General features: G+C 35.0%; 5 protein-coding genes across 6 annotated transcripts in view; 2 read left to right on the forward strand and 3 right to left on the reverse strand.

The window, feature by feature from the left end:
• Positions 1 to 13,280: 13,280 nt before the first annotated feature.
• Positions 13,281 to 20,778, reverse strand: LOC110795777 (polygalacturonate 4-alpha-galacturonosyltransferase). The gene is made up of 10 exons (XM_022000796.2): positions 20,341 to 20,778; positions 17,281 to 17,312; positions 17,123 to 17,182; positions 16,908 to 17,036; positions 16,717 to 16,780; positions 16,526 to 16,572; positions 16,094 to 16,428; positions 15,641 to 15,998; positions 14,481 to 15,068; positions 13,281 to 13,963 (listed from the first exon to the last, which is right to left on the reverse strand). The coding sequence occupies exons 1-10, from the start codon at positions 20,510 to 20,512 to the stop codon at positions 13,688 to 13,690; spliced, it is 2,061 nt and encodes a 686-aa protein (XP_021856488.1). The 5' UTR covers positions 20,513 to 20,778; the 3' UTR covers positions 13,281 to 13,687.
• A 1,901-nt stretch (positions 20,779 to 22,679) lies between these two features.
• On the reverse strand, positions 22,680 to 27,342 carry LOC110795813 (histone deacetylase complex subunit SAP18). Its single transcript, XM_022000837.2, has 6 exons — positions 27,083 to 27,342; positions 26,295 to 26,327; positions 25,599 to 25,709; positions 23,783 to 23,878; positions 23,094 to 23,165; positions 22,680 to 22,980 (listed from the first exon to the last, which is right to left on the reverse strand). Exons 1-6 carry the CDS (start codon positions 27,233 to 27,235, stop codon positions 22,948 to 22,950), a joined length of 498 nt encoding a protein of 165 aa, XP_021856529.1. The 5' UTR covers positions 27,236 to 27,342; the 3' UTR covers positions 22,680 to 22,947.
• Positions 27,343 to 41,120: 13,778 nt separating this feature from the next.
• LOC110795809 (uncharacterized) lies at positions 41,121 to 42,241 on the forward strand. The gene is made up of 2 exons (XM_022000835.2): positions 41,121 to 41,595; positions 41,646 to 42,241. Exons 1-2 carry the CDS (start codon positions 41,121 to 41,123, stop codon positions 42,239 to 42,241), a joined length of 1,071 nt encoding a protein of 356 aa, XP_021856527.2.
• Positions 42,242 to 67,102: 24,861 nt separating this feature from the next.
• Positions 67,103 to 70,705, forward strand: LOC110795816 (truncated transcription factor CAULIFLOWER A). 2 transcript variants are annotated; one of them, XM_022000843.2, is made up of 8 exons: positions 67,104 to 67,401; positions 68,296 to 68,404; positions 68,843 to 68,904; positions 69,128 to 69,227; positions 69,661 to 69,702; positions 69,851 to 69,892; positions 70,023 to 70,177; positions 70,267 to 70,705. In XM_022000843.2, exons 1-8 carry the CDS (start codon positions 67,220 to 67,222, stop codon positions 70,376 to 70,378), a joined length of 804 nt encoding a protein of 267 aa, XP_021856535.1. In that variant the 5' UTR covers positions 67,104 to 67,219; the 3' UTR covers positions 70,379 to 70,705. The 2 variants fall into 2 exon arrangements, with proteins under 2 accessions (XP_056691563.1, XP_021856535.1); XM_056835585.1 differs by lacking the exon at positions 69,661 to 69,702 and having other exon boundaries at positions 67,103 to 67,401.
• Positions 70,706 to 71,075: 370 nt separating this feature from the next.
• LOC110795776 (uracil phosphoribosyltransferase) overlaps positions 71,076 to 72,089 on the reverse strand; it is a 5,209-nt gene continuing 4,195 nt past the window's right edge. Inside the window, exons 8-11 of the mRNA XM_022000795.2 lie at positions 71,746 to 71,813; positions 71,594 to 71,649; positions 71,473 to 71,520; positions 71,076 to 71,394 (exon numbers count right to left, since the gene is read on the reverse strand). Of these exons, the coding sequence (XP_021856487.1) occupies positions 71,343 to 71,394; positions 71,473 to 71,520; positions 71,594 to 71,649; positions 71,746 to 71,813 (224 nt within the window). The 3' untranslated portion in view covers positions 71,076 to 71,342. The remainder of the gene's footprint in view (positions 71,395 to 71,472; positions 71,521 to 71,593; positions 71,650 to 71,745; positions 71,814 to 72,089) is intronic.

Here is a 72,089-nt window from a genome sequence, read left to right on the forward strand (position 1 = left end):
TTCATGTTAGAGGTTCCTTGTATAAACTGGCGTCAATGTTACTTGACTTTCTATGTTGGTGTTACTTATATATTATTTATTCGTTGTTACTTTTGTTGTTTTATTGCAGTTTCATGTTAGAGGTTCCTTGTATAGACTGATGTTACTTGACTTTCTATGCTGGTGTACTTAGACATTGTATTCGATGTTACTTTTCTTGTTTTACTGCAGTTTCTTCAATTTAATGTTAGATGTTCCTTGTATAGGTTAGTGTTACTTTACTTTCTATGTCAGTGTCACTTAGACAATGTATTCGCTGTTACTTTTCTTGTTTTATTGCAGTTTCTTCAATTTCATGTTAGAGGTTGCTTGTATAGACTGACATTACTTGACTTTCTATGGCGGTGTTACTTATATATTGTACTCGTTGTTATTTTTCTTGTTTGATTGCATTTTCTTAAATTTTATGTTGGAGGTTCCTTATATAGACTAGTGTTACTTTATTTTCTATGTTGGTGTTACTTTATTTTCTATATTGGTGTTACTTTTAAGTCATGTTAACCAACACGTTGGGCTTATTTATAAGTGTGAACTCGCCACAACATCAAGTTGATGGTGTGGCTGGTCACATATAAGACAAGATTTGAGGAAACAATTTACATCCTTGAGAATTTTTGTAATGAAAGTTTTTAGAATTATTTTTAAATAATGAAAATTAAAAATTAGGTAAGTTAGCTAATATATCATCCTTGGCGATGGAATAATGATAGGATGTGGGAAGTGGGAATACAAACGATAATCATAAACGAAACAATAACAACATCGATCATTTGCAGGTCATCATTCGGCTACTATATTTCCTTTTCAATATATATATATGTTGAGGGAATAATTTAATTACAAACAAAATTTGTACTGTAGAGAAGAAGACGAATTTCTTGAACAAGCATATCAATCTTCCTTCCATAGTTCCATAAAGTAGAAAATTTATGACATTGAATTGATTGAGATGATAATAATGAAATTTTCACCTTCACTTTTGATATTTTGATGAGTTAGGGCAAAAAGAATACCATTCCATAATAAATGTTTCGAGAATTATATACTAAGGATTACATACATGACTACCTGAGGAGATAGATTTCGAGCAATTCATGCATGCATGTTAAGGTTTTGGAATCTTATTTTCAATGCAAGATGCAACTTTGCTTGTTTTTTTCAATCAATTCATGAGTTTATAATCCTTAGAGCACTTATTCTTGTACTGTTTTTTTTTTTAATCTTTATAAATTACGGAGTATAATGCAAGTGGTATCTAATAATGTCAAGGATCAATCTTATTTGATTCGCCTTGTTGTACAAATTTAAAATATCAATTCTTTTAAAAAAATCTAGATTTTGAGCCCGTTCAATGAACGGACAATTATATAATGGTTGTTAAGCCGTCTTTTAAAGTGCTAATTTTATCGAAAACTTGCGTTTTTAGTGGGAATAGATGATTCATATAGAGGTGAAAGTTGAAAAAAAAAATTAGATGGTGAATTAATTTGAGTGTTACAGATGGAGATGGAGTGACCGAGTGGAAGCGATTGAATAATATATGAATTAAATTGTGAATTGATGTTTAATGAGGAAGATGGAGTGAAATAAGAGTTGAAACTGTAAAATATTTCGTATTACAAACAACAAAATGAAAAATTGAAAAAAAAAACAAATTTATGGATGAAAGATATGAGGGTGACATGTGTCAACTAATTATATATGGTAGGGTGATACATGTCAACTAATCATATATGGTAGGGTGACACGTGTCAATTAATCATATATGGTTATCCTTTTTAAATACTAGGTATTGAGGTATTGATGTTACTCATGCATGTGTGCATTGGAAGATGAAATACTGTAAGAACCAACTGTCTGATTTCTAAAACAAGTACTCCGTATTAGAAAGGCAAGTATAGTATAAATACTGAGTTTTGACGCGCCACCTGCTAATTTTGACACATCTGTGTATGAGTATCACAAATTCTTATTTACAAGTGGTGTACAATAATATTGTATATCGGAATAAAAGTTAACTCAAAATGCTTAAAAGCTACTTTTATATATAAAAACATTATCTGTTTTTAATGATAAAAATTTCATTTTAACAAAAAGCATTTCTTCAAAATCATTAATAATATACGGAGTATAAAATTAATCATTTAACTCTTTAAAATGTTTACATATCAACTTTTTTTTATAATATAAAAGTTAATCAAAACGTATTAAAGATAAAATTTATTTTAAAAAAAAAAATTGTTAAAAGTTATCCTGGAGTAGAATAAATTTATTATACATTTTATAGGTACAAGACCTTTTTATATGAGTATATACTCCCCCTGTATTTAAAAAGAGATACGTTTTGACCGGCTCGAAGTTTTAGAAGAGTGGGTTGAATTTATTGAAATAAAATGAAAGTGAGATAGTTGATGAATTATTTATTATAGTTAAAAGATGATGTGAGTAAATGTGGGAAACAAGAGAAAGAGAAAAATATTAATATAATGTGGAGTGAGGACCAAAACATGTCATTAAAATAAAGTGTATTTTTTTTTAATAAAACCGTTTAAGGAAAGTGTATCTCTTTTTAAAATACGGAGGAAGTATATATATATGAAGTACGGAGTATATATTTATATCATAGAAACTGGTTGGGATATATGACAAATTAATAAGCCCCAAGACTTATGCTATGCATTATGTGCAAATAAACCCCTTTACTTTTAATTAAAGTAAATCAGCCCCACATCTTTCTAAATTGTGCAATTTAATTATTAAGTAGTATATTCCGGTTATTCTTAGTATGAATACTTTAATCTATCGGAACACCAGCTTTATGTGAAATATGAAATACATGTATTACAATTTCAATATGTAAATTATTTATTTCGTATAGTTAAGAGCCCGTTGTTGCTGTTTCCCGCGGTTTGCTGCTTCCTGCGGTTTGCTGCTTCCTGCAGTTCTTTTTTCTCTCTTTTCTTTTGTGAATTTAGGATTTTGTAATTATTAAAATTTTATATACAACGTATATTGTACTTGGAATGTACAAAAAAATTTATAGCGTTAAATTTGGAGTTGTTTTCTGGCGAAATTAAAGATGTATAGTAGATTTCAGGTTTAGATTGACTGGAAATTTTATTTTGATGTAGATTGCACTAATTACAAAACGCAAGGGGCTGATTTACTTCAATTAAAAGTAGGAGGGTTGGTTTGCACATAAGACATAAGTATAGGGGCTTATTTGCCACAAAGGCCGAAATTGGTTCTCACGTGTGTCAAACTCAATTTTTTTTAAATACAAAAATCATTCCCGACAAGTACCATATGAATTACCAATCAAAATAATATATAAACATAATTAATTGGAGAGAGAAAGTGTTGTATGTAAAGTTTCAATGCATTTGTAACCAATCAAAAATCAACATTGAAAGGTTACCAACCCTTAGGGTTACTCTATCATTCTAATGTTTGGTTGACCTTAAGGGTTGGCAACCCCTAAGATACATATAACATAAAATAATATATAAACATAATTAATTGGAGAGAGAAAGTGTTGTATGTAAAGTTTCAATGCATTTGTAACCAATCAAAAATCAACATTGAAAGGTTACCAACCCTTAAGGTTACTCTATCATTCTCCCATCACTTAGCATGCCATTGACAAGTATTTGCCACTTGTTCACACGAGTGGTTCCCACCTTTGGGGTTCAAATACTTTGATTTGATTAGTAAATAAAAGAGACAGTACGTGAGGCTGCTACTTATTTGAAGACTTGAAGTAAGCATCTTTGAAAATATATCCTTAGCTTTGACATGTAATCTTAATTTTAAGTCACTTTCCTCGGGAGGTGTCAATTTGGACAAACTGATTGGCTTCCGATCGGGTTTATCCGTTCGGATTGTAACTGGGTTATTTTTGCTAACGGGTTGAATCGGGTTAGGTTCGAAAATTAGCGGGCGGATCAGGTTGATTAAGCGCGGGTATCATATCGGATTGGAGTATAGTTGAGTCGAGTTGGAATACGTCGGATTGTAAAAGGGTTAACCGGATTATAACAGATTCATATCATATCGGGTGGAACTCATATAGGACTGAGGTCATATTGGGTCAGGTTCATTTGATAATTAACGATATGAATTGAGTCGGGTTAATAGGTTTAGTCGGGTTACATCGGGTTCAGGTCATATCGGTTCGGGTTCTCGGTTCTTATCGATTTAGGTTCATACAGTGTGAATAAAGCAGTAGCATGTTGTTCTTCCATTCGGGTTACGTCAATTCGATTCCAAATTATAAAATAAAAATATCAGGCTGGTTATTACTGACATCACAATTTTCAATACGTTTATAAATTATAAGATTAAAGCGTTAATTAGGGGACAAAGCAATCCCTAACTTTTAAAAAATTTAAAAATTTAAGATAAGCAGCGATATTACCGTGTTGTAAACAGTTCAGATTAAACGGGTTACCGTGTTGTAAACCGTTAGGATTAAACGGTTTTGCTCGGGTTGAAACGGATTGGGTCATTAATGGATTTTATATCCATTTGGCTCAGGTTGAAACAAATCGGGTGATAATAAATGGTTTGTTATCGAATTTCGAATCTTAATCAGGTTAATATTATAGGCCGGTTCGAGTTCTGGTTGAATATAATCAGAACAAATTTCAAGTCCCAAAACATAAATTATTAACAGTTATGATTCTAAACAATTTAATCAACCCAACAAATTTAACAATTTAGGTTGAAAATTGACAGCTCTACTTCCCACTAATGAGATCCGTGATTATTCCGTACAAAAAAAAAGACACAAGAGTGACAACAACCTAATAAATACTATACGCATGCACTATAAAATTAAATGATGATGTCATAATGGGGGATTAGCTCTTGTAAAATGTAAGTTATGAAAATCAGGCAGTATGGTTGAAGCAAACCTATCCTGAACTTACGCGTATATAAAGAGATTACAAAGATCAACGTATAAGTGGAGTTGTTGAGTTTGAGTGTTCCAAAATGGCCAATGTACAAAATCACATCAATGCCTTTATCTTGTCCCGTTCTTATTTATGGAATTGTTTGACAAATGGTTTTTTTTTAGGTTTTATTTACTACTAGACCTGGTTATCGGGCGGGGCGGGTCAGGGTCGGTGCGGGTCAAAAGAGGGTCGGGTATTGAAAGGGTCATTTTTAGCGGGTCGATAATGGGCGGGTCAAAAGCGGGTCGCGGGTCAATAGCGGGTCATTAGTAGGCGGGTCAATAAACGAGCAATGAAAAATGAAAAACAAAAGAGCCATGTGCAAGTACAAGTAAATACGAAGCTATACACGTAATTTTTTGTATCATTACTATTTATTTTTCAAAATAATTGTAGTATAAGTTTGACCCTATAATGACCCTGTCCAATAAAGGCTCTGTCCAATAAGAGCCCTGCCCAATAAAAGCCCTATTAACGTCAGGGCCGGTGAAAGGGCTGTGCAACCTGGCCCTCGGCACAGGGCCCCCAGTTTCACAGGGCCACAATATAAAAAACCTATCTATATATTACTCCCTCCGTCCCGGAATACTCGACCCGGTTTGACCGGCACGGAGTTTAAGGGACTTGAATTGACTTATTTAATTTAATAGGTAGTAGTTGATAGTGGGGTATTATTTTAATGTAGTTAGTGGGAGGTGGGTTAAGAGGTGGGGTTGGGGGATAGTAGGGGTTGAATTTTTAATTATTTTTTGTATGGAGTAGGGGGTAGGTGGGTTAATAGGGGTGGAGTGAGAAATAATATAATATTGTTAGAATATTTCCATTTTTAGAAACAGGTCAAGTATTAAGGGACGGCCCGATAAGGAAAACAGGTCAAGTATTCCGGGACGGAGGGAGTATTTGTAATAGAAAGACATATATTTACTGTTGGCTTGCTGGCACGGATTGTTAGATTTCACACAATAGAGCTGAGTTCGACCCCGACGTAGGGTTTTTTTTTTGTCTTTCAATACTATAACTTTTATGTTAAAAAACAATACGGAGTAGATACTTTGTGTACTTTCTCGTTAACACTTGATTCAATTTAGATATTTCTTGGTTGATGGTATGAATGTTTTCATTATATAATCATACTAAATGAAAATAATTTATACAAAGTTTAATACTATAAAAAAAATCATTTTTTTTATCGATATAAATTTTTTCTTGATTCTCAGATTGTCTATTTACAAGAAAAAGAGTATTAAATATAAATTAAGTTGGATGATTATGTCAAAAGCATAAAAGTGAATCTCGAAAACACTCACCGTTACTTTTAATAGGTACGTGAAAAATTTAATTTTAGGGGTCTGGTTTTATAATAGCACAGGGCCCCCAATTTGTTTAAGACGGCCCTGATTAACGTGACCCTAACCCTATATCCAATGGACTACCATGTCCAATAACCAGGTCTATTTACTACTCTGTACTTCCTTCGTTTCTTTTTGTTCCTTTACGTTTGATATTTTGCATGTTTATAAATGATTGATTAATGTGCATTGAGTTACCTCTATTTTTTTTATTCAAACAAGAAAAATTACGTTTACTTATAATGTTTTCACTCTTATCAAAATTCTGATATTGGATAAATGAGAAAATTTTAATATCTCAATAGAAAAGTGTGAGATATGAAATAATTGGTTAAAACAATCATTTGACTCAAATTTTGATAGAATATTAAAGCATTTATATGATAATATAAAAGGAAATATAAAAAACATTTTGAGACACCAAAAAGAAAAACGTAAAGAACAAAAAGAAACGGAGAGAGTCCTTCGTACTTTTTAGTTGTTGGCTTTTTATGTTGGTCAAACAACAACAAAAAAGTGTTTTGTTAAGTGGCTTTTTGGTTAGCTAAAAAGCCAGCTTATTCACCAAAAATAAAAGGCTAGTCTTACTAGATTTTTTTGTATAGCTTTTGGCTTTTCAATCATCAAATTACTTTTCTATCCTTGTTTTTTTACTAATTAATTAACCATTAATAATGATATTAATGAGTAACCTATACCTAGTATTTAAAAAAGATAACCATTAATTATTATATGACAAGTGTCACCTCTATCTTATTGATTATTATATGACAAGTGTCACCTCCATCTTTCATCCATTTTTTTTCAATTTTTCCTTTTGTGATTTGTCATACGAAGTACTTATTTTACAGCTTCAACACCTCTTTCACTCTATCTTGCTCATTCAACATCAATTCACCATTTAATTTATACATTCGATCATTCAACCTCTTCCACTCTATTTCCCGTTTTAACACTCATAATTCACCATCTAATTTATACGGAGTACATTTTTTCAACTTTCAAATTTACCTCTATATAAATCATATATTCACACTAAAATCGCAAACCTTAAATAAAATTAACACTTTAAAAAACGGCTTAATAACCACGATATAAGTGCGCGTTCATTGAACGGGCTCAAAAGCTATTAGTTAAAAATTAAAAAATGAAAATTTGTAAAAAAAAAACATAAGCATCATCATTTCAATGACACATAAGCAACACCATCTTGAAGACACGTGTCCAAACCCAATTAATCTTTCTATTTATTTTTTTGTTATAAAAAAATAATGGTCATTCATCGTTCCACTTTATTGCCATTAGTTTTCACGTAGTATACTACTAATCTCCGTCTCTTTAATTTATTATAATTGTACTCCCTCCGTCCCATGTTTATAGCCCCTTGACTAAAAACACGAGTTTTAAGAAAAATGGAATAGTACACTGGAAATTGGAATATAGTACATTGATAATTGATTTGTATGAGAAGGTGGAATATAGTACTCCGTACATCGAAAAGGGAATATAGTACATGAAAAAATGAAATATAGTACATGGGGAAGTTTTGTTGGGGTTTCAATGCATTTTAAATTAATATAGTACATGAGAAAGTAGAAAACCTAATGGCCAAAAATAGAAACATGACTATAATTTTGGGACGCTCAAAATATAAACAGAACTATAAAAATGGGATTGAGGGAGTATAAAAAATTAGGATCCATACTAAAATTGATTATGCCTAAACAACCGTCCCCTACTTCATCTTCCGCATTCTTCAACTTCCCATTAACTCTCCAACCTTAATTATTTTCAATGTCAATTTAATTCAATCCCTAAATCTTCTACCCTTCTCCTGTAGCATTCATTCAAAATCTAACCTCCCACTAATAGAGTTTTTTACCGTTCCGTTTTAAAACGTTAGGAAGATTTTAGGGTGTTTTAATTCAACATAACGATTGTTTATTTTCATGCATGCAATTCAAGTTGTAGTAAACCCCCCCCCCCCCTCTCTCTAAGCATGTTGTTCTTGGTTTTTCTTAAGCATATTGGAAATATGTGGTTTATTTTTCTTACTTAATTAGTTGCAATTCATTTTGTAGAGAAGGAGAATCTTATAATGTATGGTTTCCATGCAAATGATTAAAGGTAGGCAAATCGTCATCAACATTTTGAGACTTTTAGGTGAGTTTTATTTGTATATTTTTGTTGTTAGGGAACTTACAATTAGTTTTAGTTCTCCTGTAAGAAAAGTTTTGTCAATATAGTTCAATGGTTAGAATTTGTTAAGCTTTTCCCTTAATTGGATATCATGAGTATAGTTGTACACTGTAACAGTTTTGTTTGATTTTTGTACAAATGATATGTTATTGGTGGTAATAGGTGAAAAGTTGATCTATTTTTTCAGGGGAGATGATCAACATAAGTAGAAAAATGTAATGATTAAAAAGATAAAACTTCATAGGTCGTAAATTTTAGTATTATCATTTGGTTTAAACACCTTCTAACACCTGCTTAACATAACTTCTAAACTCCATTACACTACTAACATATAATCAACCTGTTCGTCGAACGGGGCCAAAAACTAGTTATACTAAAATAGACACCAAGAATGACATGACACGTGTCATTCATGGTGCAAAAAAAAAAATCCGCCAAAAAAATTTCCCTTAAAAGTACTTCCTCCGATTTTTAATTACAAACTTTTACATAAGGCTGTCTTACAAGAAAGACCACCTCGTTGTCATATAAGTTAAGCAATGAAAGCAATTAGTTAAGCATTGAAACTAATTAGTTAAAACTGGAAATATTTAGTTAAACACTAGAACTAGTTAGTTAAGCACTAAAACTAATTAGTTAAACAATGAAATCAATTAGTTAAGCAATCAAAGTGGTCTTTCCGGTAAGGCGGTCTTACACAAAAGTTGTCGATTTTTAATACTTGCAACGTTGGTAACTTTCACGCATGCTTATGCAAAACTTTGATCATTAATATCTTTAATTCTCTTTAACCAAAAATTATAAAAAGTTAATATTTTGAAAATACAAATTGAGACGAATATAACAAGATCCTACATGATTATGTTTTATTTTACGTATAAATCACCAACTAATCAAAATAGAATATGTGAATAGTGTAAAATACACAAATGTTGCGAGTATTAAAAATTGGAGGAAGTATCTATTTAATTTATAATTTTATTGTGGATGTCAACTAGTTTAGTTGGTAAATTCTTGAGAGGATGGTACCCAAAACCTGAGTTCAAATCTCGTCCACATCATTTGTTGCGTTGCCCTTTGTTGCTTCTCTCTACACCAAAAAATAAAAATTATAATTTTATTTTCTATCCTTTTTTATTTTTATGTATGAAAAAATATTTGTTTATAGATTATGGAAGTAATATATGCCACATAATAATAATTTGCTAAAACTGATTTTTGGTAATACTTTAGTTAAATGGTTCGTATCTATTACATTGTACTAAAACAAAAACCAGGAGTGACACAAATCACTTCCTGGTGAAAAATTTTCGCTAACAAAAATTCCTAAAAATCTCTACTTTATATTTAAAATTTATTTTCTATCCTTGTTTGTTTACGATTTATGTATGGAAAAAAAAATATTTATTTATAGATTACGGAAATATTATATGCCACATAATTAAAGTTTGCTAAAAAAGAATCTTGCTAATATTTTAGCGAAATCGTTATATTAATAATGGAAAATGTAATTACTCAATATTTTAGTCAAATCCACATATCATGTATGTCAAATAATTTGATCAAATTAACATATCAAGCATATAATTTATGTAATACGTAGTATGACGGAAACTTGCGTCCCTAAATTAGATGATTAAATAGATGTACGGAGTATTAATTACTCACAAAACACACATGAATTGACTTTCGCCCTTTGGTATGCCAAAGCTTGGACTGCACTCCAACATGCAAGTATGAATTTTTTTTATTTTTTTCTCCTAAAATAAACCACAAATGCAATATAAATTATAAATGGGGATGGAGGGATTAGAATTTGACACTTATCATACACAAATCTAGAGTTTTAACCACTAAACTAAAATCTCATCGGCCGAAAGTATGAAGATGTAGCTTACGTAAGTATAGCATTATAAAAAAGAATGTCTCCTTTTATGAATAGTTGACAAGTTATTTGACTCATCACCTACAATATCACATTTCCAGAACTTCCTTACTTTAACAACGTCAAATAATTGTGTTTCGGGTAAATAAATAGTATGGCTCCTTCGGATTAGATTTCCTATCATAAACCACACAATGACACAATATAGTAATTTCTTTGGCACACAGAATTCATTTATGAGTAGAATTTAGAAAACTTTTGGAAATGATGAACAAGAAACTAATTAAATAGTGGTTAATTGGCATAGTGGTTATGGGTGATGAATGGCGGTTTGTGCACGAAAGATTACTGGTTTAAATCCTTATTTATAATTCATATTGTTCACGTGACTCATTCGCTTAAAAGGAATTAAAAATAATAATGTTTATAATAGTTATTTATATATATGCGTGTAGACCAGTCAAAAATCGACTCGAAAATACTGAGTCTTAAACAAGATTTTGTGACCTGTAACCAAATTTTATTCGAACCTGAACAACCTGAAAAGTAATGGATCAAAATCCGACCGAATCAGTTTTTTTTCCGGCCAATAAATCATTGTATTTATAGTAATAAATGAGATTATAAGAAAACTTAAGCACAATAAACACGTTGTTGTTATTATTGTTGGGTGTAATATGATTTTGATTTGTATTCTACGTCATTATATGGTGGAATTTGCCTAAATATAAAGTTGTGTATGAATATTTGTTAATTTGTACACATATTCTGCATATTTGTTACACAAATTAATGAAATTAAAATACGCGTTTTAAAACCTCTCAACCGTTATGTCGACCAGAAACCGGAAGTTTCTAGGTCTTGAACAATCATTTGTAAACCCATCTTTATTTCATATTCCAACAACTTCTTGTTTAAATATCATAAAAATTTCTATCAAGTCAATGCATAGGCTCTAAAGTACTTCCTCCGAATCTTTTTACTTTTTAGTTGCAACAATTTGCTTTTCACGTTTGCCAATGCATATCTTGAACAATTAATGTATTTAATTACTGATGAGTAAAATTATAAAAAAATGATTTTCGTAAAACATACATTAAGACGAATCTAACAAGACCCCACATGAAAATATTTTTTCCTAAAGTAGTATCATCAAAAATAAACAAAGTAGATTAACCGAACCCAAAAGTGACTGACCCGAATTAACCCTAGCTCGAAAGTAATTTTTTATAACCGGACCGATCCGTTTGACAGATCTAGCTACGTGTCTTATATATAATAGAAACATTTAAATTCTTTACGGTTTAAAACTAGCGTTCTTCTGTGATATCATGAAGTTATATTTTGATGTGTGAATGAGTTAAGAACTTAAAATCAGGTTAAAAAGTTTCAAATCATCTTGGATAATATAAGATTGTAATAAATTCAAATATACTCAAATATCTAGATAAGACAAAATAAGTTAATACTTTCGGATTGAAAAAAAACATTTACCGAATTCTATTTCTTGGAAAACTTAATACTCCATAACATGTTTCGAAACTGTTATTTGATTATTTCGCAAATAAAAAATATTCGATTGATATGATGTTTTACTAACCATAATCATATAATGATGTGCTAGGAAAATTAAGACCTTAAAATCAAGGGTCTTGAAATCAAATTACATGTTAGGTCTAGACGTCATGTGGCAGGCCTGGCATAAACTTGGCCCAATCAGCCACAGCTCAAATGTTGGCCCGGCAACACGAGAAGCATAACAGAGAGGCAGAGAGTCATGGGTCATTCACAGGGGTGTCAAATCGGGTCATCGGTAGGTTACAGATCGGGTATAATCGATTCGGTATAGTTGGATAATGTAGTTGTACGGGGTCGTTGTAATGTGTGAATTTTATTTTTCGGGTCACTTCGATTTTGACCATAAATCGGTTGGATCAGGTCAGTTTTTAACAGCCCTACATTCTTAGATATCAATTTCAAAAAATGGCACATGCTCACTCCCCCCACCAATCCGTGGACTATGGACCATGGTGCACATAGAGCATGGTGCACCATGTGCACCAAAAGAACACATGTGCATAAACAAAAGAACATGACACTACGACAAAAGAACATGCAATATAATGTTTTACTTTTTTTTGTAAAAAATCACAATTTATTAAAAATATAAAAAATATATGTTCATGTTCTTTTTACGTAACCAGGTGTTCTTTTAATTATATACTAATGTTCTTAAGGTGCACCATGCTCTATGTGCACCATGGTACACCTTCAAAATTGCGCTCCCCCACTCTTCTTTCTTGTCCCGCTTATTTTTAATACAAAACGAACGAAGAAAAATAATTTTAAAAAACAAAATATTAAAGGTCCATTTGCATTGCATGATTTGGGTCGAGTTGGGCGTTGACATTCCTCAAAGAAAATTGGCACGAGTCAAACACTGCATGACTATTTGCACAACCAGACAGTCCTTGCCTCTCTCTTACCTGGTTCTTCATCATCTTAAACAATCAATTGGTCTCTTCTTTGTTGATAAATTTTTTTCTTTTCAGGGTATTTGTTGATAAATTTACTAAACCCCCATTGGAATCTAAGAAAATGAGAGAGATTATTAAATTTGAAAAATTATCATCACGACTTTTTTTGGACATACGAAAACCTATAAAATAAAATAGGTATGGGTCTCACAATAAGAATAAATAAAGTACGTAGTAAAGATCTTTGAGCTGCAAACAAAGGTTCACCAATTGTGATATAGCTCATGTCAATTGTCAAGCCAGATGCCTGAATACCTGATAAAGGATCCCAATGCAGAAAATTGAAGACAACTTATCAAGAAATTAACAAAAATAACAGAAAAGAAAAAATTAAATCATGGAAATTATACGATCTACAAATCTGTTGTGCAATGTTCAAAGAATACAGCATGATTCTGTTCTGGTACTAAATCTTTAGACCACCTCATCACGTAAAACGAGAACCGGTTAATGATACAGTAGATCTCTCAAATTCTGTCCACAAATGATGCGGAACAATGGGGGGTACATAGCTACATATTAGACTGAATCAGATAAAAGAATAAACAATGTGGGAAACATACAAGGATAAGCAGCTCACTAAAACAGAAGCATGCCCCCTCCTTGTGCCAGTAACATCGTCGAGCCCTCCATATCAGATAAGATAATCCATTGAAGGCCAAGGAGAGCATAGAACTAGCATGTGGACTTACTATTGCTATCCCATATATCATCTTGTTTTCATTCACTCAACTTGCATCTCCTGAGATAGGGGTGATCATACTTGATGTACTTTGTCCAGTATGACCGGTACTTTGTCATTGCAATCTCTAACCATGGCTTCATATTACCATTGTAATGAACAACTGCTGCCTTATCAATCTCAGACTTGTCAATACTTGGATTATATCCCAAACCCAGCACATGCCATGACTTCTCAAGTGGATGTGTCAGCCCGTAAAATGTAATAAGTCCTGGAGGCAGTGTGCCCAGCTTCCAAAGTGTTCTATCTTCATTCTGTAAAAGTCATCATTTTTTAAGGTTAAATTCCACTACCCTTCAAACTTGGAGCAACCATGCCAAATAAATCTAAAACAAAATGTAACTTCATGCACAAGTGCTCTCTGGTTATATAATCTCTAGATAATGTCATGTTTCAATATATAAGTATGAAGCTGGAACAACTAAAAGTAGACAGAATGTGACGGATAAAAGAGAAGTGAATCATTCTTTTTTCTGTAGAGGTACAAGGACAGTTTAGGAGACCCTTCTCTAGGGTGAACCCTTTAACTAGAAAGTGAAGTGAAACGGTAATGCTACCACAAATGCTACTTAGGCATACATAACTTCAAAAGGCTTGTCATAATAATTTGACACCTGTCCCATGAAACATGGACTTTTCTCCTTTAGGGTGTATTTATCCAATACAATTAAACACATGTAACCATGCTAAACTGAAGAGTCTGATAGTAAAAGAGGTGAGAAGAAAATAGGGAACGGGGAAGATGAGTGCAAATAAAGGAACATAATTTACCATATTTTGCCACTTGTGATATATGCCGGTGATATCCTTTTTTTTCCACTCCTTGAGATCAAACAGATTCATGCCATACGCCCATCCACAAGCACTAGGGTCGAAGTTTCTGGATATGTGCGGATTGGAAAAGTTCAAATACTTATCAAATCGATGAAAGCTCTCTCCGCAAGTTTCCACAGCACCATTAACTTTTCCTTGGAGGTCCACTGACCACAATTGACTCAAATCCTTTTGCACAACAATGTCATCATCTAGAAACAGAATCTTATCTAGCTTTGGATAAATTTGGGGAAGATAAAATCTTAGATGGTTAAGCATTGATAGATACTTCGGGTTTCTATACTTCAAATTGGATGCCCCGGATGAAATAGTTGTTGGATGATCTGCCTTAAAATAATATTCCTTCATGGCAGAAGACTCAAGCTGACGAAGAACTGGACAATATGATGAGTTTAGCCACTTAAATTCATCAACATTTTCAACATGGATAGTGGCTTTTCCAGGAGGGTTCGAAAGGAACCACATATTCATTGCACCGAAATTGAGCTTATCAGTAACAAGATGAAAAACATGCTTCTCCGGCTCCTGTAACCCATTCAAAAAGATACCATTAAACAAGGGCTAAACAATCAATAGCTACATATTCAACTTTCAACACTGCCAATATTAATCAAGGAAGCATTCCAACAAGTAGCTTATAAGTTGTAACAAAAGGATGAAATACTAATCCACTTGATGGATGCTTTGGAAGAACAGCACTTATTAACACCAGGCCCCCAACCCCAGAAAACAGGTACATGGGAGAGAAAATCCTGATTCCTGAACTAGAAAAGAGACCAGTAAAATAAACTTTAAACCAGTTAACTGCCACAGAATACAGTACACAAGGGACTGCTAGTCTGTAAACAAATACTTAACACCACCATCCCGCACCCCACCCAAGTTCCCCCAATAAAGGAAGGAGAAGAAAAAAAACTGCAGACTTTGTATTCAACTTATCTCAGCTCGAGTTCAATGAAAAAAAAATCTTCAGGCAGGTAAACGAAAAAAGAAGAAACAGCCCCCCATATATAACCAAGGGAAAGTGAGGCCAGTGTAGCTCCTAGCACAACGAAAAGCAAGAAGATGAATATCTCAACAAAAGCCAGCAAGTTTACCTTAGCATTCGTGATAGTTGAGTTCACGACCACGGATGCAGCAAGGACATTGTCAGAAAAAAGCGCATAGTGATAAAGTTTGGGCTTTTCCAAATTTTCAATCTGGGGGAACTTTCTCTTCTCTAAAGGAAGAAGGTAGTAATCGATAGTTAAGCGCATAGCCAGACAATGAATTCCATTTGGAACAGTCTTGGCTGCCAACTGGCTCAGAAAAGTGCTCTGTTTTTTCAAGCTCCTCACTTGTTCCTCGGCAGATTGAAGCATGGCCCTCAGCTTTCCTGTCACCAGCTTGCAATCATACAGTTGTTCTTTAGCTTTTGAAAGAATTTGGCCCATTGCTTTTATTTTCTCCGGAGCACTGAAACAAGAGGCACTCATCAGAAAAGGATAACCCACATATAAAAGAGGGAGAAACAATAGTCTTATGAGAAGGGGAAACAAAAAATATTTTACCTGCGAGAAAGATCAGCATCAGTAGTCGTCTCTCCCAAGGCACGCTGGCTCTCTTTAAGCCTGTGCTGAAGTTCTTGAGACAATTCTAGCTTATTCTTCATCTTAGCAATGCCAATATACACTCTGGCCATAATAATTTGATCACGCATCAAACGCACGGTAGAATCAGTATTCTCATTGTCATTTTCTCTCCTCCAGATATTATATTTCCCCAAAACTGCGGAATCAACTGATTTAGAACGCTGAATTGCAGCATTTTCGAGTTTCAAAATAGTTTCATCATCCTGCTTTACCAGATCAGCTGCACGTTTCTCACGTCTCTTCTCTCTTAACCGCTGCATTTAGGCCAAACATTCACAAATTTAACTGGGGAACACTAGTTAAATGCACTACAAATTCTTCGTCATAACCTCCTTAAACAAAAATGATTACCCTTCGTATCTGTACAGCCGGTGAGTCCACTACATCAGGGTGACTATCTGCTTAAACATAAAAAGCAAGAAATATGTCATCATAAATCAGCATATGCCTGTAAGGAACAAGATAACATTTACGGTATCACAGACTCTAAGCCAACAACAACCTATTCATCTATTATAGAAAAGAGCAGAAATGATCATTACCTGATGAAATATCTTGTTTTCCCTTCAACTTATCTTGTTTCATGTTTGTGCCAATGTTCTTTGCCTTTAAACAATCAGAAAACGTAACAGATGAAAGATTAGGTGATGGGGACCATTATAGAATAGCTAAAATTTGTTGCAACATCACCAGCAAATCAGCAATAAGAATTCTATTTGAGAGCTATACCAACCTCTACAGAAGCATCATCAGCATTCTCCTGGCCAACAACCTTCCATGAGGCAGAACCATTATTGTTTTTAAAAGAATCAAGACTCAGTGGCCCCAAGTCTTTCACATTTGCTGAGATGATATCAATGTCCTGCAACATACATAAAATTTTGACACCAAATACAGTGACATTTTAACAACGAAATATATGAGGGGAAATGTTCAAGATTGCCTTACCTCTTTTGAAAAGAATGGCTTCAAGTGTTGCAATATGAGCCTTTCTCTCCAATCTACATCCTGCATCAATTAGTCTTACAAATTAATCTTTGGCAACTAAGAGGTGTACAGAAATCAGCGTACAGAAAAGTTGGAGAATTAATAGAAGATTGAGCAACCTGTTTAACTGCATCAAAGGAATTTCCCGACCCTGTAGAATGCACAAATAATAGTCAACAGACAGTTTTAGATGATGACTCCTATAAAAAAAAAAAAAGATAATGACTCCAACCCCCACCCCCCACTACACACACACACTTACATCTCCATCACGGAAAAAGAAAGAAAAAAGCAGCAACATCAACTGAACTTGATGCATGAACCGAAGATTGTGCAACAAGAGAAAAAGTGAAAAGCTTCATTCGAGATGCATAGTTAAAAAATATATTTTTTGAAAAAGGATCAACAACTACTAAATTATCAACCACATAACTTACTCTTCTCTCAGTAATGTCCCTACCAGATACAATAACACACCTAGATTGTTATCACAGCAGAGTCTCCTATGTCAACATGTCCATTTGGTGAAATATAATAATCCCATATAGACCAACAGTACACGTAATATTAGTATTTTCAATCAAATCAATCCACTAAGTCACTAACATCATTCCAGACTTTAAAGAACTTCAGAACTACACATTTCCTATCAGGTACTGGACCAAATAAATATAATGCATATATATCTTCCGAGAGTACAATCAAAGTCCCTCTATCATCAGTCATAAACACAAGAAAAAGCAGCAGCAGCAGCAAACAATAAGCCAAAAGAACACATAATAAAACAAAGTCAGACACCAGAAACAGCCAGCAAAAAAACACAAGACACAGCAAATATATAATTTCCTGCAAGTCCTAACATTCCTTAAATAAAGGTGTAAAACGGTCAATACCTGTCTGTTGTCTCCTTTCAAAATCATTCCATCTCCACAAACAAGGTTTTCCCTCAAAACAACGGAATAAACATATCCGTAAAATCGGCCTACTGTAATATTTCAAGGCTTTACTGTAATGCATCGGGTATAGCCCGTATAGCGGAAGGGCACATTAGGAAGTGTCATAATAATGCTGTTATGGATAGCTTGAGCAACAAGAAGAGGGGTAGTTAGTTTAGGGAAAGATAATGTATGTTGATTATTCTGTTACCCATTCACTCTCTCTACCTAAGTTGTGTTCCATCATTGATGGTTTAATTGCATCAACTAATACAAGTACTATCTGTTCCAATCTAATTTTGCTTACTTAAAAGTTAAATCAGTGATTAAGCAAGATACAACTTCAATCTATTACGTTTACTCAAAACTTCAATGACATGAAAGATGGCTTGCTAGCCGAACTTGCATGATTTTACCAAACTGAGAAAGAAGAATCACAATCCCTAAAAATAAATAAATAACTATCACTCGTTTTCTTCATAATGCTTGCTTTCTGTATACAGTTTCCAAAAGCCTCAAATACATATGAATCTGAGCCTAAAATTCAACTTAGAACCAACCCTTACTAACACTCTTCTTCAAACATTCATCGCCAAACAAATTCGCACGAGAAACCTATCTCCTCTTTAGTTGAACTTTTCTAGTAAGCATCCCTATCAAGTATCAAGTACATTTAGGTACAACGTGAACTAGTTTACATAGTGCAACACCTTGTCTAAGAAAGCATGTAAGCTCTCATATTGATCCATAATCCGATATTTAAACAGCCGTACAATTTCTTCTCCAAACAAAAATCCAGTGTGGCTCCAAAAGTCCAACAAAACAGAGATGAGCAACCAAGTGTTGACCAAGAAAAATTCTCATGAACCAACACAAGTCCGCGAAACCATAGCAATACTGAGTTTTTTCTGAACTAAAAAGCTAAAGCAGGCAAAAAAACTAAATGATGGAAACGCTAAGCCTATAATTCACCCTTTTGCAACCACCAATCTTCTGGTTCACCAAAGACAAAAGGGCGATGTCAAAATCAACGCTACAGAGATCAATTGTGTCAATCCAGCACCATCAACACCTGGAGAAAAATACTCCAGCCTCCACAGGACTTATTGGACGTTGTATGTCCAATGATGTGGTGCCAAAAAGAGTAATTGCAAGGCCAAATTAACCCTACAATTCCTTGGAGCCTAAAAAGGAGGTCAAACATCATTAAGTCTCACACATGTGCTACCTGAAATGCTATAAGTTTTGGTACATTGAACAAGTATGGGAACATCTTTGCTACCTAGTTCTGTGAAGCTAGTCAAGTGCACCATCTACCACATTCCATGTACAAATTGTGTGTACCGAACTACCAATTTGTGGTTCATGGGAAGGATGAGGGAATTAGGAAACTAGTTCACATAAATGGAAATCTTTCAAAACTACACATTACATACTGCTCTCAATCTTACCCACATTCACAAGGATTCGGCGGCAAGAAATACAAGTGATCACTTCACAGATAACAGTAACTCAGTATAACTGAGCTCTACCTACCCACTCCACCTAAAAGTCTACAGCCATGATCACGCTTACACACATCAACTTTCTAAGCCACCTGGGATAAAACTAACTAATAACATTAAGGACGACAAGCTAATAGGAGGAAAACAACTTTAATAGTTATAACAGCAATAAATTATGACCTTAGAAACAAAACTAAAGCATCAGAACTTCATTTTTACCTTTATAACGAGAACATGACACAACGCCATAGTACACCATGAAAATTACCTAGTCTTCGCAAGACTTTTCTTCATATGCCTCACAAGTCACAATAAATTATTGCATCACCACTCCCAACGGTAGTAAAACAAAGTCAGCAGACCATACTCTAATTGCTTCACCAATCTAAAAAAAATCCAACCAAATTGGCAAATTGCTAAATTTCCAACCGTCCTACTCAATTACAGAATTAATGCTTTTGTCCAGTTTGATAAAATTAAGAAGTTCATCAACAATTGCCCAATTCGGATTCACCAATACGCAAACAAAAGCATGCACAAACTTTCAAATAATCCAAAGAATTACATCATGAATTCACAATCTAGGGTTAGAAATTCACCCAAATTGAATAATTCCAAATAAAAGCAGGTAATGCAGTATTATTAGCAACAATATTGAAACCCGAATCAATCAAATTAACCAATTCAATATCAAAAAATAGAAACAGATCTAACCTAGAAAAAGTAGAGAGATACTAACCAGATGAAGAGGAGACATAGAGACCGCGACCGACAAAGAAAAAGAGAGGGAAAATAAGGAGAAGAAGGAAGAAAGGAAGAATGGAGGATGCAGATAAGCATGATGATGATGATGGTGCATTGATTCTACTCCTGGAGACGCTCGGACTCAATAACCCCCTTTTAGTCGCCATTAAAATCTGGACCTCTCTCAACAATCTAGGGATTGTGAGAGAGAAAAAGAAGATTGAATTTGTCCAGATTATATACAAGCTGGATTTGCAGAGAGAAGGAGGTGGAAGATGAAGCAGCGAATGAGAGAGGAGGAGTGAAGACAGAGAGAGAGAGATCTGGTGATGTTAACACAAGTGTTAAAAGTTGGATTAGAGAATGGAGGTGAAAAACCGGAGAAGGGAGTGTGTCATTGCGGTGACGGCGATTTCTATTGTACAACTGGTTAATTACAAATTACGGATTATCGGTAATTAGCTTTATAGGTATCCGTATACATTTTATTTACATACGGAGTAATAAATATTATGAATTGGAAAAAAAAAAATTACATGAATATAATATACAGAGTAAAAGTTATCCAACTTTTTAGTGCTATTTTTTTTAATAAACTATTCCATCAAAATCATTGATTTTTTAATATTCCATCAATTTTTGTTCTTAATATAAAGTAAAATTTGTCAGGACCTTTTATAAACCAAAAATTGTGAGAAAGGACTTTAAAAAAAAAGTTGTGAGATAGAACATAAATTGATTTATTGTTGTGAATTGGGACCAGCACTCATTTTCCGGTGATCAACTCAATTTTTCCGGCGTGCGTGCGTGTCACGTGACTAATAAAAAATGAATTTTTTTTTCATTTAGATTTTCCCTCAGCTTCTCCAAAACTTAAACTCACCGGCAAGATTCATATACTATTTCCAAAATAATAGATTTTTTATCAGATTATTATACTTCCGCTGTGATTTTTACGCTTCTTCTATTTTATTCTCTTGATAATTTACCGTTCTCCATGTGTCGTAAGATATGGACGGTTCTCCATATGTCGTAAGATATGGACGATTTTTTCATGTGTCGTAAGACATGGACGGTTCTCCTTCTGCTGTGAGAGAGGTTTTTCATATTGGCAATTTTTTTCCTTGTACGAAACAACAGGAATTCTTGAAACAATAGTAACGACAGAAATCCCTGACACGACAAGGCAGGCATATGATATTTTTTCTTGTACGAAACGACATGACTCCTTGAAACGAAAGAAATGACAGGACTCCTTGACACGACAAGACATGCATATAACATTTTTTCTCTTGTACGAAACGACCGGACTTATTGAAACGACAGTAACGACAGGACTCCTTGACACGACAAGACAGGCATATGATATTTTTTTCCTTGTACGAATCGACATGACTCCTTGAAACGACAGGACTCCTTGACACGACATGACAAGCATATGGCATATTTTTTTATTTCTCCAATCGCAACGTTCGTGAAACTGTCGTTCCGATTGCGGGAGGGTATTGAGGATAACGTAGTTATCCTATATGATAGAATTTTGAATATGGTAGAGTTATGTCACAACTAGGCTATATGATAGATAGAAGTCTATATGAATTAGGAAACCTATAAAGAGTAGGAGATATAGTTTATATTATAAATAGAGGCGTATGTCCACGGACAACGCAACATCTTATATTTTCCCATCCATCAATATTATTTTATCAGTACGTAATGCGTGCGAATATAAGAAACAGATTAGTGTTATTAGATTTAAACCTGAAATAACATGTAAAAAGTATAAATAAATGTTATGTGTTCGAATATAAGAAACATATAAATTAGATAGAGCGCATCGGATATATACAGATTGATTAATGGTAAAAAATTATTTAAGGGGCTAGATTGATTAAAATACTTCTTTGAGTTTTTCCCAATTAGGTAAGTTGTCTTATATTCTTCTATAAGTGTGGAGGGTATTTTAGTAATCTAAAAGGGATACTAAAAATTGATTTACCAAAATAACTTCACCTCTTCACTTAGATAATAGAGATTTAAGCTGATGCTTCATTTGATATGGATCTTGCCCTTCAAAATTCTGACCCCAATAAGTTAATAATATCATATGCCCAGATCTTGACCTATAGTACCGTGGTATGAGCTTGCTTTGACTCGGCAAGTAATGTATTAAACAGCATTAAGAGCTGCATATCCCATGCAGATCATAAAATAGATGTTGAGTATCACAGAGTCACAGTAGCTAGTACTCCGTATAAGGTTGTTAACTTGTTATGCATCACTGTTCAGCGCCACAGGCCACAATGTATAGGGATCTTACCATCCTCCCAAAGCAGTTAAAACTGAAAATTACCATTAAACTTAACCTATGCACAGAGGCAAAATAAGTATCCTTAGTGATTATGTGCCAGATAATGTGCTTTACGACATATTCTTCCAAGTTTCAACATGACAGTTAATCATCACAGAGGCTGTAAACCTTCCAAAAGACTGAATCACAGAGGCAATAATCTATCTGGTTAAATTACAAGCACATCGGATTATAATCTTTGTCCTGGTGCAAGTTAGGTCAGCGGCTTCTATATTGCTGTACGAGACAAGTTCAGAAAATTGCTACATCCAAGTAGTCCCCTATCTGCAACCATATGAAGAGTATGGAACTACTGAGTGCTAACTACACAAAGTATATCTGATGATACTTTTGTAATTCTTTGGGTAATTTACAGCTGAATTTATGTTCTACAATACCTGAAAACCAAGTTGAGCCAATGCCTTGCCATCATCTATCTCTCTGGTACCGTATGAATATGTTTTCCCAACCTTCATGAATCATGACACAAGAAGAAAAAACGGCATTAAAATACTCTCAAGCATAAGAAAATAATGGTTTGATGCCTGAACGTAATACTAATTAATAAATGACCAGGAACATAATTTCATGATTAGCTTATCCCCGGGATGATCTCCTTTAGTTACCCCAACACTATACTACTGCTACTTATTTATAGAAAGTTGTTAAGATTAACGGGTGTTTTTCCCCAAAGAATGGCTAGATTCAGCTTCACAACCGGCCTTCTCCACCTTATCATTTCCCTTACTTCCATGGCTCTATTTTCTTTGGAGGAAGGACCGCAACATGATGAATGTAAAAACTATGCAATCTTTGTTAATAGTTTTACTTGCTAAAAGCTGGAACCCTCCAACCCTATCCAACTCTGCAGTTAGGGTAAAGGGGCATCTACCAAATTCTGTAGTTGGGGTAAGGGTGCATCAACCCCCTTTTGAAACCTACTCTAACTGGGAAATACATTAGAGGCATTTAATGGGAATACCATAAAGTTCATAATAGTACAAGAAACATGTATAATATGGATGCAAGCGTGGGAGATGTATGTCAAAGTCAGGAAGAATATTGGCAAGATGGCTGAGGAAGTTACCGGCCTAACCACTAAATGACCTTGTTTCTCTGGGAACACAAAAGCAAAAGACAACCTTGCATCTCTCCTCCTAGCTGCCGGTGTTACCTCCTTTACCTATGCAAAATAAATAAATAAAACAAATTTGATATCGATATATTACCATAAAACTGAGGCAGGAACAGACAACAATAAATGCATCATAAAGATTTAATTGCAAGAAAAAAGTAACGAGGATAGAGGACACAAGAACTCCTTGATGTTGTCATCTCTGTAGAGATACAAAATTTACATACATCTACATAGAGTCATAGACCAATTGACCACTCTAAGACGTACAGCCATCACTAGATGAAACAGCTAAATATGCAGGCCGAAATGCTCACAGAAAGAGAGATCCATTATGAAGGAGATCTGCTCACTCCACTTGAGATGCTACATCATGAAATAAGCAGATGTGATTACATGAAGCTTGGTATAACTCGTCTTCATGAAAAAAGTTCGAAAGCCCTCCTAGGCAAAAACTTTCTAGGTAAAAGCTAAAACAGCTTACGCAGGAAGACCCAATTGTAAACAAGTACAAGGCTGGTTAGAGACGAGTATGATTCCTTACCATGACAGCAACTTAAAATGAAATATTTCTGACTAACAAGTATGCCCATCAAGCTTGGAGCTATACATAGGCGTCAAGCACTAAAGCTACGATTGGAATCACGTCATAATTGCAAAAACAGAATAGTTGCAGACAACTTAGAAGAAGAGAAAGACCTGCTAAGACAATGAGCCTAAAAAAAACCTTCATTAAATTCTTCTTAAATTAGGAGAATCCAGAATCTCTTTAGCTGCAATTTGTTCTGATTTTTCAAAATTCACTTGATCTTAAAGAAGGTATCGTTGTTACTGTTCCCGGAGAGGACTACAAGAACTCTTTGCTTAGTATGTAATTTAAAAACATTTCAAAAGTAATCAGACAATCGATAAATAATGCCACCCAAAGTTCAACGAGATTGAGTGCACCAACAAGGAAATCCTAGTTGATATCAAGGATCACCAAAATAGACCAAACCCTTTGACATGGGCACTATAGGGGCTTATAAAGATTGGCGTCAACTTAATTTTGCTAATCCCCTGGATCCATCTATCAGTCCCCAAGCATAAACAGCCAAGTATCATTGAGCACAAGAACAACTATTCACAGAAAGTTCAAGAAAACATTCCAAGAAGAGAAGTCAAATTAGCAACGTAAACAAACAACCAAAGTAGCGTATAAACAGACTTAACAGCGTAACCTTCAGAAAAAAAAATCTTTGTGACTGATATGACAGGAAAGAACTGCTACACACATGACTTAAAATAATGGTGCAAAAAACAAATTTCAATAGTAAAACATATAGTCTCCTGCCCAGAATTTTGGTAAAATAACAGCGTAAAACATAGCTAAAGTTGTATTGAAATTGTACAAAAACCTATATAAGTGAAATTGTGAAAATATAAAGATGTAACAAAAGATGCTCCATGTTTTCACCCAGTTTCAAATTTAACCAGCTTTTGTGAACCAAGGGATCATACTATAACTTAACACAAGCACATAGACTAATAGTTGAGAATCCTCTTTTCCCAATAAAACCTTCACCAATTGCGAGGTTAAGATTTCAGTGCAGCAGAAAGCCCAAATTTCTCCTCAGTTTTACTGATATTGGGACAAGATCAGGCAACCACCCAACACCGCAATCATTAATGGGAAATAAGTATATAAATAAATAAATAAATAGAGAAAAGGGGGTCATGGCACTCATGGAGTCATGGGTACAGGTAAAGGTGAAAGTTCTAAACAAACCAGATCAGTTAACTCTCGAAGAGTAGCATCCTTCCAAGTATATATTTGAAATTCATTTTTTGGCTCGTTTCCTCTGACTGCAAAGTCTTCCTTGGTATGATGACTCCCAACCTGCAAAATATTAAACTATTATATAAGTACATTCACGCAATCCATGTTGAGAATCAGGTAAGAACGCGTTGGTACAGCTCACAGTCCCACCTTCCATCCATGAGGTTGGGAGTTCAATTCTCATTGAACCTAACATCATGGATAGGAGTCATAAGACTCATAGGAGGGTGATTAGATTAGTGGTCGTTTCTCTAGCCACATGAATAGGGTTCTCAATATCAAAATTGTGCTCCTCCTATGACTATCTGTCTATCCTTACCCCTAGCTCCACAAGGATGGATGAATGATCTTCTAGTCCAATAAAAAAAATTAAAAGATCAGAAACTTCACAAGTAAACAACACAAACTTACAGATTATAGCAACACCAAGCAACATTATGTCCACTACAGCAGACGGTATCACACTAAATGCAAAAAAATCAAAAGAAAGTCTGAAAACTTTCACTACGCTGCAGAAAACATAGTTAAAAAATGGCACCAATTCACGCGTTCTATAAAAGAACAGCCAACAAACACAACACTAAAAAGGGAATTCCCGGAGGACAAAGCATAACAAACAAAAAGAGTGAGAAATAGATAAAGTACCTTAGTGAAAACCCGGAGCAGCAAGGGACAAGTCTGCGACCAGGACAAGAAATGTATTAACAACATTAATACATACTTCGTATAGAACAAAACCATTCCCCTGATAAGTAACAATTAGAACATGAACAATTGAGCATATCAAATATCACTAGCACACTAAGTAAACAGTTTTGAAAATGCACTCTTTAAATAAACAGCATCCCATCCAGAACCACCAACATTGATTGTTTCGAGAACTCGTGAAATCAGATGTCAAACACGCTCAAGTAAATCCCGCATTATTCCGGTAAGAAAATCACCCTAAAAAAGAGACTATTATGAAGACAAGTCCCTTTTAATCAGGAAACACAATACTACTCCAATATAGGGACAATTGTCAATTAACCACCTCAATTTCACATCGTAAAGCAAGCAAACCCTAAAAAACCTCCAAAAAAATCAAATCAAACATAGGGAAACCTGAATATATCCCCCCTTTTTGTTTTTCCCTCTTGGCTTCTTTAACAAAAATAGGTAAATCTGAAGGGGAAAAAATCAAAGAAACTGAAAACAGCTTAATTCATCAAACCAATACAATTCTACAAAAAAAAAATGCAACTGAAAGTGATTACAGAGAGTTAGCCAAAATAAATTTCCATAAACTCAAAAAATTTTAGCGCACAAAGTTGCAATTGTCCATTAAACGCAATTTCAAAGAAGAACCATACGAAATAAATAAAATGCAGTAAGAACCCTAGATTACAACAACTACTACTACAACAACAACAACAACAAACAACAAATCGAACCTTTTCGCGACAGATGTAGACGGAACGACGAGGACCAGTGGTTGGCGGTCGAGCAAGAGGATGAAGCGAAATCGGCGGACGACGAACAGAAGGAAGTGGCGGAGGAGGAGGGAGTTGCTGCACTTTTCGGTGAACTCCTGCTATTCCCGCCATTTTCCCGTCAGTCTTCAGTCTTCACTCTTCAGACACACACTGTCACACTGACACTCACTCGGGCACTCCTCTCTTGTGCGGTCTTTTTGGAGTGTTCTATTTGAGTTTGGGAGAAATTTGGGTTCGCGTAATTAAACCAAGGCCCAATAAGAAACACAAAGATTTTCCAAACAACACATGTGAGTGTCCCACATTGATAAAAGATGGGAGAGTTGATCACTTAATAAGGCTAAGGAGCTACTTTTCTTATTGCCATATGGTTATAAGGTGGAACCTCCTACATAGGGGCGGAACCAAGGGGGGGTTGGCAGGGGCCATGGCCCCCCTATGGTTTAGATAAATATTATATATGCATTGTACTACTACATATTATGAGTAGCTCAATTGGTTTGAATGTGTGTTGATGTTATGACCCTCCCGGGTTCAAGCTTGCAGCACACTCTTTTCTTTTCTTTTTTTAATCCTTTTTCTTTTTCTCTTTCACTTGTACTTTTTTATTTTTGAGGGGTTACAATAGTACGTGCTACTACCTTATTTATACAACCGTATTACAGCTTTTATGAAATAACCGTACATCTTAGTGCAATTTATTGGGTAAAAGTTCATAAATTCAATACCTCTTATCTAAAATTCGCAAATATGTTATACGGAGTACTTAAATGTACAATGTGTTTAAAATATTTACAACAATTTTGTGTGTTTCTCTATATTGTGGAACTCTATAATATTTTATAAATCTGTTAATTTCTATCTCTATTCTCTTATCAGTGAATATCCTTAATTTATATTCTACTGCTTTGAATAAAACTTAATAAAATCGAAGGAATATTACTTCAACCTTTGAAATATTATGTGCAATAAAATTTATCATTCGTATTATTTTTGAGACAAAGATAATATATTCGATCGTATGTGAACCCTTGGCCCCCAAACTTCAATTTCTGGTTCCGCCACTGCTCCTACAGCCTTGTTATGTGGAAATTAAGTAAAATTCAACAGATGTACAATAAAGTTACTTCGTATTATTAAGATGTTGATCGATTATCTTTTAGGTTGTTGAAATGTTACATTACGTTCAGATGTTCGTGACACTCACGTAGTACCTCATGTATGCATTTCCGTGGTTAAACCGGGGTTTTAAAAGTCTAAGTAAAATGGAATACACAAAATTAATTGATAATAGATGGAATAGTCTAGTAATCTAGTTGACTTAAATATGCTCGCTAATCACTTCACCGCAGTTATCTTTTTCTTCTAGAAAATTAAAGAGTTTATTGGTATTACATCATACAGCGAGTTATGAAATGATTTATACAATTGTATGTGTAAATGGAATCCTCCATTCCTCTCAATTTAACCGTTACACTTTTTTTTTATACGCCTTAATTTAATTGCCATAATTCTATTTTTCTATTACTAATTAAGTACTAAAATATCCTCACTTCATTACAATTTAATTTAATTTGAATCTCTTTATTTTATTTTATTTGTGTATCACCTGATTTATCCTTAGGGCTAATCCGGATTCGAATCGAGCTCTGAGTGCATAGATTACAGTCCCCTCCCAATTTTTATTGCGGGGGATCGAACACTGGGTCTTCCCTACCAAGTTCAATCTCAATCACCACTGAACCAACAAGCAATTGGTAATTTGAATCTCCATTTGACAAGGGAAGAAGATAGGTTTTGGTGTCCAAGTAAAACTACTAAAATGCACCCACTTCATTACTAATTAAATTTAATGAAAATGGGGTAAAATGGAACAGATGGAAGAATTAAAACCCGTAGTTCATTATTATTATTATTATTATTATTATTATTATTTATTAGTTGTTACTCTGTATGATGTATTATTATTATTATTATTAAGTTTCAATAATGTCACATAAGGTTTGATCAGTTCCAATAAGTTTAGATAAATTTTAATAAGTTTCAATAAGTTCAAATCAGATAAGTTGAATAGAACATATCCGTAATATCACAATTTGACATTTGAACTAGTGTGTAGACGATGCCCCAATTGCTACTTTGAATATTTATAATTCAAGATTCTTCTTCGGCTCAATATTTAACCAAAATACAAGTAGTCCATAAAGTAAAAAGATTTATTAAGTTCATCATCATTTATCATGCCAAGTATTTTTTTTTTCAATTAAATCATCTTACAATTCGTTTAATTTATTTTCTAGCTAAGTGCGCGCTTCAAATCAATAAACACCAAATTAAATATAAGTAGGGCATTTCTATAACTGATGCTTATGAGACTTACTAGATTAGATCCGGTGCACACACGGAATTTGATTATTTTTTTCACAAAATATTTATTTGAATATTTCCCCAACTACTGCATAGTTATAACATTTTTAACATACTCGTTTAAATTTATTCATCGAATATGTATATTTAAAATGCTAATATGGTAATTTAACCAAAATATTGAGTGATATATTTTCTATTATTAATATAGCGATTTGACTAAAATATTACCAATTTAGAATAATTATTATTACATCGTATCTATTATTACCATAATTTATAAACTAAATTTTGTTTCCATACATAAATAGTTTATAAAAAAAAGTAGAGAATAAAAATAAAATAAAACAGATACACTTTTTTGTGAAAGTGGTTTTTGGCGGGGAAAAATCGCACCAGGAATTGACATGTGTCATTCCTGGTGTCTGTTTTAGTATATAGTAATAGATGATATCGATCATGATTATTTCATGAATTTTCTAATTCTTTAATTATTATTTTTATTCCAAGATAGTCCATAGGAAATAAAAGGTAATACAAAGATTTAGTTGTTTTAGACTTCATGTTAACATTTTATAAATTAATGGACATAGATTAAAAAAATAGTGGTTGATTAAGATGGTAATGAGATTCATTCTCCAAAATCGATGTCTTGTGTCCGAACGTTACTGTATTGATTTTTGGTTGTTAATGACATCACATAACCTTGGTGAGCGGATGACCTGGCATGAATGAGAGAGTTCTATGTGACACATAAACGTTCGTAAACTGTCCTAAACATAGGTAACTAATTTTTATGTAAAAAAATGCAATGTTTTTTCTTCAAAAAATTCCCTTCGGGGGAGAGGAAAAGTCCAAGAAGTCCTTGTAATTGGTTGATTCATACTCCCTTAATTTTTGTCAATACCTTTTAATTGTCCCGTTGTTAAATTTCACTTTAATACAAACTGGATGTAATTCATTTGTGCACATGAAAAAGTGTGTATATAATGAGAGATATAGAGAGATCATCTACAAAACATACTTCTTTCGTTTCTAATTACTTGTAACATTTATCTCTTCTTGTCATTTCCGAATATTTGAAACACTTTCTCTTTTGCTATTAGACCACTAATTATTTATTGTTTTTCATTTTCCTTTTTACCCACTTACACTAATTCTTTGTCATTTTCATCACACAAAACAATTAACCCAATTACACATAATTCATTCATTTCCGTACATTATCCACAAAAATTCTAAAAACTACGCACGTACACTATAGGTACGAGTATTCGAAAGTGGAGGAAATACAATTTAAGATTTTAAGATAAGAAACGACATCAAAAGGAACACTTTAAAGAGATACGAAGTATGACCATCATCGAGTGACGGACGGAGGGGAGTAACAAGTCAGTGAAGAATCAAATTCTGAAAAGGGATAATAAGTGAGACTCAGGGTGGTGGAAATATCAAACAATAGGGGCAATTAAAGTTTCTAAAAGTAGTAAAGCTACACAGTGGGTCCTGAAGATAGACTTTCTATTTTGGGTAAGTGATAACCATCACCAGATTCACCACCACCACTTTATGATTGTATCACTAGTAGATGGTTTGTCATTTTCCAATTTCTAGTGGGGTCCATCTTAGGAAATTAATTCATCACATTATTATATGATCAGAATTTTTCATCAGGGATTCATATGCACGATATTAACCTACTGTTTGAATTTTTTTATTCTTTTTTTTCCGTAGACAAAGAGAATGAATGTTTTCCCAAATTATATACTACTATGAATTAATTAAATGGATTAAGTTGTACGAAGTATGTAAAATACCAAAAAGGGTGTTGTAAATTTTTAATTAAAACATCCTAAAGTAAGCAAGTGTTTTAATTTTAATCATTAAAAAAATCCCTTACATCGCTCTATGCTCGATTTTCCAACCACGAGTACGTCGTAATTTAGAATGTGGGTCATGGCGCACAGTGAGTATGGTGCACATTAAGAACACTAGTATATAATTAAAATAACATCTGATTACGTGCAAAGAACATGAATATATTTTTTATTTATATTTTAAATAAATAGTGAAATAATATATTCTTATTTTTATTATGACAGAAAAGTGAAATATTATACCGCATGTTCTTTTGGCGTAGTGTCATATTCTTTTATGTATACACGTATGTTCTTTTGGTGCACCATACTCACTGTGCACAATAGTCCATAGTCTATAGATTGTGAGTACATGTATGTTCCATTTCCCACAAGCTAGCTCCTTGTTCGTTAATCTTTTTGTTTTCAGAATTTTGTTTTCTTAAAGCTAAAAAATCAAAATAAAATGCATGATTATTAGAGGTATGTCATGCCTAATTTGAAGTTCACGTGACTTTTAAATTTATAAAATCAAAAACTAAAATTATGTATTCATGTAAGATAAGTCGATATTCAGTAAGATACGTCATATATGGTTTGAATTTTGAACAAGACAATCATTTTCTATAAACTTGGAGGTTAAGGTGAATGAAACTACCCTTTACTTGTTTCTACGTACCATACCCAATCTTACACAAAACTGTGTGGTTTTCCAAATAAATATATTGACTAGTTTGGCAATAACCACATTATATGATACGGAGTATTTATTATACCCTAGATAAAGAATTTATTTATTTAACTAAAGATGATGTTTATTACTTGTTCGATCATCGTCATATGTACCACTGCACCAGTGTTTAGTCATCATTTCATGTCAAACAAAAAATATAATTATCGTACTATCTTAGTATAAGTAGAGAGTTTTATTAAACAAAAATGATGAAGGTCGCAACATGCGACCTTTAAGCCGCGTCACAATGATGACATGGCATGCGTATGTGTCATAATTTAAATGAGAAACTAAAATATTTAACTTATATAATCTATTATACATGTTTCAAAAAAGGTAGGAAAATCTTAATATTCTAATTTGTTTCCTTTTTTATATCGACTACTTTATTTACATAGTAAAAATATTGAATTGATAGTCTACGTGGCGCCTATATGGACCAATTAAACTGCGACACGTAAGATTGTGACAACTAAATGTTGTCGCATCTTACGACCTTTATCATCACCCTTTATTAAATTCATTTATACTGTTGTTTCTATTTACGGCTTAATCACTGCTAGTCACCCATTCCCATGTGCATGTGACTTGAATCACTTGAACGTACTTTTGCTAAAACTTATTAAGCCACCTAGCTAGCTCACTAACTTAATTAGGTAGTGTTATCTTCACCTGAATTTCACTTATTTTATCTTATCTTATTGGCCCTGGACTTATCTTATCTTATTTTATCTTATCTTATCTTATTGACCCTTATCTTATCTTATCTTATCTTATCTTATCTTATCTGAACTTATTGACCCTTATCTTATCTTATCTTATCTTATCTTATTGGCCCTTATCTTATCTTATTGACCCTTATCTTATCTTATCTTATTGAAACTTATAGTATTACCTTATGTAATATTTACCTCACCTTATCTTATCTTATTGGCCCTGAACTTATCTTATCTTATCTTATTGACCCTGAACTTATCTTATTTTATCTTATCTTATCTTATTGGCCCTGAACTTATCTTATCTTATCTTATTGGCCCTTATTTTATCTTATTTTATCTTATCTTATCGGAAATAAGTGAAAATAAGGTGAAGAGAACAGAGCCCTTAGTTTTGGATCCTCTATAGTTCTAAAATAACGTACTCTACAAGGTAGAGTTTGAGCATATCAGCCATTGAATGAAAAATCAATGGTTCATATATTATCTTTCTGAAATTCCCCCTGTTTTTTTTCATCAATATGAGCCATTGATTTTAAAATGTATGGTTTAGATACAACTCTACCTTGTAGAGTTGTAGAGTTTTATTAAAACTCTAGAGGATCCGGACTCAACTTAATTACTAGATTAGCGAAAATATGTTTATATATTATACATTCGGATGTATTACCTATTTACACTTTGAGGGAAATTTACAGATAATATAATGCATTATGCATGTATTGTAAGAAGTCCGACCATAATAAATTGGTTGTTAGGAATTAAACGCAACTTAATTGAACTAATGAGATCTCGTAATGGAGTATGGAGTCAAAGCTCGGTTTGACGACATACCAAAACGCCAATTAAGTAGGATTGTGCAAGAGGATTATTTCTTTGTTAGACTCATAGCAACTTTGATGTTGGAAAGCTACTCGAGGCAAACAAAGGAATTAGGCAACTTTAGTCAGTGATTTGGCAAATCTTACTTATTTACTAGTATTTCCTAATCTAACGTTCATTGTATATTATAATTAGAAAACTAGTATATTATGGTATGTATGTAACTCTAGTGTTGTTTAGAATTGAGAAGTAAGTATAATTCTAAGAGACGGGGATTTTTAGTTTAGCCTATAAAACAAGGTTTAGGTCTGACTAGAAAATAAGAGAGAAAAGTGAAAAGTAATTGTCAAGTAAGGGATTTTTGTATTATTTTGCAGTAACCTATTATTTGAGGGGAGTAAATCTAAATTTCCTTGTAAACATTTGTGTCATTTATCATTGTTTTTGCTAGCTATTTGTTCTATGGTATTTGTAGGCTTTGTTCCTAATCGTTCGCGACACATGTTAATTTGGTTTTAACATTGGTTATAAGATATGGGGGGCAGACCTGGATCTAGAACATAGTTCTCATTCCATTATGTCAAGCCGGTCATCAAGGGAAAATCCGAAAATAACATGTCAATTTTGTGCACAAAACATGACATATTTTGGGTCTGGTCGGGTCGGGCAGCAGACAGGTCCGAATTTGATCGGGTCTAATAATTGCGTACTTCGACTACGTTGTTGTTTAGTTGTCGACGTACAGTATAAGGTAGTACTATGAAGGTTGATGATTTGTAGATAGAGGAGACTAAACTATAAACCGTACTCCGTAGATAATAACAAGAACACATCAATTCCCACAGAATTGGGTGCATGTTTTTTTACTTATACTGTAGTGCGTACTACTCCTTATGATTTGATATTCCAACCAACCATGCATGAACGTGGATAAAGAATTAAAACAAAGTACGTACTCGATCATTTACTAGCCATTTCTCATATGGTAAAGCTTGAAACTTATAACATTCCATTTAAGATAAAGTTATTCAGATGAGACGAACCAAATTCAATGGACCGACCGACCGACCTCAAAACCAAACAAAATACCCTCTGTGCAAATGTTGTTCAAGTGAAGTGATATTGGCCGTCTTCACCTGATACGGAGTAACAAATTAACCATTTGTGTAGTACGGAGTACTAGGTATGGTTTGGGAAGATCGAATGTACCTGGTCGACACTTATATAATACAATAGGTAGATAACATATGTCCGACCTACTTGATCAAGGCCTAACCATATAAAACACGAAATTACCAAAATTATATTATAAGTTTATAACCATGCGAATCTCCTTTCAATGATTGTTTGTTACTAGAGGACCACATGATAGAAAAAGACCAGGCCACTAAATAAGTTTGGGTAACTATCTTTTTTGGCTACGTTAATGATGTATATTTTGAGACTTCCCTCTGTAATGGTTTATGGTTGTTGAGGAATACATTGACCAAAACCCACTCTATGGTTCTTGTTCAATTCAAATTTCGATCGCGTCCATCATCATAGCGCCCACTTCTTTTATTTTACTTTTTATTTATATTATATGACCAATTTGATTCATTGATAATTAAAAAGTCAGATCACAAATCTACAAACAAATTTGAATTTAGTATTTTTTTTTTTTGGACAAAAGCTAACTAAACAAAATTACGGAAAATTAGAAAAGCAAATTAAATCTCGTGATACTCCAGTTGCAAGATCATGAGCTCCATCTACCCTCTTCCTGTCCAACTTGAGAATGCTGCACCAAGAGATCGAAAACCTTACCAAGGGTCTTGATTTCTGCTAGGGTCCAACGAATCTGCATATCCTGTGAATCCTCCTCCACTAGCATTTGCACCAACTGTAATAAATAGACAATTGAATCAATAAAAACTCTCTTTCAACAAATCTATTATCTTAGCATATCGAACATTTTTTATGTCGATGTAAGTAGTTCCAACTTTCTTAAATGAGGAGGTCTATGATGAAGATTATTCATGTCTAATTGATTTTCTGATTATAGTTGAATGATTGAGTTTCCTTTTCGACCCTGCACAACTTTTTACCAAAGAAACAAATTGGACTAAGCTAAACTCACAAATATTAACTAGAATAAACCTATCATAGCCTCATAAGGGCATTTACTGCACTTAAAAGATGTAATTTTATAAAGAGGAGTAGAAAATCTTCAAACTCACTACTAAATTAATTGATCATTGTAAATAATTACTGATTGGAGTAGAAAATAACAATAATAACGGAAATGATAAAGGTCGCAACATGCGATCTTTAAGCCGTGTCACAGTGGTGACATTGCACGTCTATGTGTCATAAATGTATTTGGAAACTGAAATATTTAGATTATATAACCTATTATACATGTCATAAAAAAAGTAGGAAAATCTTAATATTCTAATTTACAAATTGAATAATATAATTTTTTATTTCAGAAAAATAATTCTAATTTGTATAGGATATTAGAAAAAAAAAATACTTTTAATTATTTATATGATATAGGAAATTAAAATAAAAAAATAAATTTACTAATTTATACTTAGAAAATAAAAAATACAGTACATTAGAAAATAAAAAATTAGGAAAAGAATTTCGTCTTTATTTGTTTATTGGGTTTATACGGCACTTGAAGTGTTGTTCTTCCTCTCCGAAATTACTAATCTAATGAGATGATGACGCATGACTGTGCGCCTGTAGGCCGATGAACTGCGTGTAAACCTAATTAAAACTAACCTAATCATTAAAATTAAAACAATATTTTAAAGTAATGTATAATTATAAATATTTATTTACATAAAATAATTTATTTATTTTTTTGGGTGAAAGAAGATCGAGGGGCAGACCCCTAAGTAAAAGAAAACACAAGTCAAAGGAACCCAAAACAAACGAAAAACTACAGACTATCAAAACAAAACGAAGGGAAATATTTCTTGATAGAGTCAGTAGTTTTAGTTCCTTGCTACTCCGTATTTACATAAAATATATTACTTCGTATTTTATTATAAATTGATGTATTTTTTAAATTAAATTGATGTATTTTTTAAATTGCACAAAAATATATTATTAGATTTAATTTTAATTTTTTTAATTTGTAATTTATAAGATAAAAGGAAATATATATTTACTATGAATATAATAAATATTTGTTTCCTTCTTTGTATCGACTGCCTTATTTATATATTTTCATAGTAAAAATATTGAATTGATAGTAAAAATAAATTGATGACGTGTAGCCTACATGGTGCTTATTTGTACCAATGAAATGCCGACACGTAAGATTGCGACAACATTTTGTTGTCGCAACTTGCGACCTATATCATCGTCCAATAAATTGATCATTGTAAATAATTACTGATTGGAGTAGAAAATAACAATAATAAGGGAAAGGATAACGCGCAAGGCATGATTTATTAGTGAGTGTGGAAGTCAAGTCATGTCATGATTGAAGTTCTTAGGAGTTTCTTTTTTCTTTATAGGGTTAGAAATCATGACTTTTTAGGAAAGTGACATTTTCACAAATTACTGTAAAATTTATAATTAATTAAGTAAAAACATTGGAATAAAATAATTTCAATTACTCTTTTAAGGATAAGATCAAGATCAATAATATGTTTAACCTCAAATGCAATTAAAATGGGATGCTTTAATTAATGCAATACTCTTTTGAGGCAGACAAGGGCTATATGTGTTTTCTTCTTATGTAAAATTAGTGATTTTATATGCAAGTAGTAACCATAAACCAACATGCCTAGTTCTTGTAACTAGGCAAGATAATAACAAGCCAAACCTTAACAACACGAAATGAATAAAAATTTCAAAAATAAATAATGTTTACCTTATTTCCCCTTATTTCAGGAAATATAAGGGTTACTTAAGTACAACTTACAGTTAAAATAAGTTTTGATACGTTCAGAAATGAATAAATTCATAAAAAATAAAGGAACACAAGTATAGTTTACAACTAAACAAATTTGGATGGGTAATAGTATTTGGGTCCGGACAATGCCCCATATTATTATGTGAATAACAACAAATTATTATATTCTTTAATGAAATGATGTTTGAATTTTTTTCCATAAGATAATAATTATTCTAGATTATATTGATATAATTTTTGAGAAGATAACATGTAAAAGGTTATAGCTCAATTAGATAATGCTCTAGTTTAGAAACGTCTTTTAATATATAGTATAGATAAATTCCAATATAATAACTAAAATCAGGTGAATAAAATATTATAATGAACTTAACTGCAAAGTCTTTAACTCCGGGCGAATCAGAGTATCAGACCAATGATCAACTTCAATTTCACTAGACCTGGTTATCGGGCGGGGCGGGTCAGGGTCGGTGTGGGTCAAAAGAGGGTCGGGTATTGAAAGGGTCATTTTTAGCGGGTCGATAATGGGCGGGTCAAAAGCGGGTCGCGGGTCAATAGCGGGTCATTAGTGGGCGGGTCAATAAACGAGCAATGAAAAATGAAAAACAAAAGAGCCATGTTCAAGTACAAGTAAATACGAAGCTATACACGTAATTTTTTGTATCATTACTATTTTAATTTTCAAAATAATTGTAGTATAAGTTTGACCCTATAATGACTCTGTCCAATAGAGGCCCTGTCCAATAAGAGCCTTGCCCAATAAAAACCCTATTAACTTGACCCTAACCCTATATCCATTGGACTACCCTGTCCAATAACCAGGTCTAAATTACACACACAAAAAAATTGACTAAAACGCGCGTGATTAATGTATACTATTATTAAACTCTAGGGCAAGGAATGTCAAAATATTAGTTATATGTTTTGAACATGTGACATCTCATTTATTAATAACATGTTTAACCAAAATATGCCACAACTCATTTTGTTGCTTTTTATACGTTCAAAATTATATTAACTCAATATAATTTGAAAAATGATATGAATCATTTATTAATAGTTCACATCACTAATTAGTCATTACTTTTACGAGTTACTAATCCTTACATGATAAAATTTATTAAACCATGTTCAAAGCAAGATATATCGTAATGTAACAAATTAAATTAGACTCAAAACGAGTTATATAATAATGTAAATGATCTATTTTTCTACTAGCTATTCGGAGCATCGCCTGAAACACTAACTAGTTAAAGTATTAAACCTGTAAAAAGTGTTCGATCATAAAAACAACCAGCTGCCCTACTCGTCTCAAACAACGTCAAACCATATGGTCCATATTATTTAAAAACATTTTACGCATTTAGCTTGCTCCACTTTTACAGTTTTACGGAGTATTTTTTACTTACTTGTCTGGATGACTTGACCTAATGATTAAGATTGAGAGTTAGTGTATGATAGGTTTCAGATTTTAATCTATCTTCAAATTTGTAATTTATATTACCCTTGTGGTATATTTGCAACAAAAAACTTTTACGAAAAGTATTTTATGTTTTTGTAATTTAACTAATACTCTCCCTGACCCTTTTTGTATGTCCCATATGTTATTTTACCGTCCCTAAAAAATTGTTCATCGCCATAAAAGCTCATCGGACCACAACTTTATTCTCACATAACATAGATTTGACTCATTACTTTGGTCTCTTCTCGATTCTACACAACCAACATTTTATAAATTACTGGAGTATTAATACATGGGACAAATAATTAGAGGCGAAAAGAGTACAAACCCGTTCCTACGCCCTTGGTATGACCGTCTATTGTCCGTCAAGACTCTAGAGTGTAGACAATGTCGACTACGAAGAATAAAATTCTGAAAAGGGATACTCCATAATAAGTGAGACTCAAAGTGGTAAAAATATCAAACAATAAGGGCAATTCAAAATTTTCCCGAAATGGTAAAGCTACTTAGTAGTAGACCTAGTAGTCATGAAGCTAGGCTTTCTATTTTGGGCAAGTGATAGCCATCACAACTGCACTGTATAATTGTATCACTAGTAGATGGCCTGTCATTTTCCATTTTGGAGTGGGGTCCATCATATGTGCTCTGAATTTTTCTACAGAGACTCATATCATCATATGCATGCTATTAAGTATTAACCCACCTTTGTCATATTTTTTCCCCCTTTTTATCCTAGACAAAGAGAATGAAGATTTTTCTAAACCATAAATTAAACAAAACACAAAGCTTACATAAATCAAACTCCTTGTAAATAATCAAAACAAAACAAAAAAAAAACTTCATAGTTTTATTGTCCCGGAATACTTGACCTGTTTTTCTTATCGGGTCGTCCCTTAATACTTGACCTGTTTCTAAAAATGGAAATATTCTAACAATATTATATTATTTCTCACTCCACCCCTATTAACCCACCTACCCCTACTCCATACAAAAAATAATTAAAAATTCAACCCCTACTCTCCCCCAATCTCACCTCTTAACCCACCTCCCACTAACTACATTAAAATAATACCCCACTATCAACTACTCCCTCCATTCATTTTTGTTGTACTCATAAGGAATGTTGGGTGTATTTTAAGAAAACTGAATCTTGGGTTGTATTGGGATATGGGTAATAATTGGGTGTAAGAATAATGATTGTGTGTAAGAAAAAGAATAAAGTAAAGAGAGAGAAAGTATTAAATTAATTGGGGGGAAAGTAGATATTTATTAAAGTGTTGAAAAAAATCAGCAAATAAATTCAGTCACATGGGGCCATGGGACCCATCTGAGATTACATGGACCAATCAGAAAGCAGCAAACAATGAATCACGTTTTTTTGGCTGGAAATTTTGGCCAAACTTTTGACTTTCTCTTTTCCCTCCAAAATTTTCCCAAATTAAAAAAAACAGGGGATTACATTTTTCCCTCCAAATTTTTGAGGGTTGTATAAGTGAATTCCCTTTATAAATAGGGTCACTTTCTCCCACAAAAGAACAAAATCTGACTAAAACCAAGTTCAACAAATACACCAAAATTTCTTCCTCAATTCAGCATTAAAGAGCAAAAAAACAGGGGACTTAATGGCTTCAGATCAAGAGGATGACGATTTCCTCGGTTTTTCTGATGATGAAGGCGACGGCATTAACTCCGATTCTGACTCGGAGGAAGGTGATGATGCTGCTGACTTGGTACAAACTTCTGAAAATACTGCTGCTGATTTTGGGGACTTTGAGTTAAATGAAGATGTACCAAACAACACTGAAGATGTACAACATGTACTAGAAGTAGAAGGGGGAGTGCAGCAACAAAATACCAACTTTCAAGAGGTACCATTCCTTTTTGATTTGAATTTTCCACCACCATCAGAAAATGCATCACCTCATCATCATCAAACAGCAACACACACAACAGATCATCACAAGCCAAGGAATCCAAGAATAAATATTGGTGTTCCTGCTCAATAGAAAGATTCCAGATTCAGAAACTCTGTTGTATGGGGCAATAAGGGATGCAGTCATAGAATATGATTACACCAGAAAAACCATAGGCAAAATATGGGACAAAGCAAAGAAACAGAAGGCAGCAATGAATTCATATATTGTGCAAAGCCAATATCACAGATGTGGAAGGAAAAAGGTTCAAGTCTCCTATGACTCAATTGCACAAATAGGCATGGGGGACAGAACATGCATCGTAGATCTTGCAAGAATGCTGAATTTGGGACCAACAACAGTATGGAGGCTCATCAAGAGGAAAATTATAAAGCCACACTCAAGTCCCTTGCATCCAGGCATTTCAGAAGCATGCAAAATGGCAAGGATAAGGTGGGCAATCAGACTGATAATGGACTACACTATACCACAAGAACCAACATATTACAGCATGTATGACTTCATTCATATTGATGAGAAGTGGTTTTATTTGACTCAAAAAAACCAGAGAGTTTATCTTGCAAACAATGAACCCTATCCACACAGAAGTGCAAGTTTAAGAACCAAGATACCAAAATTCATGTTCATGGCAGCAGTAGCCAGACCAAGGTGGGGTGAAAATGGGAAATGTGAATTTGATGGTAAAATAGGCATATTTCATTCACAAATGCAATTGCAGCCAAGAGGACATCAAAAAACAGACTCAAGGGGACCATTGAAACAAAGCCAGTGAAGTCTGTAAATCAAATAGAGACAAGGGCAATGATGATCAACAAGCTACTTCCAGCAATCAAGGCTAAGTGGCCACCACATGAAGGGGAAAAGGTCATCTATATCATTCAAGATAATGCAAAGGCACATATATTGCAAAATGATCCTGAATGGCAACTACACTACAAACAAGATGGGTTCACTTTTGTGTTGACTCAACAGCCAGCAAACAGTCCAGATTGCAACATCTTGGACTTGGGATTTTTTAGGTCAATACAATCACTTATGCACAAGAAAATGACTAAAACTGTGGAGGACTTAAGTGGAGCAGTGTATGATTCTTTTAATGAGTTGTATCCTAAGACATTGTTTAATGTGTGGATGACATTACAGTTTGTTTCTAATGAGATTCTAAAACACAAAGGCAACAATGATTACCAACTTCCACACAACAAGAAGAAGATTTTAGAAGATGAAGGCAGACTGCCAGAGCAAGTCAAGGCACCTATATGGACAGTTAATGAATGCATGCAACTCTATGATGAATGGAAAGCAAACCAGTGAAGCAAAGAGAAAACAATTGGATAACTTTTTGTGTTTTGGGGACATGTTTTTAAATTGACAAGTAAAACCAATGTGTCACTTTTGTAAGCTTAAATGCAAGCATAACATGTAGGCAAAACATTTTGTAAGCATATCTTTGTTAGGTTATGATTCATATGACAGTTCATAAATCATGCGGAAAAACCATAAAGCCAGGAAACATATTATTTACACATAATCATTTAGCATAGTTTAGATGCATACTCTTTGTTGCGTGCCTTCCCTAGCTGCGCCCGAACCGAACAAGAACAAGTCTTTAGGACTCCAAGTGTCGTCCCTCCGTAGATAGTCCACAGCACGTCCGGATCCGCCTTAAGATTGACCAACTAGAATCGCCCTTAAGGTTCTAATATTTTCGGTTAGGTAGGCAAGAATATTGGCTGATTTTTCTGCTTAAAAATCTTAGTTTTGAATACTTAAAACTTGTGTATAAATAATGACCCCTAGGCCTTTATTTATAGAGTTATGGAAAAGGAATCGTAATCCTAGTAGGATACGAATTAATTGAAATTAGAATCCTACATGAATTCTATTTAATTAATTTATCCAATTAGGAATAGGAATTTAATCATACACTAACTCTTGTAGATTTAGGAATCACGCATGAGCACAAACTCACACACACACGGCAGCCACAAGGGCTGCCCATGCGCGTGCGAGCAGCAGCCCACGCAGCGCGGCCCACGCATCCGTGGCCTTGGCGCGCGCTGGGCCTGCCTTGCGGTAGGCCTGGGCGCTGCCTTGGCTGGGCTTGTGGCGCGCGTGCTTGCTGGGCGATGGCCCGGCTTCGTGCTGGGCCTTCGTCCGGCAGGCCTCGTCCGATGCTAATTCGTACGATACGCTTCCGATTAAATTTCCAGTTCCGGAATTTATTTCCGATACGAACAATATTTAATATTTCCGATTCCGGAATTAATTTCCGTTTCGAACAAATATTTAATATTTCCGTTTCCGGAATTATTTTCCGATTCCGGTAATATTTCCGATTCTGACAATATTTCCGTTTCCGGCAATATTTCCGATTCTGGTAATATTTCCATTTCCAATAATATTTCGATACGTACCATGTTTCCGTTTCCGGCAACATCTACGACTTGGATAATATTCATATTTCCGATACGATCCATATTTCCGTTTCCGGCAATATCATCGTTTCCGGAGTATTCATTTCTTGCCTGTGACGATCTTAGCTCCCACTGAAACCAAGATCCGTCGGTTCCGAATATTCATAGATGGAGTATTTAATGCCATTAAATACTTGATCCGTTTACGTACTATTTGTGTGACCCTACGGGTTCAGTCAAGAGTAAGCTGTGGATTAATATCATTAATTCCACTTGAACTGAAGCGGCCTCTAGCTAGGCATTCAGCTCACTTGATCTCACTGAATTATTAACTTGTTAATTAATACTGAACCGCATTTATTAGACTTAACATAGAATGCATACTTGGACCAAGGGCATTATTTCCTTCAGTCTCCCACTTGTCCTTAGGGACAAGTGTGCATTTCCTAATTCCTTTGTCGCTCGATGCTTGCTCTTGAACATAAGGTAAGAGTTGTCATCCTTATTTTGTCCAGAGGTGTTCCTCGGTTTCAGAGTTCAACTGATCAAATAAACAGATAATCATAGCCTATGATTCATCCGAGCACGGCCATGCATTTCACAGTTTCTAGCTCTCCGAGTGGCCTTGTACAACTTTTAAGCATCTCATCCCGATTTATGGGAGGACAATCCCAATCTTGCGATCTTGAGATTAGACTTCGTTTGATAGGTGATTACCTGAGCGTTGCCTTTATAGCCTCCTTTTACGGTGCGACGGTTGGTCAACGTCAAAGCAACCAGTTCTCAAACAAGTAATCTCAAATCACTCAGGTATTGAGGATTTAGTGTCTAATAATTTAATGAAATTTACTTATGACAGACTTTCATCTCTTACAGTAAAGTTTCATAGGTCTTGTCCGATACTAGTCTTCCCAAAGTAAGTATCTATGCAAATGATTATGACATTGCCATGTCCACATAGTTCAAGAAACAGAACTACTAGTCATCTTGCATTCTAATCGTCTAACGTTTTCTATGCGTCCAATTTTATAGAAAACTCCGATTAGGGACCATTTTCAACCTTTGACATTCAAGTTCACTTGATAGACATTTCTTAGTCACAGGACTGGTCCTGACAGTCTATCTTGAATATATCGTCAAGTTGAAGGGACTCATCATTTAATAAACCACAAATTAAATGGAAAAATGAATTCCTTTCATTTATTGTGAATGATTAACCAATAATGTTTTACAAAGATTTAAACTCTAAAACTTTAAAACATTAAACAGAGACATCAAAGCCATTCTCCAATATGCTTGATTCCCATAGCTGCAGTGTGCGAGTTGTGCTTCGCTTGCGGCAGAGGTTTAGTTAATGGATCTGATATGTTGTCATCAGTTCCAATTTTGCTTATCTCGACTTCTTTTCTTTCAACGAACTCTCGTAGAAGGTGAAATCTACGAAGTACATGCTTGACTCTCTGGTGGTGTCTAGGCTCTTATGCCTGTGCAATAGCTCCGTTATTATCACAATACAGGGCTATTGGTCCTTTAATGGAGGGGACTACACCTAGTTCTCCTATGAACTTCCTTAGCCATATAGCTTCCTTTGCTGCTTCATGTGCAGCAATGTACTCCGCTTCAGTTGTAGAATCCGCAATGGTGCTTTGCTTAGCACTTTTCCAGCTTACTGCTCCTCCGTTGAGGCAGAAGACAAACCCAGACTGTGATCTGAAATCATCTTTGTCGGTTTGGGAACTTGCGTCCGTATAGCCTTTAACAATTAATTCATCATCTCCACCATAGACCAGGAAGTCATCTTTGTGCCTTTTCAGGTACTTCAGAATGTTCTTGGCAGCAGTCCAATGCGCCTCTCCTGGGTCTGACTGGTATCTGCTCGTAGCACTGAGTGCGTACGCAACATCCGGGCGTGTACATATCATAGCATACATTATTGAACCAATCAATGATGCATATGGAATCCCATTCATTCGTCTACGCTCATCAAGTGTTTTTGGGCACTGAGTCTTGCTTAGAGTCATTCCATGAGACATGGGTAGGTAGCCTCGCTTGGAGTCCGCCATCTTGAACCTATCAAGCACCTTATTGATATAAGTGCTTTGACTAAGTCCAATCATCTTTTTAGATCTATCTCTGTAAATCTTGATGCCCAATATGTACTGTGCTTCTCCTAGATCCTTCATCGAAAAACATTTCCCAAGCCAAATCTTGACAGAGTTCAACATAGGAATGTCATTTCCGATAAGCAATATGTCGTCGACATAGAATACTAGGAAAGCAATTTTGCTCCCACTGACCTTCTTGTATACACAAGATTCGTCCGCGTTCTTGATGAAACCAAAGTCACTGACTGCTTCATCAAAACGTATATTCCAGCTCCTAAATGCCTGCTTCAATCCGTAGATTGACTTCTTTAGCTTGCATACCTTTTTAGCATTCTTTGGATCCTCAAAACCTTCAGGCTGTGTCATAAACACAGTTTCTGTTAAAACGCCGTTTAAGAAAGCAGTTTTGACATCCATCTGCCATATTTCGTAATCGTAATATGCAGCGATTGCTAACATTATTCGAATAGACTTTAGCATTGCAACTGGTGAAAAGGTTTCATCGTAATCCACACCGTGGACTTGCCTGTAACCTTTTGCAACCAATCTAGCTTTGAAAACTTCAAGTTTCCCATCCTTGTCCTTTTTCAGTTTGAAAACCCATTTGCTTCCAATGGCTTGGTAGCCATCTGGCAAATCGACCAAATCCCATACTTGGTTTTCAGACATGGAGTCTAATTCAGATTGCATGGCTTCTTGCCATTGCTTGGAGCTAGGGCTCGTCATAGCTTGCTTGTAAGTCGCAGGTTCATCACTTTCAAGTAATAGAACGTCATAGCTCTCGTTCGTCAAAATACCCAAGTACCTTTCCGGTTGAGATCTATATCTTTGCGATCTACGCGGGGTAACATTTCTAGATTGACCATGATTCTCACCAGATTCTTCTAAAGATCTCTGAGTTTCATCTTGAATGTCATCTTGAGAATTCTCTAGAGTTTGTTGTTCGACTCGAATTTCTTCGAGGTCTACTTTTCTCCCACTTGTCATTTTGGAAATGTGATCCTTCTCCAAAAAGACACCATCTCGAGCAACAAACACTTTGTTCTCAGATGTATTGTAGAAGTAATACCCCTTTGTTTCCTTTGGATAGCCCACAAGGATACATTTGTCAGATTTTGGATGAAGTTTGTCTGAAATTAATCGTTTGACGTATACTTCACATCCCCAAATCTTAAGAAAAGACACATTTGGAGGCTTTCCAAACCATAATTCGTATGGAGTCTTTTCGACAGCTTTAGACGGAGCTCTATTTATAGTGAGTGCAGCTGTATTTAGTGCATGTCCCCAAAATTCTAATGGAAGTTCGGCCTGACCCATCATTGACCTGACCATGTCTAGCAAGGTTCTGTTCCTCCGTTCTGACACACCGTTCCATTGTGGTGTTCCAGGAGGGGTCAATTCTGATAGAATTCCACATTCTTTCAGATGGTCATCAAATTCATAGCTCAGATATTCACCGCCTCTATCAGACCGCAGTGCCTTGATCTTCTTGCCTAATTGATTCTCTACTTCACTCTGAAATTCCTTGAATTTGTCAAAGGATTCAGACTTATGCTTCATTAGGTAGACATAACCATACCTACTGAAGTCATCAGTGAAAGTGATAAAGTAGCTGAAACCACCTCTAGCATTTGTACTCATTGGTCCACATACATCTGTATGGATTAAACCCAATAGTTCATTTGCTCTTTCTCCAACTTTAGAGAAAGGTTGCTTTGTCATTTTGCCAAGTAAACATGATTCGCATTTACCATAATCCTCTAAGTTAAATGGTTCTAGAATTCCTTCCCTTTGAAGTCTTTCTAAGCGTTTCAAGTTTATATGGCCTAATCGACAATGCCACAGATAGGTGAGATCTGAATCATCCTTTTTGGCCTTTTTGGTATTTATGTTATATACTTGTTTGTCGTGATCTAATAAATAAAGTCCATTGACTAATCTAGCAGATCCATAAAACATCTCTTTAAAATAAAACGAACAACTATTGTCTTTTATTATAAAAGAAAATCCCTTAGCATCTAAGCAAGAAATTGAAATGATGTTTTTAGTAAGACTTGGAACATGGAAACATTCTTCCAGTTCCAAAACTAGCCCGGAGGGCAACGACAAATAGTAAGTTCCTACAGCTAATGCAGCAATCCGTGCTCCATTTCCCACTCGTAGGTCGACTTCACCCTTGCTTAACTTTCTACTTCTTCTTAGTCCCTGTGGATTGGAACATAAGTGTGAGCCACAACCTGTATCTAATACCCAAGAAGTTGAATTAGCAAGTATACAGTCTATAACGAAAATACCTGAAGATGGAACGACTGTTCCGTTCTTCTGATCTTCCTTTAGCTTTGGACATTCTCTTTTGTAATGGCCTATTCCATCACAATAAAGACAGCTTGATGTGGACTTGTCCTGCTTTGATTTAGCATTGCCCTTGGACTTTCCACCTTTCTTGAATGGTCTCTTTCTAGCCTTGAGTAAATCTTTGGCTTCACAGTCCAGTACTATTTCAGCCTTTCTGACAAGGTGAATAAATTCTGCAACTGTTTCTTCTCTTGGTTCACTTAGGTATAGTTGCTTGAAGCGACCAAACCCACTGTGTAGTGAATTGAGCAAGACAGAGACTGCCATCCTTTCGCTTATTGGTGTTCCTAGTAGACTTAGGCGATCAAAATATGAACACATAAGATCCACATGGAACCTCAGTGGGACGCCTACCCTCTGTTTAGTGCGAAGGAGCTGAACATGTGTTTCTTGGACCTCCATCCTATAACACCTGTTGGGAGAACTAACCTTTAGACCAGACATTGATTCAATCAACTCATGGACGTTCAGGTCCCTGTCCTCCGTACTTCCACGACAGATATCCCTCAGATTCTTGATGAGCGTAAAAGGTTCATAGGCTACAAACCTTTTAGCCCAATCATCAGGGATATTGTTCAGCATGAGACTCATAACCTTTTTGAGATCCGCATCCCAAGCGTAAAATCTCTCAGGGGTCATGTCTCTGGCATAGTAGCTTGGCATGGGATGTGACAGTACATACTCAAGCCCATTGAGTTTGACTATTTCAACTAGCTTAGCTTCCCATTCAAGAAAATTTGTCAGGTTCAGCTTGACCATAAGCTCAGAACCCATGATGATGTTTTGATTGTTGTTTGCCATATTAATACTACAATTGAAAAGAATAAACAAATAAATAACCATTCACAGTTTCTCTTAATAAACTTAAATTCTAGCATACATGCATAATTCAATGTTTATTAAGCATTTTATTCAAGTTATGTGTTCCGGCAGGTGTGAATAAAATGATTCCAAGATCCTAAAATCATTGAAGAACTAAGCACAGTTTGTCGACTTAATTCTAGAACATCTTAGGTAAGCAAAAGCCTTTTGCTAATAGTCTAGAAACTATTCTTGGTTGATAGGTACGTCTAAGAACTTATTAGGTAAACCTATCGAATTTGCCACGACATAAAAGGACTCCTTACTTATATCGTTGAGTTTCACCAAAACTAACATGTACTCACAATTATTTGTGTACCTTGCCCCTTTAGGACCAATAAGTAACACCTCGCTGAGCGAAAACTATTACTAGATTGATGTAAAGGATATCCAAGCAAGTGTATATTTTGGCATGGCACCTTTTAACTCAATTTTTAAGTTTGGAACTTAAGGCTCTTACTATGTTGGTTAGATTTTAAGTGAACTAAAATCCTTAATCATGCAACATAATCAAGCTTTTGATCTCATGCATTTTAAGACATATTTAAAACAATAAATAACTTAAAACATGCATAAGATATTTGTGATCTAGTATGGCCCGACTTCATCTTGAAGCTTTGACTTCAAAGTCCGTCTTGAAAATCTCCGTGGGAGGCACCATTTTCTTCAAATAGGATAAGCTATAACTAATTACAACTATTTGATGGTTCGCAGACCATATTTGAATTGAAAAATAACTTTGGTACTTTAGACCAATTACATTCAAATTAATGGTACGCAGACCATATTTTCTATCCTATTTGGGCCATACTAGTCACTTTATAACCTGCAAAACAGTACATATACAATATATACCATTCACCCATTCATTATCATGAATGGCCCACATAGCTGGTTAGTAAAACACATTATGCATCACGTAAACATTTGCAGCAATTAATCAAGGGCACCAATAATCTACCAATTATTCAGTCCTTATTAATTCTAATCAAGTTGTTTTAACCTTAAGGATTTGTAGACCTAATCAAGAGTTTATGACTAAAAAGCGCTCCCACTTAAACCAATAAATTCATATGCTTTACCAATTTTAAACATAAAAATGTATTTCTAGTCCAACCGGAAACATACAAATTTAATTAAAATTTAAAGCTCATATCAATTTATAATTGAATCCAAAAATTTAATTTAATTTCAGTCGTATTTAAATTAATTCATGATTTTAATTTTAGTAAAATAATTAGAATAAATAACATTTATTATAATTATAATATTCAAAATTAAAATCCAAGAAAATAATTCAAATTATTAATTTTAAAATTAATTAAAATTACGTGAACTGAAATTTTCAAATTAAACATTCAAAACGATCTAATCGTAACGCAAACACCCTACGCGTTGCACGCCCATGGACCGTACGCACACAGCCATTGCTGGCCATGTGCGCGCAGCCCATGCGCTCGTCGCATAGCTGCTGCTTCCCTATCGCAAGCCTCCGCACGCATTGGTGCTCGCTGCGCGCGCCAGCGCTCATCGCACGCGAGCTATCGCTCGCAGTGCGCGCGCGCGACATCGCTCGCTGGGCGCGCGACATCGCTCGCTGGGCGCGCGAGCCATCGCTCGCCGGGCGCGCGACATCGCTCGCTGGGCGCGCGACATCGCTCGCTGTGCGCGCGAGCCATCGCTCGCTGGGGCGCGACATCGCTCGCTGGGCGGGCGACATCGCGCGCTGTGCGCGCGAGTAATGCTGGGCGCAGCGCTCGTGGCACGCGAGCTTGCGCTCGCTGCGCGCGAGGCTGCGCGCTCTTGTGCGAGGCAGCGCGCGTTGTGGCGCAGCTCGCTTGCTGCCCACACGCGACTGCCTTGGCTCGCCCTTCGCCCATGCCCATTCGTTCATTGCTCGTGGCACACGACACAAGGCAGGGCTGCTGCCTTGTGCTCGTGCACTACGCCCTTGCTCATTGCATTCGTGCCGCACGGGCGACGAGCTCCCTTGCTCGTCGTCGCATGCCCGCATTATACAACACCCCTTAAGGGTAACACGAAGCGTCCATTGCTTCGTGCGTGCAAGTTTTATGAACGAATCGCATAAAAATTTAAAATTTATATTTAAAATTAATGACAAATTAATAAATAATATTAATTTCATAATTTTAGGGCGAAAAATCGAAAATTTATTATCCAATTGATTTCCGATTGTTATGGATTCAAGTCTAGGTCATAAAAATTTAAAATTTATCGTAAATTTACAATTTTTATGGTGGTTTTTAATCATAGGTTTCTAATTAAATTACAATTAATTATGAAAATCAAATTAATTCTAAATTATTCTAATTTTCAACAAATTAATCATAATTACAAATTAGATTGCATAATTAACAAGACTAGGCATTCAAACTTGTTAAACATATGCAGTAGGTCAATCAAAAATTCAAGATTTATCAACAAGAATCGCAAATATTTAATTTAACATCTTAAATTTACGAAATTTTGCATTCGAAAAACTAAAACCTTCGAAAAGTCATAGTTAGGCTTCGAATTTGAGAATTCTGGGTTCGGCAGAAAAATATTATTTTTGTCAAAATTTTAGAATGCCTTTTACATGCGGAATTGACACAAAAATCACTCGATTTGGATGAGTAACGAAGAAACTGCCGAAAAACTGCGTACGTATAATTAAATAAACACAATTTGCAATTAATTAACAATTACGAAAATTAATCACCCCTTTTAATCCTTGCAAATTTGTAATATTTAACCATGTTCATGCAATTTAGATTATGAAAATAATAAGGGGCTCGTGATACCACTGTTAGGTTATGATTCATATGACAGTTCATAAATCATGCGGAAAAACCATAAAGCCAGGAAACATATTATTTACACATAATCATTTAGCATAGTTTAGATGCATACTCTTTGTTGCGTGCCTTCCCTAGCTGCGCCCGAACCGAACAAGAACAAGTCTTTAGGACTCCAAGTGTCGTCCCTCCGTAGATAGTCCACAGCACGTCCGGATCCGCCTTAAGATTGACCAACTAGAATCGCCCTTAAGGTTCTAATATTTTCGGTTAGGTAGGCAAGAATATTGGCTGATTTTTCTGCTTAAAAATCTTAGTTTTGAATACTTAAAACTTGTGTATAAATAATGACCCCTAGGCCTTTATTTATAGAGTTATGGAAAAGGAATCGTAATCCTAGTAGGATACGAATTAATTGAAATTAGAATCCTACATGAATTCTATTTAATTAATTTATCCAATTAGGAATAGGAATTTAATCATACACTAACTCTTGTAGATTTAGGAATCACGCATGAGCACAAACTCACACACACACGGCAGCCACAAGGGCTGCCCATGCGCGTGCGAGCAGCAGCCCACGCAGCGCGGCCCACGCATCCGTGGCCTTGGCGCGCGCTGGGCCTGCCTTGCGGTAGGCCTGGGCGCTGCCTTGGCTGGGCTTGTGGCGCGCGTGCTTGCTGGGCGATGGCCCGGCTTCGTGCTGGGCCTTCGTCCGGCAGGCCTCGTCCGATGCTAATTCGTACGATACGCTTCCGATTAAATTTCCAGTTCCGGAATTTATTTCCGATACGAACAATATTTAATATTTCCGATTCCGGAATTAATTTCCGTTTCGAACAAATATTTAATATTTCCGTTTCCGGAATTATTTTCCGATTCCGGTAATATTTCCGATTCTGACAATATTTCCGTTTCCGGCAATATTTCCGATTCTGGTAATATTTCCATTTCCAATAATATTTTCCGATACGTACCATGTTTCCGTTTCCGGCAACATCTACGACTTGGATAATATTCATATTTCCGATACGATCCATATTTCCGTTTCCGGCAATATCATCGTTTCCGGAGTATTCATTTCTTGCCTGTGACGATCTTAGCTCCCACTGAAACCAAGATCCGTCGGTTCCGAATATTCATAGATGAAGTATTTAATGCCATTAAATACTTGATCCGTTTACGTACTATTTGTGTGACCCTACGGGTTCAGTCAAGAGTAAGCTGTGGATTAATATCATTAATTCCACTTGAACTGAAGCGGCCTCTAGCTAGGCATTCAGCTCACTTGATCTCACTGAATTATTAACTTGTTAATTAATACTGAACCGCATTTATTAGACTTAACATAGAATGCATACTTGGACCAAGGGCATTATTTCCTTCAATCTTTTGGAAGCATCAATGAATGAATCTCATGTTTAAGTTTAGTAAAGTTTTTTTTCATCATTCTTATTCACATCAATATAGAGTAATCAAGGCAAGGCAATAAACAAGGAACAAGTACATAACAAGAACAAGGCAGCATTGGCAGAAAAAGAACAAGGCAGAAGAGGTAAGGCAGCATTGGCAAAACTATAAACAAGGCAGCATTGGGTAATTAAGAACAAGGCAGCATTTGCAATACAAGAACAAGGCAGCATTGGCAAACCATGAACAAGGCAGCATTGGCAAGGCAACAAATAGGCAGCATTGGCAAGGCAACAAATAGGCAGCAGAGGCAAGGGGACTTGCAAACATAAAGACCAGTCAATCTAATTGTTATTCTCAGTTACAAGTTGGTTTTCATCATTGAATCTTATGACATTAATATCCTCTTGCCGAATGGAGCAAATTACTAACACAATTTAAAAAGATGCAAGGAAACTGACTCCATTAAGCAAAGGATACTAAGGGCCTAAAAAACTCAGGACATACAAATTCACAACTATAAACACATCGGCTCCGAAGTGGAAAGAAAGAATCAAATCACATCATTTTCAGATGGAAATTCTTCCCACTCCGAAACCGATGCGTCAAAAGAAGTAAAATTTGACTTAAACAACCATTTCATCATTGATAACAAATGAAAGACAAGGCAAGAACAAGGCAGCAGAGGCAAGGTAGTGAAATACAACATGAATGATCATTGAGACATAAAACTCAGGACATACAAAATCACAACTCTAAACACATCGGCTTCAAAATGGAAATAAATAATAATATCACATCATTTTCAGATGGAAATTATTCCCACTTTGAAACCGATGCATCGAAAGATGTAATTTTGACAAAAACAATCAATTCATCATTGGTAACACATGGAATATGCCTCACATAAACAAAGAATCATAAATATCTCAGAATGTCTCCAAAAATCATTGAATCAAACCCTTTCCAATTAAACTTAGCTCCTGAAAAACAGCATGGATGCTAATGGTGCATGAGTTTGATTGAAAAACATAGGGTTTGACACTCATAAAATGAAGACTCATCACAGATCACAAGGCATAAGTACACAACTTTATCACATCACATCTCTAAACACATCGGCATCCAAATGGAAAGAATGCATATCACATCATTTTCAGATGGAAATTCTTTCCAATTGGATGCCGATGTGCCAAAAGATGTAATGGACAAGGAAACAAGAACAAAGCAGCAAAAACAAGGAAGCAATGAACAAGGCAACATCATTGAATCTCAGTTAAGTTGTTTTACATCATTGACAGATTTATTTCTAAATGATTTACAACCTCATCACCAATTTACCAAAGGGGATACATGATCAATCAATGATGTGACATGATCTGTATTCCCTTTTGTAATTGGTGATGAAGGACATGTTTAGAATCAAATATCTCAGGTTATCAACACATACATCACAGAATATCAACACTAACATCATTGAATATCAGAAACACATTATACATGTTTTGCAAGACATGAATTGCCTCTCCCGTCTAATGCCAGTTTATATGTGAAGGATTCAATTTCATTGTATCCTTACACATTAAATTGGCAAAAGACCGGAAAGCCAAAATAAATCATTAACACAACATATATAACATGACATAAGATCTCGGAATGTCCCCAAGCATCATTGACACAAACCCTATCCCCTAACACTTAGCTCCAGAAGAGCATCAATGATGCTAATGGTGCACAAGTGTTATTGGAACATTGGGTTTGAGTCTCAGCAAATGAAAGACTCATCACAGATCAAGCATAACAATAACAATCAACAATGCATCAGATCACCATGAACTGATCAAAACATAGGGTTTGAACCTCATCAAATGAAAGACTCATCACAGACCTCCACTGATTCATGGGACATGAAGCATTAAACAGATCATTAACATGTAGGGTTTCATTTCTCAGACATATTGACACACATCATTGATCAAGTAGTTTCAATACTATCATATCTTTAACGTTCTTCTGCCCAATGGAATGATTGATATTCACATTTCATTGTGTGAAATGACATTCACTCCGTTGGACAAAAGAAGTTAAAGGACAATTATCAAAACAAAGATCTCAGAATATCAACAATCACATCATTGAAGATCACAAACCTCCTAATATTGATCTCAGAATGTCCCCAAGCATCATTAAAACAAATCCAAACCACAAACACTTAACGCCCGAGAAATATCATTACTGATACTAATGGCAGCACGAGCATTTGTGGCTAGTAAGACTTGTTCCTCAGCATTAAAAAGACTCATCATCGATCACAATAAATAAAGGGACATTACTTTATCCTAAAGGGACATGCTTGGACATTAAGCATTCAACACAAGGCCACACTGAGAGGACTGAAATAACTCAAACCCTATCCCCAAATTATATTCATTTCATGCCTTTACTAATCCAAAACATAGTTATACTGATCAAATCTCATACTCACCAAAGCATCATATTTATCATACACAAAACATACCATAAAACAGGGGACATTAAGCCATCAAATCATGTTCATCACACAGACAACATTCCACAAAATTTCATAACCATATGGCAACACCATCATCCAATCATCATTATCAATATCATTATACCAACATAATTATCTAACATCAACATCCATACAACTAATCACAACATCATCATCTAAACAACAACACCCCTGGCCAACAACAGATCACAGTTGTTGGCATCCACCTTATGACTCCACAGCTAGCCAGCATTCAATAAAATTTAAAAAGGGAGAAAGGAGACAGACTTATCTAAGCATCATCAGATGCTGAAGCCGATTTTTTTCCCTTTTCAACTTTCTTTGAGGAGGGATAACCAGATGAAAGTTGCCCTGGAGACCCAACAGCATCACCATTCTCATTTTCACACTCTCCAACATACACCAGATCAAATGAATCAGACCCACTTGGTTCCTTGCAATCAATAGGGGACAAACAACATGATTAGTGCCATCATAAAATAACCGGGGACCATGAATTAAAATCAGATTTAATCAAACAACTCAAAATGAAGTTCCAAATAATTTCAGATCACCATGGTTACCACATGCAATGAGATAAATGAGAGCAAACCACACAATAATTCCATTAAAATCCAACTAATTTTCCGAATACATCCAGATCCCATTTTTACCCAAAAAATTTCAAAAAAAATCCCAAATACATCCAGATCCCATTTTTAACCACATGCAATGGGAAAACAGATCAACAAAACACATGAATATTCCGATTTTCTTCAAATAATTTCCAAATATATCCAAATAAAACCAGAACTCAATTTTAACAACATGCAATGAGAAAACAGAGCACAAAATAAAATCAGAACTCAATTTTAACAACATGCAATGAGAAAACAGAGCAAAAAATAACATAAAAAGCCCGATTGAATCCAACAAATCTCCAAAAAATTCCCAACAAATTCGAAATAATATCAGATCTGCATTTTTAACACATGCAATGGGAAATCAGAGCAACTTATCCAATAAATAATCCGAGTTCAATGAACAATACTCCAAATAAATCCAACATTTATCAAATCCCACTTTTTTAGACATGCAAACAATCATCAAACCATTTTAATAAAACCGACATAAATAACCCTAAATAAATCGCAAAAAATCAAAAGTAATACCTCATCGGAATCTCCTTCACCGAAAAAACGCAGATCTGAGAGAGTGGGTTTCCGATCGTCATATTTTGACTCAACCTCCTCTCCTGGCTCCACTTCCCTCTTCCGAAACCATTCTTCCAAATAGTTTCGAGTACTCGTATTTTCTTTTTGGGCCAAATACAGATTGTTTTTATATTCAGCGGAGTAGGAATGCTCGTTATTGGGACAGTTGCACTTGGATCCCCAATCACAGTTGGAATCGGGGATTCTTTGGCCAGAAGTTCCCACCCCAGAATCACCTCGAGCTCTAGACAAAGAAGAACCCATCACGTACCAGAAAAACAAAGATCAGCGACGATTAGGGACCAAAAAGGGGACAAAAATAGAGGGGATCTGATCGGAAAATGAATCCGAGTAATTTTTATGAAAGTTTTTCGGCGAAAACGTTTCAGATTTGAGAGATTTGGAGAGGAAAACCCAGAACAGAGGCGGAAAACCTAGAGTTTTCTCAAGAACAAGGGAGGGATTTTAAGAGAGAGAGAGAGAGAGTGAAATAAGAGAGAGAAAGAGAGATCCGAAGAGGTGAGAGAGAGAAATCAGAATGAGGGATGAGAGTGAAATGTGAGAAAGCGACGGGTTATAAAGGGAGGGGGGTGGGGTTAGGTTAAATAATTAAATAAGGTGGGTGGGGTAAAAGTGGGTGGGAAAGGGTAGAATCTTAGGGTATTTTTGGTAAATAGTGGGGAATCTTAGGGTAAATTGGTAAAAAAACTATGACAAAAAATAGTAAAGATTCAGTAGGGGAACAACAAAAAGAAACGCCAAAAAAGGAAATGGGAACAACAAAAAGGAATGGAGGGAGTACTACCTATTAAATTAAATAAGTCAATTCAAGTCCCTTAAATCCTGTGCCGGTCAAACCGGGTCGAGTATTCCGGGACGGAGGGAGTACTATAAATAATGTGTGTAAGTGTATATATCTACACACATACGTACACTAATTGTCTAGACATTTATGATTAGTAATATAATACTCCGTAATATTACACTTTGGTTAAACTTGTGTTTCAAAAAAATTGATAACCCCTTTTTCCACTACAAGGTCATATTTTCTTTTAAAAACAAACTAAATTAATTGAGGTGTAAAAATAACCAAAAAGGGCAGTACTGTAACATCTATACCTAGTATTTAAAAACGGGACTTACTAAACCCTGCTCCAATATTACTTACTCGTCCTATTAAATGTCCTAACTGCCCCTCCTTATTGGTAGGTTTTGGTGGGCTGGTTTGAAGGGCAAATGTATCCATTTGGTTAGGAGGGATTTGGTTAATAAGCTAAAATCAGCGGGAGGCGTGGGTATCAGGTTTTCTGATCTACTAAATGATAGTTTGTTATTCAAACAAACAATGAGACTTCATAATGATCATAGCCTTTTGGTGTCTTGTGTTATCTTTTCTCCGCATGGGTGTTGCATCTGCAAGAAAGGGCTACAAAGGTGCCTTAAGGGCTCTTGTTCGATGTGCAAGAAGGGGCTTTATAAAGCTCTTTCAATATTCGAACATGACCTAGCTTGGAAAATAGAAGATGGGAAGAGAGTGTTAGCAACTAGTATGACATGGTGGAGGGAAGGATCCCTTTGACCCTTTGGGGTGGTTAGATTAGTTTCTAGCACGACCTAGACAATGGAAGGTGAGGGACTTTATTGATTAGGGAAGCAATACATGGAAAACAACTCTGGTTAGACAAAGATTTGAATGGAAGGACTCTAAGGATATATTGGAAATGGAACTCCCACATTCTTTTGCTTAAGACTTCATTTATTGGAAAGGCCATCCATCAAGGAAGTTTACTATTAGATCGGGCTATACAATGCTTGTGGAGAACAGGACCATGGAGGAAGATAGGATTTCAGAAGATATTTTAAAAGTGCTTCGTATAATCTGGAAAATCAATATGCCCCCAAAATGGAAAGTGTTTATGTGGAGGATCATGTATAATGGGTTAGCTGTTAACTATAACTTAAGAAGAAGAGGAATTGAAGTTGATAGCCAATGTGGATATTGTGGCTATGTGGATGAGAGTATACAATTTGTTTTTAGAACTCGTAGTGTGGCTAGACTGGCTTGGATAGTCTACAAGATACAAGTTCAAATAGAAAGTATTAAACCCATAAGCTTTGCGACATGGGTTAAAAAAAATATCCTGCTCTTTTATAGCGAGGATGAGTCGGATAACAACAAGATAGAAGGCTTCGTAGGCATGCTTTGGAGTCTTTGGGTTACTAGGAATTTCCGATTATTTAGAAATATAGGAGTTATGCAAGGTTTGTGCCAAATCAAGCTGAGGATGCCATGAAATATTTGCGAATGTTTCAACATTCTCCTCAATTTGTAAGTGTGGATTCCCAACTGTTGGGAAAGGAGCTTAGTAGTCCTTTAGGGTTCTACCTTGTTCAACTTGGAAGCAACAAGGTTTTTTTTCCTAACTTTGTTTTGTAGGTGGATGGCTCGTGCAGTGAGAGAAGGGAACAAAAAAGTGGGTTGGGGTTGGGCTTACAAGGAAGGGAACAACTACTTCCGAGATGGAGGAGGGAACTACAGATGTACTTTTACAACACTCCAAGCATAGAAAAAGGTTTGCTTTCATTATTTAAAGTGGAAAAAAAAGAAGAACGTCAGCGACATAATGATATTTACAGATTCAATGAATTTAGTGACCAATTTGAAGAAGGAGTTGGGAAATGCAATCCAAATTGATTGGGAGATTCGGGAAATCAGGAAGCTAGTAATTGAAGGAAATAATGCCCTTGGTCCATGTATGCATTTAATGGTAAGTCTAATAAATGCGGTTCAGTATTAATTAACAAGATAATAATTCATTGAGATCTAGTGAACTGAATGCCTAGCTAGAGGCCGCTTCAGTTCAAGTGGAATTAATAATATTAATCCACAACTTACTCTTGAATGAACCCGTAGGGTCACACAAATAGTAGGTGAACGGATCAAGTATTTAAGTGAATATATTATTCCGTTAACATTCGGAAATGACGGATCTCGGTTCCAGTGGGAGCTGAAATCGTCAAAAAGGCAAAATAAAGAATACTCCGGAAATGATGATATTGCCGGAAACGGAAATATTGTTCATGAAGGAAATATAAATAGTATTCAAGTCGTAGATGTTGCCGGAAACGGAAACATGGAAACATGGTTCATATCGGAAAATATTATCGAAAATAGAAATATTGTCGGAATCGGAAATATTGCCCGAAACGGAAATATTACCGGAATTGGAAATATTTTTAGAAAAAGAAATTATTTCCGGAATCGGAAATATTAACGGAAACGTAAATATTTGTTCGAAACGGAAATGAATTCCGGAATCGGAAAACGAATCGGAAGCTCGACGAGCGACAAGCCGACCAGTGAGTCGGCCCATCGCTCGACAAGCAAGGAAACACCATGGGCCGCGTCCTGCGAGCAAGGCAGCAGCCATGGGACGCGCCAAGCTGCAAGCAAGGCAATAGCTCATGGGCCGCGCCAAGCTACGAGCAAGGCAGCAGCACATGGGTTCCTCCAAGCTACGAGCAAGGTAGCAGCACATGGACCACGCCAAGCTACGAGCAAGGCAGCAGCACATGGGCCGCGCCAAGTTGCGAGGCAAGGCAACAGCTCATGGGCCGCGCCCAACAAGCAACAACTGCAGGCTTGCCGAGGCGAGGGCCACAGCGCACTGGGCCGAGGCAGCACGCACACCAACGTGGCCCGTTGTGGCTCCAAGAAATATCCGATTGCTTAATTCCCAAGTAACCTTGGATTAAGTATTCCTAGTTTTACTGGAATTCAAATAATTAAGAGTTTAATTAATGTTGCAATTCTAATTGAATAAGAATTTCAATCCTAGTAGGGTTGGTAATTCTATTCCTAGTAAGACTCAAATTCCTTATTTCCTACACTACAAATATGAGGCTAGGCCCTCAAAATTATACACATCAATTGAATTGAAAATCATATTCTTTATTTCCATTGTGTTCAAGGGAGAACATAATACAAGCCTAACCCGAATACATAAAACCTTAAGTAAAATCCTATTTGGTTGAACCTAAGGTGGATCCGAACGTGTTGTGGACTTTCTACGGAGGAGCAACGTTTGGGGCTCTAAAGACTTGTTATTGTTCGGTTCGGGAGCAGCCAGGGAAGACACACATCACATTGTATGTCACCTAAATTATACTAATTGACTATGTGGCAATTAATTTGGATTCTGGCTTTATGGTTTTTCCGCATGAATTACATTTGTTGTATTCTTCATAACCTAACATCAACAACTTTCAACATATGCACGATCCTAAAAAATGGGCAGGATTAAAGTGGAGCGAGCACACATCATTGCAAACAAATCCAGGAAGGGAGGATCTATGTTTAGTAATAGGATTTAATACTCTTTTGTCAGTGTCAAATAAAAAAACATTGTGTCCTGGCTCTCCTGCAACTAAAATATGTTATCCGTATAAAAGTTCTTGTGACTTGTATTAACGTTATAATAAGTTTGATTTTCACTTATTTTTACAAATTTATCTTATCTTAACTTTTCTTATTATATAAACTTATTTAAGTTATAAATTGTAATTTAGTAACCCTTATTTCCCCCTAACTTATTTTATATTTGCTTATCTTAATTTATTTTTCATAAGTGTAAATAAGATGAACATAATAGAGTGTAAGTGAAACAATTTTGTAGATAATTGTTGATTACATAATAACAATAACAAGGAATAAGATAATGCACAAGAAATGGTTTATTAGTGAATGTGGATGTTTGTTATGATTGAAGTTAGGGATAAGCAGAACATAGTATATTGTTAAAATTTTAGGAATTGGAACATGTTTCACTAGGTTCTGGTTTAGATTTTAGAGTACCCTGTCATTTTATAGATGTAAATAGATTGTTGCTAATTCATTGAAGAAAAAAACTAATTTACAATTTACTTTTGATGATTCAGGGTGATTATCAAAAAGATTAACAAGGTTGAAAAATAGTGGTGATTATAATAGTACGTAGTTAGAATAAGATGCATGGGATAGAGTACGGATGAGATAGTGGTTATGAAACTTGAAAATATTACTATTATGATTCATAACATTTACGGAACATTTTTCAACTGTTAGAGAAGAGTTTCCAACTAATCAAACAACGTACTTATCATAGATAAGTAAAAATAACTTCTAAACTTATATGATACCCATGGAAAAATAAAAGTTACTCTTTTTTTTGAGGAAACACACAAGGGGAGATTATATTAATAAATCAAGATTTGCACCATCCACAATACAACTTGGGAACTCATCATCCCATACTCTAAGCTGCAAATTCCACGGTTGAAGGTGAGCAAGACTATGGGTGATCGTATTTCCAACACGTTTAATAAAAGACCACCTAACACTATCAAAAGAAGAACAAAAAACAAAAATATCCTCAAGCATCAAACCAAAGCTACCAACACTGGCAGTACCCTCATGTAAGGCTTTGATTAAGACCAAACAGTTGCTCCCCACAACGATCTTCCGTAATCCCATCTCCGCACTAAGTTGCACTCCGAGCATCATTGCCTTCGACTCAGCTATCAGAGGATCCCACCTCTCCACTCCTTGGCTCACAACACACAGCTCCACCCCTCCTGTCGTATTACGGACAACCACCCCCAAACCAGACCCCACATCCCCCAACAAACCTGCCTTAACATTTATCTTGAACCAGCCTTCACCAGGTGGCTTCCAATCAACTTGATGACTGCTCCCAGCCACCCTACCTCGCGTGTTGACGGAATTGTGCTCCTCCAGAACTTCCCTGCTAATCTTCATTGCATACCTCACCGTGCTATCAGGATCAAACTCCTCGTTGGCTACTACAAACTGATTCCACGCCCCCCCAAATTGCCCAACAGACAGTCAAGAACTCGCCAACCTCCTCCTCATCAAGCTCCTTAAATGCAGCCTCCCACCAGTCAACTAAGGAGAAATACCTCCGTGACGCTAGATGCTCCAACGCACTCTTGCCCCATACTTCCCTGGCAAGCACACAGTCACGGAGGGTGTGAAGGAAAGACTCATCATCCTTGTTGCACGCACCACAAAACCCATCATAGCCCGTAACACGCTTGCTGATACCAAGCCGTGTTGGCAGCGCATCAAGACATGCCCGCCACGCGAAGAGTTTGACTCGTGGTAACACCTTAGCCTGCCAAACCTGCTTCCAAAGTGACATTGTATTGGACGGCGCCGCCTCCTCCCCCTCCCACTCATCCTCAAATAACTCTCTATATGCAGACCTAACACTATATTCCCCATTTTTCTCAAGGTCCCAACATAGAGTGTCATCCGGTTGCCGGCGACTTAAAGGAATACTCAGCACCCTATCCCTTTCAAACGGAGCGAATATCTAGTTTACTAACTCGACATTCCAGAAACTTGTAATGGGGTTTATCAAGGCCCCTACCTCCAAATTAACACTTGAGTTCCCTCTAGGTGACAAGACCCGTCTCGACTGGGTGCCCGGGATCCAAGGATCAGACCAAACCCGGATACTCTCCCCATTCCCCACTCTCCATCACATGCCCCTTCTAATAACCCACTTAGCCTCCCAAATGCCACGATAGGTATAGCTAGGCAGCGTCCCCAACTCAACAACCATATAAAGGGCGAATTTGGGTAGTACTGGGCTCTCAACAGTTGTTCGAGAAGACTACCCGAATTCTGAATAAGGCGCCAAGCTTGTTTTCCAAATCAGTGCCCAATTGAACAATTTAAAATTTAGAAACCAAGCCCACCCTCCTCATTTGGTCTACACAATTTCTTCCAAGACACCAATTGAATCTTCCTCTCCCCTTGTTTTTTCCCCCACCAAAATTGAGCTACAAGGGAGCGCAACTCATCACAAAAGACGATGGAAACTTAAACACACCCATCACATAGGTAGGAAGAGATTGGGCCACTGCGTTTCTCATAACCATTGCTAATTAGTATTATTTACGTTGAAAACAATTAATTTCTAATTAATTAAAGCAAATTTAAATCTAAATATATTGCTAAAAATTTAATGAACATGGTGATTAATTAAGAATTTTTATTCTATGATAGGAGGAGGTTTCTAATTAAGTTGAGTTGAATCACAAATCAGCTCCACTACTTAGGTACTCAAGATAAATTCTTGTACAAGTCCAGAGCAACCCAAATTAATCATGTGAATACATGTTATGTTTATGTTGTTGTGATTCATGCTTACTTGAATTATGGATTCATGTTTGATTATGTAAGCAAGCATGTTAGTATGATTTATGTTTGTTGAACTTAAATAGCAAGCCCGTTGTCCAAGTAATATATACATGCATAAATCATACTTGGATTCCACTGATATTTATAGGTTTCGCAATCACTAATGGGCTAGGCTTATGAAATTCTCTTTCGGGCTTCCCTGAAAAGTAAACTGGACTTGGTTAAATATTTGGAGTTGAACTTGGATTTGAATAATTCGCATGGTAAGTTTTTTTGGGCCTGAATGATTCCAAGTTGCAAGACTTTATTTAGAGGCTGACTTTCAAAGTTAGTTTTATAGTCAGTTCCGCTGTAATATTCTGATACAAACCTTAACTTTTATCATGATGGCGCTAATCCTGTAATAATTTCCTTTATTTATACAAGAAAATAGTTCAATAAAAACGGGAGTTATTAGGGTGTTACAATCATCATCGTCGTCCTTGCATCAGATTGCCGCAATGTGGTGGCCCAATCTGTGTCGACATGAGAGTATCTCCGCCGCTTTGGTGGTTTAGGCGCTAGATTTGGCTTCTTCCTCTTATCTTTTCTTTTTATTATTTTCTTTTCTTGTATTTTAGCATACCTGTCGATCTATATACGATATAGAGAGATCATAGATTACTGTGTACCTTTAAAAAAACCAACAAAATGAACTTTTTTCAAAAATAAAAGTTGATACGACTACTTATGAGTTTGCACGTTGCATAGACATGAATAGGTGTCCACTTAATTATTAAAACTAATTTTTTGATTAGGCTAAATTAGGTTTACGGGTTATCAAGTACTATTTACAACTAAAATAAGTTCGGATTAAGTTGTAATAAGCATATATAAATGAAATAAGTTTGGGAAAAATAAGAACTACTCAAATAAAATTCACAACTAAGATAAGGTGAAAATCAGGTGAATGAAACACACCTAAACTTTACACAACGCGTCTCCTGTGAGACCAGTCACACCATCAACTTGATGGTGTGACGAGTGCGAAACCAATAGCGTACCTCCCCTAAAACTAAAAAAAAAAAAAGTAACAGGTCTAAACTATAGAAGTAACATACCTAAACTAAAAAATTACCTCCTCTAAAATTATATAAAAAAAAGTAACATGTCTAAATTATAGAAGTAACATACCTAAACTAAAAATGTACCTCCCCTAAAATTATTCCGTATATAAAAAAGTAACATGTCTAAACTATAGAAGTAACATACCTAAATTAAAAAAAGTACCTCCTCTAAAATTATATAAAAAAAAGTAACATGTCAAAACTATAGAAGTAACATACCTAAACTATAAAAAATACCTTCTCTAAAATTATTAAAAAAAAAAGTAACATGCCTAAACTATAGAAGTAACATACCTAAATTAAGAAGGTATCTCCCCTAAAACTACTCCGTATAAAAAAAGTAACATGTATAAACTATAGAAGTAACATACCTAAACTAAAAAAAGTATTTCGTCTAAAATTATATAAAAAAAGTAACATGTCTAAACTATAAAAGTAACATACCTGAACTAAGAATGTATCTCCCCTAAAACTACTCCGTATAAAAAAAGTAACATGTATAAACTATAGAAGTAACATACCTAAACTAAAAAAAGTAACTCCTCTAAAATTATTAAAAAAAAGTAACATGTCTAAACTATAAAAGTAACATACCTAAATTCGCAAGTGTGAACTGGTCTCACCATCAGTTGATGGTGAGGACAGTCTCATATAAGAATTTGGGAACTTTACAAGCCCTAAATTAACTTGTGGCGAATCGATTAATGATCAACTTAAGTTCCATAAAAAGTGATTAACACGTAATTAGTTGAAGTATTAGACTCGTAACAAGTGTTCGGTCATCAAAACATTCTTCACTAATCCTTGTGTCAAAAAATCTAAAGGTCAAAAAGCATTATGTGACAACTTTTTACGTATCTACGCAGCTTGCTCAAACTTTTGATTCTTTTTATTTGTGTAACTCTGGGGTAGGTTCGCGAATTTTAGGTATGAGGTATTTCCTGTCTTTCTTAATAGATACTCCCTCTGTATTTATTTAAGGGATACACTTGTCTTTTCCGGCCGTATTTATTTAAGAGATACACTTGCCATTTTTAGTAACTTAACAACCCCACCATCTAATTAAATAATCTATATACACCCCATCCCCACTCCAATCCCCTAAAATGACATGGTCCCCACTTGTTTTACTTATTAAAATATCTACCCAATCCCACTTATTTTATTACTTTATTACATTCAATTCTTTTTCTTAATACCCGTGCCCGACCAAGTGTATCTCTTAAATAAATACGGAGGGAGTAAATTATATTGATTTTTTACAATATTTATTTATTAATTTTGACTATATTTATTACCATTATGTAAAGACAAAATTTGAACTTTTAGTTATTAATTTATTATTGAGTTAATCTCATTATATATTTTAAATATCTAGTTTTTGTAATTTTATTAATATGTAATTAAAGATATTGATTATCGTTAGTATATAAATAATGTAGAAGGTCAAAATGATGCATTTATTATGAGAGAGGGAGAAAATAGGAGTTCATAATGGTCTAAACTCATATAATCTGTTTAGTTGATAATTTTAAGAGATTTAAATCCATATCTCAAATCGCTATGTATGAGGTTTAGAAATCTTCATGGAAAGTGACTTTGACTCATACCTTTACTATAGATATCAAATACTCCATATGTTCCTTAATACTCGCATCGTTTTGATTTTTTGCACTATTCATATAATTCACTTTGACGCTATTTTATTTATAGTATATGAAAACAAGTGTTAGTATATAATATATTGTTAGCTTCATCTTAATATATATTTTCAAAATATTAATATTTTTATAAGATTTTATAATATGTAGTTAAAGATATTGGTAGTCAAAGTTGTGTATTGACAAACGTGTCAAGTCAAAACGGTATGAGTATTAAGGGAGGGAGGGAATACGGAGTAAAAGTAAAACTACCCATATCTACGTATTAACAACCAGGTTTCAAACTCATACCATGTTAATTTCGTTCCTGATTTCCACTGTGAAAAGTGCAAACCAATTAAAAGCAATGTACGTACTCAGAATGACCATCTAGACAATGCCTACTATTTATATTTTAAACCTCGTATTAAGAGAAAAGGGGTGTTGTTACAAACTCCCGAAATATATAAAAAGAAAAAAGAAAATTAAAAAAAGGGTTATTATTACCAATAATGTAAAGACTCATTTTCCCATATGGATTTCCATAAATACATAATTTAGTTTCTTTACCCACCCATAACAAAAAAGCAGATACAACAACAGCAATTAAGCTATCATCCTTCTTCTTCTTCAAAGCTTTTAGAGGGAGAAAATTAAGAAGGGTAATATGGGAAGAGGAAAAGTAGAGTTGAAGAGAATTGAGAACAACATTAGCAGACAAGTAACCTTCTCTAAGAGAAGAACTGGCCTCTTGAAGAAAGCTAAGGAACTCTCTATCCTTTGCGACGCCGAAATCGCTCTCATCGTCTTCTCCTCCCGTGGCAAGCTCTATGAGTTTAGCAGCATCGAGTAATTAACCTTAATTCTCTCTTTAATTATCATCTCATCTAATTACTCTTTGTTTTCCCTTTTTTTTTAAAATAAATTTGTTTTCCCATTTCGACAAAACAAAAAATATATTTTTTCACCAATGGAAGATCGACACGTGGAAGATCTAGGGTTTCTTCCTCCACATTTCTGATTTTTTAATCATTTTTTCCCCCTTTTTTTAAGTTACATTGCACCAAGTAACGCAAAATGGGTATGTGTATAATTAAAATTTCATGATCTTTTAAGTGATTTATTTAATTAATTTTAGCAATAATATTTCGAGTAAATTAAAATAATGTGCAAGGATAAAAGGAGTGTTTTTAAGTGCAAGATGGAATGAAAAACAGTAATATGTAGCTACTATAAATGTGATCATTTAAAGTTTTGGGCGAAAATTCAGGAATGTTTTACATGAAACTTAATTGCTTACTGTTCTTGTGAATTTGCTGGAACTGGAGTTGATGTTGAGTGTGTATTAATAATTTTAAGAAGTGAATAGTAATTAGTGTCAGAAGATTTGTTTTGATTTCCTAGGATTTTGTTTTCTTACAAATTTTCAATCTTACTTTTTTCTTTTCCCTCTTTTGTGTATCTTCAACTCTCTGCGATTGTTTTGCTTGTTTGCTCACTTTTTGTGCAAATAATTCTCTCTTTTTTCGCAAAAATCGAACCAATAAAAAGAGAATATAATAAATAAAATAAAATGTAAAATGGTACAGATCTGTGAATAACTTTTTTGTCAAAAAATCATATTAAAATGTTAAAATACAATTAAAGAACAATTTATCAAATTTAATCATAAGAAATGGCTAAGTAGGTTGTTAATTAGATCAACTTAATTAGTATGTATTATGATTTTTTGGTCTAATGTAGGTGCCTACCGAAAACCCTCGACCGATACCAACGTTGTGGTAACAATATTGATCTTCATCACCATCACCATCACCATCACCAAGATCATGCCATGGAGGCTCAGACACAGGTTAGGATGAATGTTAACCCTAATTAGCTACATTGATTAATACATTATTCACATCGAATAAGTTATCGAACTTTGCCATGATTCAAATCCTCTTGTTCGAAATACAAGATAGAGAATTTCATAAGCAAATGATTTTTATTTTGTTAAGCTAGTAAAAATGAAGTAAATAACTTCTTCGATCAGTCACATTTCCAAGTTTGTTACCATAATTTGTTCATTAATATTTTCTGATTAATCACTTTTTCGAGGAATTAATTAATCAAGGTGCAGCGTGTATACATATCATGTGTTTCCTTAGAATTTGTTTTCCTTGGACTTAGCTTTTGGTCAATGAAAATGAAAACCTTGAAATTACTTAAAGATTTAATTGTGAATTTGTTACAATATATGTTAAATTAAGTACATTCCCTTGAATTAATTTTATGGTTTTGTTTTCAGAGTTGGCTGCAAGAGATCGCGCACTTGGAGTCGCAATATGAATCTCTGAAGAGAGCCCAAAGGTGTAAATTCTTAGTAGTAGTACTCCGTATATATTATGTTAATTACTGCAAATTTGTGATTCTAAGTTTTTGATTGGTAGAGCTTTTACATATTATACATAATTACATGGTGCTAATTAAAATCATTTGTCCATTAAGGCATGAACTATACGTACATTCCTTGATTCATAGTCTTAATTAAAAAGAAGATATAAATTTGTGGTTAAATGGGTTGATGATTTAGGCATATGCTGGGAGAGGAACTTGGAACACTGAGCTTAAAAGAGTTGCAAAGTCTTGAGAAGCAACTTGAAGAAGCTCTTGCTCGGACTAGGGCCAGGAAGGTATTCTTCAATTCTCGTCTATATAAGCTAAGCTAGTTAATGTTTATTCAGAAAAAGAACCCATTTCGGAACATTAGATATTTGTTGATGTCATGTACTTCCTCCGATCCGTTCCACAATAGATGCATCGTTTCTTATTTGCGCACTATTCATCAATCAACTTTGACAATCATTTTTTCACTGTTATGTAACAAAAAAAAACAAAGTCAAGTGAGATCTTGTTAAATTCGTATTAATAATCCTAATTTGAATATGTAATCTGAATATTGATGAATTACTAGGCGCAACTGAGATCTTAATTAATAATCCTAATTGAAAGGAAATATGTAATCGATCTGAATATTGATGAATTACTAGGCGCAACTGAGATCTTAATTAATAATCCTAATTGAAAGGAAATATGTAATCGATCTGAATATTGATGAATTACTAGGCGCAACTGATGACCGAGCAAATGGAGGCACTTCGAAGATCGGTAAGAACAATAGGATCTCTCTAAGCTACATCCTACATGGATGCATCAACTGCACATTATTCATGAATTTCACATTATTCCTCAATCTCATATGCATTACAATTACAAATACATAGTTAAAGTAATTAACGTTGTAAGTCGTTTGTAGGAGCGCAAACTTGGAGACTTGAACAAGGAATTGAAGCTAAGGGTTAGTTAATTAATTTCCTAGCTTCAAACTTGTATTGATTTAAAAAGAGATCGAGATGAAATTAAGTGTTGATAGATTGTGATTCGTTTGTACTATACAAAATACAAACACAAATACAAATACAATGCAGGTTGGAGATCAGGGACATGGTTTTAACAGGCCAATATTGGATTCTAATGTTTGCATACCATTTATACACCCTTCTCACTCAACCTGTTTCGACTATGATCCCGCTGGCTTACATATCGGGTCATACAAACCCGAACCAGTAGTTCTAGAAATAGGGTACGTACTTACTACTATGTTATTTCAAGAAAACAAAAGAATTCTATACATACAGTGAAAAGTCCCTTATGTTTGAAGTTTATGTGCAGGTATCCTCCGCAGTATGCATCTCATGAGGAAGAAGGGCCATCCAATGGAAGTCAAAGAGCTAGCTTGGGTAGTCACACTACTAACTTCCATCAGGCAGGCTGGTTGCTTTGATTATTAGTATTAATTAATATTATTATTAATAATTATATAAGTATAAAAGCTCTACATGCTTTGTTTGACAAATTAACTTGTTTAATTTGGTGTGTTTTATACGCTAATTACTATGGTCTATGGGAGGAAATTAAACATGTGTACCACGTATTAAGTCTGGTTAATTACGTACTATAACATGTTTCCAAGCACAAGTATATAGATGTGTCTTTTGGGTATTTTAGTGTTTTGGAGTACTAGTGTACTACAGTGGCTTTCACCTCATTCTCTGTGGATATCTCTTCTTTTGGAATATTATGTCTTCGGATAAAAGATGTTGGGTTATCACTTATCAGCCTTAAACTTTCTTTGACGTTCCTACAAATTAGCCCCCTTTTTGTTAAAGATTTCGTGCTTTAGGGGCATTTGGTTCGCAGAGTGGTATGGAGTTAAAATCAGGAATGATATTAAGATGGTATGAGTTTGGAACTTAATTCTTAATACCATGTGTTTGGTTCATATTGGGAATGATTTTTTTTTTTTCCCGATTTCTAAATCCCATGCCTTGAGGGTTCGAGGTATGAGTTTGAAACTCTTAAAATTACCAAACAACCAAAGAAATGGTATGGGTTCAGACCATTCTAAACCCATACCTCATACTTTATGTTGGCGAACCAAATACCCCCTAAAGCATTTGGCCATGGAAACACTCAGGATGTGGGCTAGGTTTTAGTATTCCTTCTCGAGCTTGTTATATAAATGAGAGTTTTACAAACGAAAGCGATTAGCCTACTATAATTAAAGTCTAAATGGTTCGGACTAAGCCATATAGTAATCAACTAATCATACATGGCCAGCGATAAAAAATTGTAACAAAGAATATTCGTTTATCTAACGTGCTTCTTCGATCATATGAAACTAATTAAGATGCCAAAACTTCAAATATGGCGCAACAAAGTTTAAACTCCAAATTGTCTTCTATGTTCTATGTGCTATAGCTACGATCTCCAGCATCCCCAAGGCCAGGAATAATAAACCTGTAGCGTAAACAAACTAATAAGCTTAACGATCTATAATGGTTTAAGAAGATATTATTATGAGTTGAGGGTGCCTACCCCTTTTCATTAACAACTTCATCAATGATTCCAGTGTATACATGAAGCCTGAAATGGAAGGGAAAATTAAGTCAAGTGCATAAATCAACCAACTTCATATATAGGAAGAAAACTTGCGTACCCTGGAAACTTCTCGCTGAGCTTTGTGAGTGCTGGAGGAGCAGCAACAGCTGAAATCTGTGGATGCCATTTAGTTTACATATAAGCTATTTGAATTAAGGAAGAAAATTAATGGTCAAATTTTATCATTTTCACAACAACATAGCAACTTACCACTTTAATTTGGTTATTTCCAACACCCCGCTCTTTTAACAGGTCAATTGCTTTAACAATTGTCCCACCTGAAATTTCAAATGAGAAAAGAGTTTTAGGACTCGTACTCTTGTATGAGTTTAGTAATGTAATGTGTTGTCATAATTGGAGAAAGAGAAATGCAAAAATGATGCAGGTCAAAAGCTCAAAACTGTAGGTACAGAGGACGGATACTATTAGAAGTACACAAGCATAATGGTGGTCTAATCTTATCTTGGAACACATGCAGAAAGACCACTCATCTCTCTTGAAGGACCACTGCTAGAGAAAGCATTGACCTAATAGATGTTTGTGACAATCAAGTT

The sequence above is a fragment of the Spinacia oleracea genome, chromosome 2 (genome assembly GCF_020520425.1).
Source record: "Spinacia oleracea cultivar Varoflay chromosome 2, BTI_SOV_V1, whole genome shotgun sequence".
Lineage (NCBI taxonomy): Eukaryota > Viridiplantae > Streptophyta > Magnoliopsida > Caryophyllales > Amaranthaceae > Spinacia > Spinacia oleracea.

Coding starts and splice junctions, on each gene's coding strand:
- LOC110795777 (XM_022000796.2), bottom strand. CDS start 20,512: ATGGCGACTAAAAGGGGGTTATTGAGTCCGAGCGTCTCCAGGAGTAGA. Junction 17,183..17,280: donor CCTTTGATGCAGTTAAACAG/GTTGCTCAATCT, acceptor TAATTGATGCAG/GATGTAGATTGGAGAGAAAG. Junction 13,964..14,480: donor ATCACAAGTGGCAAAATATG/GTAAATTATGTT, acceptor TGACTTTTACAG/AATGAAGATAGAACACTTTG.
- LOC110795813 (XM_022000837.2), bottom strand. CDS start 27,235: ATGGCGGGAATAGCAGGAGTTCACCGAAAAGTGCAGCAACTCCCTCCT. Junction 26,328..27,082: donor TCTACATCTGTCGCGAAAAG/GTTCGATTTGTT, acceptor TCCTGGTCGCAG/ACTTGTCCCTTGCTGCTCCG. Junction 23,879..25,598: donor TTCGAGAGTTAACTGATCTG/GTTTGTTTAGAA, acceptor TATTTTGCATAG/GTAAAGGAGGTAACACCGGC.
- LOC110795809 (XM_022000835.2), top strand. CDS start 41,121: ATGAATTCATATATTGTGCAAAGCCAATATCACAGATGTGGAAGGAAA. Junction 41,596..41,645: donor GTGGGGTGAAAATGGGAAAT/GTGAATTTGATG, acceptor ATGCAATTGCAG/CCAAGAGGACATCAAAAAAC.
- LOC110795816 (XM_022000843.2), top strand. CDS start 67,220: ATGGGAAGAGGAAAAGTAGAGTTGAAGAGAATTGAGAACAACATTAGC. Junction 69,228..69,660: donor CTCGGACTAGGGCCAGGAAG/GTATTCTTCAAT, acceptor ATGAATTACTAG/GCGCAACTGATGACCGAGCA. Junction 70,178..70,266: donor CCAGTAGTTCTAGAAATAGG/GTACGTACTTAC, acceptor GTTTATGTGCAG/GTATCCTCCGCAGTATGCAT.